The sequence below is a fragment of the Boleophthalmus pectinirostris genome, unplaced genomic scaffold, assembly GCF_026225935.1.
Source record: "Boleophthalmus pectinirostris isolate CB_2022bp ecotype Guang Dong unplaced genomic scaffold, ASM2622593v1 HiC_scaffold_14, whole genome shotgun sequence".
Lineage (NCBI taxonomy): Eukaryota > Metazoa > Chordata > Actinopteri > Gobiiformes > Gobiidae > Boleophthalmus > Boleophthalmus pectinirostris.
The window spans coordinates 11,626,759-11,679,535 of NW_026571047.1; the positions used below are offsets into that span (position 1 = coordinate 11,626,759).

At 43.0% G+C, this 52,777-nt stretch overlaps 1 protein-coding gene across 1 annotated transcript; it reads right to left on the bottom strand.

Moving 5' to 3' along the window:
* Positions 1–3,577: 3,577 nt before the first annotated feature.
* Positions 3,578–42,084, bottom strand: bahcc1b (BAH domain and coiled-coil containing 1b). The gene is made up of 28 exons (XM_055150074.1): positions 41,834–42,084; positions 39,178–39,509; positions 26,141–26,299; positions 23,053–23,163; positions 20,924–22,822; positions 20,678–20,789; positions 20,027–20,190; positions 19,655–19,780; positions 18,995–19,164; positions 18,488–18,857; positions 16,944–17,744; positions 14,662–14,828; positions 14,028–14,164; positions 13,705–13,812; positions 12,158–12,236; positions 11,896–12,028; positions 11,638–11,805; positions 10,717–10,872; positions 10,411–10,610; positions 9,397–9,556; positions 9,073–9,190; positions 8,596–8,671; positions 8,422–8,530; positions 8,234–8,350; positions 8,030–8,143; positions 6,255–7,549; positions 5,814–6,050; positions 3,578–5,642 (listed from the first exon to the last, which is right to left on the bottom strand). Exons 2-28 carry the CDS (start codon positions 39,347–39,349, stop codon positions 5,439–5,441), a joined length of 7,662 nt encoding a protein of 2,553 aa, XP_055006049.1. The 5' UTR covers positions 39,350–39,509; positions 41,834–42,084; the 3' UTR covers positions 3,578–5,438.
* Between the last annotated feature and the right edge of the window lie 10,693 nt (positions 42,085–52,777).

Below are 52,777 nucleotides of genomic sequence, written 5' to 3' on the forward strand. Positions count from 1 at the left end.
TTCATGGGACATACTTGGTTTTAAATGCAACAACACTGGTTATCCAGTAGGCCTATTCAATTTTTGCAAAGTTTCATTTTGCTCTAAAACATTTTATGTTAATCAACAAAGTAACATAATTCAGTTGTAGCTAAATAGAAGAAAGTACAAGTGATCATATTGCGTGGCTCAGATTTCAACTTTTCTTGTGTCTCCATAGAGATGATAATACTTTGCCAAGAAAGTTCCACAGTATGGCATACAATTTTCACCATTATGGTTGACCTGTCTGTAGAAAGGAAGGCCTGTTCAGAGTAAGAGTGCATTATTTAGCCATAATAAAGGAATATATGCAAAATAGATCAAGTTTATTGCTGTACTGTGGGACATTTCAGGTGAAGCAGTAACATCTCCATGGGGACAAGAAGGTCCCCTAGAAATGTTACATAGTGTACCTTTAGTGTACAAATGAAGGTCCAGACGGGGTTCGGGTTGCAGTGTTGATGACAACGCACCAGGAGGTAAGCTCATACAAGACCATAGCATGTTTGTGTGTGTGCAGACTGATGGCTTGTTTTATCTAAATATACTGTACATATCTCCTGCGGCTGTCGCTGGGGTAGACTTAACTGTATTGCCAGTCACTCGTCATTGCGGTATCTTTCTCTCCTTCTCACACATGCATATATAAATTCCAGCTTGCATCCACGTCCTATCATGAATATCACAGACACATATCAGGTGTCCGTGCTCCCGTTGCTGTGTCCACTAAGACTTTACAGCATGTTTGACCTATCTAGAGTGACGGGGCGTGCCAAAGCTCCTCTACTATTCCAAATATCAAATACCGGATTCAGCGATAACCACAGGGGGGTCTCTGGAGGAACATGTACAACTGTGTGTACAAGAGCCACAAATCATAGAGCCTTTTCCTGTAATTTTGTCTTAATCCGCAGCAGTTAAGTGAGTGAGCTTGTTTCTCCGTAGATCTGACTATAAGTTGGTCGGGTGGGGGGCATTCTGCTTGCTTGTTGAGATATTGTTTTTGCCTGGAATGTTCTGTGTAAATTCTTTAACTCTATAATATGTCCTTTAACTCTGTAGAAGGCCCATATTATGCTATTGTCTGATCTATGTTATGTTTTTGTTGAGGAAAAAACATAATATACCTGGAGTTGCATTTTGTTTCATTCACACAGACTTGCTAGAATCATTTAGGTATTATCTGACCTGGAATGTACAATACCTACTAAACAAAAGGTAAAATGTAGCTGTTAACTTTTAAACTATCAATAGATGACATCACAAGGTAGAACAGAGCATTTTGTGCTTTGAAAATGTTGAAAGAGTGATAATAAAGGATTACTCAAACATGTGTGAATGAAACAAAACACAACTCCAGGTATGTTTTTGAGGCAGTAACAATATGACTTAAACATGGCTTAAAGCTCACAAGAACACATTTTGCATAATATAGAACCTTTAATATATAAAGACCCTTTAATGACCCAATGTCATAGGCAATTAAAAAATTAACTCAAAACTAAATGATTACAAAGAAATATCCAATTCACATTAAGACTACCACGTAATACAATTTTCCTCTGCTTTATTAAGCAGTCTAAGTTCCCCACACCTCTCCTATGAATAGAGGAACCTGAGGACTGTGGAGTCAGGCTGAGCTTGGGCAGAAGGTTGAGATGTAGCGGTTCGATATATTGTCTGGCTCACCTCCATGGACAGCGAGGGCTCAAGAATTCAGCTCTTTGACAGGGAAAGGACACTTTACTTCTCTGTCTGGTTTCAATGGTCCATCCATTGTTCAATCTTCTTCAGAACAACTCATACATGATTCTTTACTTTGTCCCTCGACACCAAAAAAGAATACATTGTCCCAAAAAGGACTTTTGTTGTAGCCTAATGTTGTAGGCCTAATGCAAGAGGACATGGACATTGGTTCCACCACATTGCCAAGAATTCCTGATGATTTATGTAAGCGTACCATCTGTTGTCACAGAATCCGTTGCACAAGGAGCCGTGAGTCAGACTGGCTCTGGACATCTCCTGTGTCACACTGCTGTGTGCTCAGATGGAGAAGAGTGGAGCTCAGATGAACGATGGATGAGGTGGTGTAGAGAAGGCTGCTGATCTGCTTACTCCCACTCTGAGTGACCTGAATACACCCCAGCATAAACGCACATGCAGCTGACAGCCATTCATTCACTGTGTGACAAGCCGGGCCCATGTCTAAATGGAGAGCACACTCCCCTAACCACAAGGCCTTCTCAGCTTTTACTGTTGGAGCTGCCGCTACATTTATCTTCCTGATTCAGACAATAAAAGCAGATACACATGCAGCTGATGTCACGCCTCATATTTAGCCCCGATTTAGCAACAATAAAAGGACACACCTTCCTGCGACACTTTGGCCCTCTTCACAAATCACCTTCAGCATGTTTGCTCTTAGGATGTGCAAGCCCTCTCTCATTAACCCGGAGGGCAACCTCAAGCTCCAATTGTGCCCCTATCTGCTGCAGCATTCTGGGTAAAGCAGTTTAACAATGTCAACCAGATAAGCCTAACGCAAACCTGCCGATAAGGAGTCAAAGACTGCACTTAATGTCTGTGTTTTCAAGGCGTTTACTGATTGAAGAGCCGACAGGGAGGATGTGAAGAGTGCAACGGTGAGTATAAGGCTCTGCTGTGTGTGTGGTCAGACAGGCCGGCGCGCCATTTCATATCTGTGCAATAACATGCTAAACTCCAAACACCGGGCAGAACAGCACAAAAAGAAAGCAAACACACATGGGACAAAGAGCTGGACTTAAACCACTTTCAGGCTATAGTCAAGGACCATTAGCACAGTTATTTAGAAGGAAAGGTGATTCAACTTTTCCTGTATTGACATGTACAGCTGTGGTGATAAGACTATGTAGGCTGTGAACATGAAAAAGCGGTAAGAAAAACTAAGGAGGGACTACAATAAAGGGCCCCAGATAACGAAGTTTATGAGGGATATTTAAGCCGAGGCTGTTCCACGCGGCACCCTGACAGTAATTTGAGGTCAAAGGTAAATAGTCAATCCAGCTTTTAATGTAGCAATGAGCCATGTGACAAAGACTCTGCCTACAGTCTGATAAAGAGGTGTGAATAATATCCTGCACAGGAAGTGTCAAATAAAAAGTGGTAGACGCCTCTGTCTTGGACTCCAGACCCAGGAGGAGCCTTACAGTGAGTAGATCTGTGATGGCATCCTCACATTCAGTACATGTAGATTGGGGCTGAAAGCCAATGCTTCGCTTTGTTCTCTAAATGGTGCTGTTCCGTTTTTATAATGGTGAATACCTGACCCACCTGTACAGCCCGAGGAGACTTCATCCTGCTCACAGTCTCTCAGATACTGTTTCCTCTCATTCTTCAGCTTCTATTGGCCACAGCTACAGTTTCAAATTGCTTCCTGCATGTTTCTCCTGTTTTTTGCCCTCTCATTCTTTTGGCCTTCCTTCTTGTGCCTAGCACAGACAAATGATGGCCATTGATGAACATCAGGCAGTGTTTAAAGTACTCACACCCATGAGAGAAAAATGGAAAGACGAGAGATTTATGTAAGATTTTTTTAATAAAGCAATAAAAAGCAAAGCAATAAAATTAAAGCAATAACTTTAAAATGAAAAGATAAATAATTATTCTCTTGTACAACAGGAAATGCAAAATATTTCCTACAGTATATAGTGTATTTTGGGTGATCTCAACCATACAAAGCAGGTTCCTATGGGTCTAAAACATTTTGCGCAATGATTTTGTCATGATGGATACAAATGAATCCAGTGTTTTATTAAAGAGTATACAGCCTTTGCAAAAATCAATTAAAGACCCATTAAAGTAACACGATAGAATTGAATTTCACATTAGTTTCCTCTTAAAGCTTTTGCTTTGCAGTGTAACAGCGACATTTTAGTTAAAACTCAGTCAAAATAAAAGGCATCAATGTTCTTCCCCTGTACATCCTTTGACATCCTGTGACTCTTGTCACAGGTTTGCATAAAGAAAATCACTCAAATAAGCAAACAAAAATATTTTTGGCAAAACAGGAATAAAAGTGACACAATTTGAGATTTGATCCTCATTATCCCCCTCCCTCCAACACTGTCCCATTGATTGGCGTTGATTGTCCTTCACACTCACGTGATCCATCCTGGTTGCCGTAGAGATCTCAAGTGCATCAGCTGGGCTGTCATGGCAACGGTGGATGGACACAAGCCGATGAGAGAATCTACTCCTTCCTCGGATTGCAAGATTCCCGGACTTAAATCTGATTGGATTTTGTCTGTTTTATTTTAATGCTGCGAAACGTAAACTCACTCAGGTACTTTGGTATGTTTCACTTTGAAGCCAGATATTTAAATATCTACATTCTAAAAACACTAACCATTACAGGTTTAGATTTCAATGGCAGATGATAGAAACTCAGTTTCTTTTACAGTAAGTGTAAAAAACAAAAAAGAAAAAAGCACATTCTGAATCGAAGAGTTAAATACATTTAGACACCCCAAACCATTTGTACATTAATGCCCAAAGCAGGGCACATATCGCAAAGTCTTTGCAATCAATTTCTAAGCTCACTTCCTGTTCAGTGCATCGAGAGTTCACACAGCACTCCTCCACTTTCTCTTCCACAAATATAAACAAAGGGACAAATATATAATATGTCATTTACAATGTTTGTACAACATACTGTACAAAAACACACTTAAGTACTCACACTGTCACGTACACTCAGTCACTCAATCCAAAAACATCCTACTACCTGTACATGTGTCTTTGCTCCTGAAGCAGGAGGCGACAGAGGTATTGACGTGTATGGCTTGACAATTGAAAACAACTAAAACAAAACAAATGACATATTATTACTGGACAGAATAAGTGTTAATTAGAGACATACCCTTGGTGTGTCCTGACGACTCACACACACACACACGCAAACACTCACTCTGTTTTTTTGGTCCTGTTGAAATCTCAAGTGGAGGACCATTCAGGCCACCTTAAGAACAGCAAGACCCTCCTTACGTCTCCCTCCCCCCCAGTCTTTGTAATCAGAAGGCCATGGAGGCCCTCCTCCTCTAGCATAGCTTGCTTACTCTGTCCAAAGTGCTCATGTCCTTGGTTCCTGTTCTATTGTTGCACTAATCTCGTCACAGTGACAAGATGTTCTTTATTTGAAACTCTTGGAGACTCTCCATGCAACAAACTGGCCTTGCCCACATGTAGCAAAGCGCAGAACCGTCCTCCCTCAGCACTGGACTCTGGTTTGTCCAATGGGGACAGTTCTTCACACTAGGGACTCCAATACAAACAATAAAGCTATTGTGCTTGCATCTCTGTCCTTCTGTGTGTCTTCAAAGATTTCTGGAAGATGATTTTTCCAAAGTCAAAATCTTGGCTTTCTGACAGACAGAGAGCTAGGACACAATGGGCACACCATCCACTCCCACAAGCTGCCCCGTGGTGGGCTCATAGGTCCCAGCCAGGTAGAACAAGTCGTTGGTGCCAGGTTTGCGGTCTCGTGTGAGGTGGTCATACTCTGCTCGGCTGACCACTTGACAGCGATGGGAAATGGTCTGCACATCATTTTCATCCTCATGGCTTGACTGGTACAAGGCATTCTGACAGAAACAGAGGAAATCTTTAACTAGAATGGCACAGTGTGCTATGTATCATACATTTCACTGAAAAATTGCAACTTTGTTTAGGAGTCCATCAACAGCAAAGCTATCTTAACAAGTTACATACAAAACATTCATACATTTGTTTTTGAAAGGGAGAGCAAACTTTACCTTGCCATCACGGTGTCTCTTCCCCAAGCGAGTTTCCTCTGGGTGGTAGAACCACTTGACCCTGACAACCATGCTGGAGCTCCAGGACTCCCAGAGGCTCTCCACACGGCCCACATAGGGCAGCTGGGGCCGACCAGGTGAGAGGAATACAGCACAGTCTCCCACACGTACCATCTCTTTGCCACGCACAATGGCCTTGTAGAAAAGCTTACGAGCTTTGCCCTTCAGTCCTCGCCTCTAAAACACCGAAGACAATAGGTTAAAGACTAGTGTTTCTGATTTGGTAGGTCCAAAACCCACTAAAAATACTAATGACACATACGCAAGATAACTTAACAACTTTGCAACATAAATGAAAACAATGCCTTGATTCCTATCCCTCACTGCAGAGCAGTAGCCTATAATGACCCCACTCCTGACAGAAAACTTACAAGAACACACCTGAGTAGGATTCCCAGACCACTTCCAGAGCTGGCGTCCTGGTAGAGCAGACCTGTTGGTGAGGGTCTCTGTAGAGGACATCATTTGCCTCTTGGCTGGGACAGGGTCCTTAGCTTTAGGCTGCTGGCTCTGGCTGTTAGCAGCTCCTTCTTTCCTCTTCTGGCCTTTGGAGCAGCCACTGTTGTTCAGTGCATTCCCTTTACCAATGTATTCTTTTCTGTCGTCTTTGCTCTCTGCTTGTGGCTTGGCCCCAGAGGTGATTGTGTTAGCTGTGGGGACAAAGCTGTGTACTGGAGTGCCCTTAGACGTGGTGGGGTCAGAAGTCAAACTCTGCCTCTGTTTCTGTTTGACTTGTTGGAGCAGAGCCCGGCGGAGCATCACAGATGATGACTCTTCATCAGAGGAATAGGAGGAGTCGTTGTCAGAGGAGCAGACTGAGGAAGAAGAGATGGAGCCAGAGGAAGAAGAGGATGACGATGACGAGGAGAAACAGGAGAGATGAGACTGGAAGCGTCCACTGCGACACTGTGTGGTCCCAGAGTCTCTCCGTGTGTCTGCTGCTCCACGCTCATCCTCATCTTCCTCATCCAGCTCTGAGTAGGAGCTGGGGCAGTCACTGGGGTACTCCAGACTGTAATCAGCGCTCAGGCCAGGAGAGCGGAGCTCCTCCCTGGGAGGGGAAGTGCCTTTGGGAATGTTTACATCAGCTCTGCCTTTCTTTCCTCCTTTGACCAGGAGACTAGGATGGATGTAACGCAGTGGTGCCCCAGCCCTAAGCCCACTGCTCCCAAGCCGAAGCAGGGCTTTGCTGTTTTTGGTCTTTGGAGAAGTCACACCTTCATGGTCAAGCTTAATAAGATACTGCTTCCTGTCACGCTCACTCACCAACTTCCTGTTGGCTGATCCGATCGCCATGGCGACAGCAGGAGAGCATGAGGGTTCTCTGAGCCCCATCATTGGTACAATGGCACCAGGTCTAGCAGCTCCAAATGTGGAGTAGCCATTAGCAATGCTTCTGAAAGAGTCCACTTCAAAGGGCAGCCCAAAGATTCCTTTCATGGGGGCAGAGTGTGAGAGAGGATGGGAGGCAGGCCGGTGAAACAAGGCCAGGTCGTGCTCTCTGATCTTCCGCTGGGTCTTACGGGACGTTCCGTTGAAGAGGAAGAAGTCCACTGGAGTTCTCTTCTTGGGCGCAGACCAGCTCAGTGGAGAAGTGTTCTTAATCCTGTGCTCTGCCATTGCTGCTGGTGCACTGAGAGACTCGGGCACTGAGTGCATTTTCTTGGGTCTGCCAACTGAAAGGATAGGAATGAAAAGTGTTAATTAGCAAAACACAAAGGCTAAAACAAAAGCACAAACAATACTTTAAAGTCCACAGTAAACCTAGCTAACCTGTCTGCCCTCGGGCGGATTTGTCACTCCAACCGCACAAAGTAATCTGACACTTCATAAGTCATGATTAATGTCTTAATAAAAGGATAAAGCATGTGCGGCACACAAAGACCTTTATTTATGACTCTTTGGAGCGTTTAGACACTGGAATCCTATATAGTGTGTGTGTGCTGTCGTGATGCATCTGATTATTGTTGACAGAAAGAAATATTAAAAACTGTAAATAAAGCTGTGGTAGTTGGAGCCTTAGGCTAGATGTGTGCATGTATTTACCGGTTAGACTGGTATTTCTCTGAATAGACTTCTCACTGTTCACAAATGATAACTTCCACTACTCCCTAGTCTTACCAAAGGAAATGAAAATGTCTTTTGTATTTGCACACCTGGTCTTTTCTCCTGCAGCCTGACCGGCTCCTCACTGCTGGCTTTTCTCTCCTGAGAAACTTGTCGACCTCTGCGACCTGGGGACATTAGAAGTGCTGGAGGAGGGTCAGTACCTGAAATCAAAAAGGAAAACTAAATGATTGTCTAAAACTTTGTATTTCATATTTAACTGTTGGTGCATGTTTCTCTACAGCCATACGCACAGCGTATTTGGTATCCTGGAGGCAGGAGTCTGATGTTGGCCAGAGAAATCCTTCCTCTATCACCATCATCAAACTCCACCATCACACTGCCCTCCTTCTCGTCCTCTCCTGGGCCTCCTGAAATGTCAGGAATGAGGCTGAGTAATGCTTAAAGTGAGCGCTCAGAGGCTTTAGTGTGTTAAAGCTACCTCTCTGGACATAGCCGGGGTAAAGGCATCGGGAGCGCTCACTCCAGTAGGCACATACCCGTGTCCCCCCGCACAGAATCGCCTCAGTCTGAGGACGCACGTCCAGCACCTATAGCATATTAGAGTTATTATGCATGACCTAATGTTTCTATTTAAACAACATTCAATACTCACTGCCTCCTGCAGGAGCTGCTCTAGTGAATAAATCCTGGGTCTGTTCCCCCTTTCTCCTTCAATGACAACACTGAATCTGAGAAAGACAGGTAAACAAATGTTAATTCAATCATTTGTACTTTCCAAACAATAACGTGGCTCAATTATCGCTGCTATAAATCTAAGGCTTGTGAGAAATATAACAATAACAACTTTTGTTAGTGGCAGCTGTGCTGGCTGTCAGAACTGTGCGAGTTGGCTTTACACTCGCAGAGACGTCTTGTTTGTCAGGATTGTCACAACTGCCAGGAATTAAACTAGCACTTACCACAGGCTTCATTCTTTTAGTAAATCACTCATTTCTTTAACACTTGTCCCAGCTCCTGAATTTAAAAGCTCTAAGATGGTGATGCACTTCATTGGTATTGAAGCTGATCTTCTAAGTAGTTTTTGTAAGGTGCAGGGTTATAAAGCAACAGTGGGGTACTGTAGTCTTACATGTCAGGTAGTTCCAGAGTGTGGACCGAAGCTGCATAGAGGAGCTCATCCTCCTTGGAAATAAGAATCTTCAAACCGTCCACCAACATTTCTTTACTCAAAACACAATTGGGCAGAGCTGTGGGGGGAGGGGAGAAAAAAAAGATGAACGACTGGCAGGCAAGATATTGGGCATTCATGGGTGTCATGTACAGTACATGTTGTTCTAAATATGATTGAATGGTTCAGGAGTGAGTTGAAAAGGTTACTGTGCATGTATTCAAAGAAGCTTGCTTATGTTGCCGCTGTGTAATTAAACAGAGTTGTGTCATTGGTCAAGCCTACCAGGTATCCTGCGAGGCATGTTGGGAGGAAGGTGCAGTGGTTTCTGCTTATCTTCATCTTCATCATCATCACCTTCAGAAAAACTGCTCTCTTCATCCAAGTGAAAGCCGTCATCACTGGTAAAGCTCTGAAGCAACCGACTGACTGCATGACCTTTGACCTGGACAGAAACAGAAAGTAATATCAACTGACAGAAAGCAGGATGCTGCACAGTTGTGTATTTAGTACCATTAACCACAGTCAGTGATATCATGAATAATATGTGAGAGGTTAGAATTTCTAATTGACTTCATTACTTAAAATCAAAATAGAGCAGCTCCATGTATGTGCAGGACTGGTGGACACTATATATTGGCCCCTTATCTGAAAACTTTGGACATACACACTTCTCCAGACCGGTTTAGGCTGGTATATGTGAAAATGATGGATGACTGTTGATGGAGCCAGCTCACATAACAGGTTTGTGCTTGCATTTGGCTTTCCAAGGAACACTGTCAGATTTGATGCTGTGTCTCTGGAAGTTTTCCACACCAGGAGACCATATATTTCAGTGACAGAAGTTCAGTCACTGTAGGGCATAGGTGATTATTTCCTTTATTGCTGATGGTGGTGTGTGCGTCACAAAGCATGTGCGTGTGGAGAGTTATGGCCAATGATGTCTTTATGGAGCTGCGTTTGGTTTAGAGTTATGTGTTTTTGGACATTCTCTTGAACAGACTTAAAACAGAAATGACCTCAGGGCGTTTGTCATTAAAATTAATATGGGTGTCTCACCAACGACTGAAAAACAAAACTGTGAAAACACTGGACCAGTGCTGTGTTAGGACAACCCGAAAACATGTGAACATGCACCAGTGCACCTGATGTACCTAATCTGGAATTAATTTTTATCCTACCTATTCCATGATGTTTGAAATCATTCATAGCTGGGTTTGGCCCACTTCAATTACTTTAAAACCCAAATGATTTGAATCACCCCTTTTCCCAGCTACAGTATTTATTTGTAATGCTCACCTTTCCAATAATGCTGTGTGCTGCTGTTTCCTTGCTGGTTCGGCTGGCTTGTGGATCTCCAAAGCCAAAGCCTAGCAGTGGCCCGCAGCAGTCCGCCAGGGCCCTTTTCACGGGTCTCTGATAGTCCAGGAGTCTTCCGTCTGTGCTGCAAAAGTTTGTCTTTTGTCTTTTTGGATTGGACACTGTAGCACAATCTACACCTGCAAGAGTAACAACATAATCAGCCTACAAAAGTTTAATAATCTACTCAAAAAACTTCTTTTAAAATAATTTGTCATTAAGAAGACAGATTAAGTGAAAACTTGCCATGCTGATCTGGTCTCATCCTGGGCTTTTGGTTTGCTTGAAATTTGGAGGAAAGTGTTGAAAAAAATCTAGTTCCAGCAGCTTCATTAGAGGATGAGCTAATCTTAATATCTGCTACTCCATCTTCACTGTTGCAACTGCCGTGGTCATCCTCTGCTGAATTAAGACATTCATTTAATTGGTCAGAGCTTTAAATGATGAAAACAAATTCAGCTCTAAACAAATTACATTTTGATACTGACAGTGCTGTACGTTCTTATGTATGTTTTGTCCTTCTTTGTATGAAAAATATGAAATCCTGAGAAATCAAAGTGCGAGCCCCAGTGACAGGAGCACATGTAGAGCCAGGCGCATATGCAGCACTGCAGCCTGCGAACATCTCCACAGTTATTGGCAGCTGCGTGTCACTGACTGTGGGGGTCGTGCTGGTGTCGACACATCTCTGACACACTTGTCACTTACACTGCGTTCTCGTCAACACTTCCTCTCCCGCACACAAACAACACACTCTGCTTCTCAATGTCACCAACCCCTAAGATTCTCAGAGTTTTTCAGTCTTCAAATCTACTGACTGGGATGGCCACTTCCCACTTTTGCTGGGGCTAACATGGTTCCCTTCTCCTGGTGAGGGCATTTTCATAGGTTTGAATAGCCAAGGACAGGGGTGTGACATTCTTAGCAGAGCCAAAGTGAGCTCAGGTTACTGTGTTGAGCACTGGGTGGCTGTGCTGAATGCCTGTGGCAAGTCGTTAATGGTTTTAACGGTGTGACAGCCGAGCTGGAAAGTGAGGAAGCTCCCACTGATGACATCTCACTCTGTACTGTTTAATATGTGCACACACACATGGGCAAAGGGCCCAGTAACAACATTGGTTTTTACATGAGCTGTGATTCAGACGTCTGTCTGTGACCCATACTCACTGTGGTCTGAACTCTCACTGTCGCTCTTGCTTGTCCTACACTCTGGCTTCTCAGAGGCACGCTCATCCTTGTGCTGAGCCTTCTTTGGGTCACCTCCCATCAGCATCTTGGGTTTGCGCCCCCTTTTCCTCTTCATGGTCTGAAAGGCGGTCCAGTTCTGCTGTGGATCTGGACCAGTGAGCAGATGGTGAGCTTTATTTAGCTTTACTGGTTAATGTTGATGTTGTTTAGGAGCGTTGGTGCTTGGTCACTACCCACCTCTAGGACGCCGCGTTGTGGCTGTGGATGAGGAGGCTCCACGCTGAGCCTTGTGTTTGAGCTGGGTAACTCTCCTGGCCAGCCTGGAGTTCAGGGTGTTGGGCCGACCTCTATGCTTACAACGAGCCTTCATCTATTCAAGGGGAGTGGGACAGCTCATTATTGTTTCATTTGGTTCCACTAATTGAAACAATCAAGCAAAAACAACAGCAGGAAGTGGATGTAGGAGTACACTGATGAGGAACACAGAAGGATTACTGACCTGTGCAGCACTGAGGCTGCTAAAGCTGTGATTGGACATTTTCTTCTTGCCTTTTTGCTCCAGTAAACTCAGCCCAGGCCTGAAACAGAACACACTGAGATCAGAACTTAAGGAAGTCTGGTGCTGCTGGGTTCATTCATTGTCTCTGACATTTGCCATTCTTGTTGTCTCATAACCTTATCAGGTAAGAGTGTAAAAAGCTGGTGCCAACTGTCTGCTCAGTTTGACAGCAAACACAGAAATATTCAGCGACTGTGTGAATATGAAGCTGTGCTGAATCACCACATGAGAGGTTAAAGAGTACCTGGTGAGGGAGAGAGAGAGAAGGCAGAGGAGGAAGAGTTGGGAGGAGGGGCTGAGACAGAGATGAAGCAGTCTCAGGGGAGTCTGTCCGTTGACCGGAGCTTCAGGGCTCAATCGATAAACACTAACCTCTATTGAACACTACTCCTCCCTCCCTCTATCGCGCTCTCTTTCTCTGCCCTTGCTTCATTGTATGCGTGCTCACTCACTCTCACTGTACACACTGCACACACTGTTAGCAGCTGCTGTCTGAGCCAGGTGAATCCTATATTCCCACAGAGAGCGAGTTTGGCTCTCAGCATCTTCATTCTCCAGAGGAGATATACACAAAGCAAAGAAGATGCCATGTTTTCTCTGCTTTTCCTATCCAAATCAAGGCACTAAACTCCACAAGAAAACTCAAGTAACACTATGAACTATACTAATAACTGTAATGCTAATAAACTTAATTTTTAAACCAACCTAAGATTGTAAAGATAAAAGTCTGAGAAAAGGCACATTGCTCATTAGCAGCAGTAGAAATGCAGCTCTGGCACATAGCTCCAGCGTACTAATTAAACAAACTGCATGTGTGTGTGTGCGCTGCATCGGCATGTATGACTAAAGCCATTCATTGTCATTTTCATTAGCACTTTCTAATCAGGCTAACCGTGACAAACTTCAAGTTCTTTTAATCATTTTATCAAGGCAAAGGGTGAGCATGTTAGCAGAGGTGGGGCAGCATGAAAAAACACATTTATCTTTATGAGCCTGGAAGCCACACTGTAGATGGAAGTGTGGAGCGTATAATGTGTGAAGTAATGTGTTATTCTATGTGTGGATGAGTGGGAGTGGTGTGGAGTCGTTTATCACTGTGATAACTGTACATCGGGACTTTGTCCGCTTGCATTAATGTATGCTGCAGCTTTACGGAGAATCAGGACATAATCAATGCATGTGATAAATATGATTAAAAGTGATTAATGATGATTAATGAAGGCTTCATCTCCATTACCTTCTCTCATTTAAAATACCTCCCTCCCCCATAACTCTCTGCATGAATATGTGTGTGCGCCTTTGAGCAGCTCTTTTCAGAGCCCAATCAAGCAAATCATCAGCCATAGAGCATTTGAATCAATTCTGCTGAAGACGAACTTCTTGAAAATCAACTGTGCCTTTGACTAAAAACACAAACAGAAATCAGGATGAATGAGCGGGGCTTGCCAATCACACTGATTACACTGGTGCCATATCACAGGACTGACCGGAGTCTTTTGGAGCTCTCTGCTGCAGCAGCTGGCCCGGGGGTGGACTTGCGCTTGCGGGGGCGGCCGGGCCCCCGGCGAGCAGGGCTTCGAGACGTCTCTTCTTTCCTGCAGTGAACAGAGGAGGAGAATGGAGTGAGACAAAAGATCAAAGATGCAGTTAGAAATGAAGAGGAAACGTCTCTGGCTACAGGTCAGACTGGAATAACTGTGAGAAGGCAGTGGGTCTTAACAAATAAGAAAGATGCAGCATGATGGGTGAATTGTGAATGCTGTAATTCAAGTTTGAGGCCAGTTCAAAACAAATGTGTATGTGTCCTTACTGGTGGTCGTGTTTCCTCTGTAGCTTCGCCAATTCTCTCTGTTTCTCTTTGTAGCGGCGCTGTAGCTCAGCCAGCTGGACACGCATGGCCAGCTCCTCCCCTCCCATCAAGTCCATGGAGCCCTTCACTGGGCACACCTGAAACACACACGCACACACACAAACCAGAGTATTTAAATGCTGAACTCACTGGGATTGTGAAGTGGCCACGACATTTGAGCAGCTAATGATAATTTTCAATTGACTTTCAGTTTCTGCATTAGCTCATCTGTAGATTCATATGCAGCAGAAAGAAACATTTTCCCTTATTATTCTCTATGAGAAAAAAGATATTAATTGGGTGTCCAAAGTACATAACAGGATAGCTAGTGTTATCATTTAAAAGTACACTATGTAACTTTTCTGATGCAGGGCCCAGCACCTGCTCATCAACATGGAGATGCTATAGTACTAGCCTTTGCATGTCTGGTTTATCACTTCGGTTTGGTGGGTTCTAGCTCCGTTATCTCTGGTTTACACTGAACAGGACCTTCATACAGTGTTTGTCCGTAATTCAACATGTCCAACATGTTTTCACACGAATGATTTACTTTTGCAGGCATGACTAAAACCTTGATCTGTAAGGCAGGACTCACCGGCTCATGACGAGGTCTCCAACTGCACTTCCTGCGCAGGTTTAGCCTCTTCCTGATTGGACTCTCAGGGTCCGCCCCCTGAGGTGCCGTGTCTCCTGCCATCTCTAGGGCGCGAGCAGCCGCCAGTGTCGCCAGACTGTGCAGGTCAAAGGTCAGCATGTCCTCGCCTGCAAACAGATGAGGTGTTTGGGTGTTGATTGGTACATCTCAAAGCAGCTGACTCAGTGTTACAGAATAACAGTGATGTGGTTGCAGTGGTGTGTAAGGAGATTTATTTCCAGAACAATGCAAACAGCATGATATTTATGACATTAGCTGTGTAGTTGATATGATGTATACTGCTGTTATTTCTGAGAGTACACACAAACAGCACAAGAGCAGAGGAGTAGGCGTGCACAAAAACAATCTCTACATCTGTCACTTTCATTAAGTCTGTCATTGTCAGAGCAGAATATTCATGAGGCACACCTATGCTGATAAAAGACACATGCACCTAGAGCGCTTTTCGCTGCGCTGCGCAGACGTGGGCCCCAGACTTGAGGAGGGGAAGAGGGAGGGGCTGGGGAGGAAAGGGGAGGAGAAGCAATAAGAGGCAAAGTGTTTATTGAGCTATCTATTTATTCTCCTACATCTCCTCATTATGGACATGGACAGAATCCAATTTTGCCTTTGAGGAAAGCGAGAAGAGCATGATAGTGTGCGCTGGAGTTGTGGGCCTCTCCTGACGTCTGACATTATTAAAAGCGCTGTGTGTGAGCATGTGCATGAGCAGAAGACACTCAGCACAATATGGGGGTGTGAGGCTGAGAAGTGTGAATGAAAAGGTGAGTGACGACAAGACGACAGGTGACTCCTCAGAGGAGGGGGACCGGCCGTGTCCTGTCCCAGCACACAGAGGTCACCATCCTTCTCATCTGTCACATGGTCTGAGCCAATGGCGCACTCCTGTTACACTGACAGCATGACATCACCGCTGACATCACCGCGCCCAGTTTAATGTCCGGGAGGATAGTCACAATCGATAGCAGCCTTCCGCCCGCAGTATCCCACACACAATCGGCTCAGCTTGGGTAATAGCTGTGCTGTGTGTCTCAAAAGGGGGTAATAAGAGGCAGCGCATGGGAGTGAAAGGAGGATAAAAAGCAGAGTAAAATTAAAAACCATTACAGTTGTTATGGGCAGTGCTATCATTATTGGCCATTAAGAAAATTTAATAAGCTACTTTTTCAATATAAAGCCTGTGTAGGAACAAGAAAATAAACAATAAGAGAAATAACTGTGGAAATAGGCGCAATGGTGCTAATTTACACAGAGGAGAAGGCATCTCTTGATTCCTTAATCTGTAATTGCAATCTTCAGTAAACAGCTGAGATATCCTTCTGCGTCACAGAGCGGCATAACTGCATCTGTCTGGGATCGGTTTCATCTCTCCAACACATTCCCAATGACAAAAAATGCCATCAGCAGTATTAATATCATTCCTCCATGCCCAGGCCGGAGACGGGTTTTAAATAAATGTGTTGCAATTTAGAGAACGATTCCCACACCATGACAGGACTTATTGATTTCACACCTATTACACATGCTAAGCACGTGCACGCACATGTAAACAAATGCACTGCCGCACACGCCCGCATCTCGCACATACATGTACTGACAGCTGCACAGGGACTTATGATTTTTACACTTATTAATTCCGTCAACAAGGCTTGCAGAGGCAGGATTTACACACAAGATTACATTGGTTTAATAAAAAAAAAAGGCGCGGATGAGAGGGGAAACGTAACAAGAGGAAGGAGGAGGAGAGAGAAGCGGGAGGAGGTAGAGACACAACGGAGAGGCGCGATTCAGCTGGGATTACTTAACAGCTTACACACACACACACAGGCATAAATAAAAACACTTTCTCTCAGAGGGACATGAGGAAAATAGGAGCGCTTACAGAAGAAGTGTTTTAAGGATAGGGTCTAATTAGCAAAGCAAGACGCCAGAGCCTGCGGGACTGGCTGGCCCGGCAGTGTCCTGGCTTCATTCTGGAGCTCGGCTTGATTGACCATCTTTGTGTCACCTCCTTAAAAGCACATGTACACACTTATACTAAGTCAGCGAGGGAAAAAATCAGCTACAACAGAACTAAGCGCCAAAGAAGTAAATGGAACAGGTTGAACCACCACATCGGTCTTTCACACAGCTTCAGATCTGATGGCCTGGTGTGTTTCTGAGTGGGGCTTTTTCATCTTTTCTAAATTGATCAAAAGTTAATACTTTAGACAGACCCATACCTCCCTTCTCCTTGTTCTGTCTGTTCCTCTTCTCGAGCTCCAGCTCAGCCAGCTCTCCCAGGATCTCCATCCCATGGTGTGGCAGTGGGCTGGGGGGCAGGAGCGTAGGTGTTGGTGGGTACAGGGCATCTCTGGTGGCACACAGAGCAGCAGCGATTAGCAGCTCCAGGCTCCACATGTATGCTCCTTGTAGCTGGGCTGAAAAGGGAGGGCTGGGGGAGCAGGGAGGGGTGTAGGACACCTCCATGGAGCTGCTTTTCACACAGGCCTCCTCTCCCTCATCCACCCCCAGTGCAGGCTTTTGTCCTGGTTTTTCCTGTGTGTCCTCTCTGAGGTCTTCAGGCACAGAAGCATTCCATTCATGTTCAGGCTCTCTCTTCTCTCCCTCCTCACTGCCCTGCTTTTCATGTCCTCCACCATCCGTCTGCTCTTTGGATAGAGGCAGCTCCTCCAAGGCAGCCCTCTGGCCTGGGCAGCCCTGAGACTGCTCCACTTGTAGGACATTGCCCATGGCTGTGGCCAGGACTGGAGCAGGGCTCTGTAAGATGGGGCATGCTTTTTCCTCCCTCTGCTCAATCTCGTCATTTGCACTGTCGCTTTGAGGAGTCATAGCTTCAGCATTGTACCTGGTCCTCTCCTGGTCCTCCACCACAGTGCAGCATGAGTGTGGGTAGGATTTAGACTCAGAGTCGATGAGCTCTGCTTCAGTCATGACATTTTCAGCAGGTTGGGCTTCATGTGGCAAAGCTCCAGCTTTGAAACCCATTGTGATTGGAGGGAAGGTGTATACAGGTGGTAAGTCTGGAAGAAAAGAGAAATTAAACGTGGACTTTTTTTTTTATTAATTTGTAAAAATGTATATTTAAAAATGTATAAATAAATTGTGTTAAAAGCACAAGTTCATTGTTTTGAAATCATTGCTATTCTGTTCACAAGGACGGAGCATGTGATTACAGTGGGCATAATAGAGTGGCAGCAGGGAGTGTGAATGCAGTGCAGTGTGTGGCTGTTTTGGGCCTTTTTCGGGATGTGTGTATAGATCCATGTGGGATATTGATGACACCCTGCAGTTTCCCTGTGATTGCAGTGCGGGGCCTGTCACCCCCATGTTCTTATTATTGATGGTATTCCTCCGCCCTCTGACAACGCAGCCAGATAAATGTGTATTCTTCCGCTTGTGCTTCTCAAGGACCTGTGAAGGAGAAGAAGGGCCTGTCTGCCGATGCTGCTGACCTTCCAGCACGACACTCAGCAATGCGCACATCTAGGGGTCGCAGTGTGCACTTACAAACAGAGTGCCCATATGCTTTCTCTGACTCTAATGGCCGACCTGCCTTTTTAGATTTCACTGGGAAAATTGCACACATATTCAAGGGTAGGCAGTGCAAGGGGCTCGTGCTTCAAACTATTTTACCTAAATTAAAAAGGGGGTGGATGCCCATCAGAAGTCATTGTTCACCATCGACCTGCTTTTCCATTTTTCCTCTATCACCCTACACAGTATCCAATTTGTTCATTTTAATAATGAGAGGAAGAGTCGTTACCTGGCTCTAGTGAGGGTGGGTAGTCCTGAGGAGGCTGCCCTTCTCCACGGTCACTGCTGCGCTCCAGACCCTTGGGCAGATGGGATGGACCGGGGCTCAGGGCAGGAGACCGAGGAGCTGCAGCGGCTGGGCTGGGGGCAGGCGTCAGGGGGTTTGGGGCAAGAGGTCGTCTGGACGGGGACTGGTAGCAGCTTGACTGGTGGCTGTTGGGAAATACTGAGGGGGAGGTTGTTGTGGTCTTCAGAGGAGGAGGGGTGTGAGAGAAAGGTTTGGTAACGACTGCTGATGAGGAAGACAGAGAAGGAGTTCTGGACACTGGTAAGTCATGTGGAGAATCCTCTATTGTGATACAGTGCTCCTCATTCTTCCTCTGTGAAAAAGTAGTTAAATTTTTTAAATAATTCATTTTTTTTTTCTTTTTCATGCAAATCATATTGGCTACCCTGTTTGCTCTTTCTCCAAGCTTTAGGGAAATTAGGAAGTTGCCATGTTTAAATGCAGGTGTACCTGTGCTTGAGAGTGGCGCTGCATGTGTTCCACAGCACGTTGCTGCTGCAGTGCATATAGCTCTTGTTGTCGTAGAAATGAAGATCGCGTGTACATCGGGTGGTGCTGAAGATGAGGCGGAGGGCCTCGGCTGCCATACACCGACCACAGACCAGACTGCTCAAGCACATCTACAGGTATAGAGAAAACGGGTAAAATATGTTCATGTTTCGAAACAAACACAAGCTTGACCAATAGGTCACACATACACATTTTGATTATAAAAACAATGTAGTGTAGAATCATAATCACTAGATGCATACTAGCACACATATTCACAGTTTCCGTCTTGGCTGCCTTGTCGCTGGGAACCTTTGTTCTGTAAGATTAGCCTGAGTGGGCTAATGTTTCCCAGGGGAAGGGTTCAGTGGATGCACTTCCCCTCACTGTAGGAACTCCCATGGAGGGAGGCAAGGGAGGCTGAAGATAATTAAATTTCACAGCCTGTTTGCAAAGCAGTGTTGGCAGACACATGCACATCAACCCGATCAAGCAGAAGCAGCAACATATTCTCTACAACCTTTAAACTAACTCAGTGTCATTTAATCCAGACACAAATGCCTCCAAACTGCTGCCCATCACAGTCAGTCAGTCAGTCTCAGCAATGAAAGAAGGACTTACCAAGGGGGTGATGAGCTCCTGGTTCTGTGGGCAAAACCACCAGTGGTGCACTGGGGTCCATGATGGGTGCCAGGGGGCTGGGCAAACCTGGAGGGAAACTACTGCTCATTCCCACATGGTTCAAACCTGGAACACACACATATACATTATACATATATATATGTATATATGTATGTATAGATAGATAGATAGATAGATAGATAGATGGATAGATATAGATATAGATAGATAGATAGAGATAGATAGATATAGATATAGATAGATAGATAGATAGATAGAGATATAGATATTCATTTAGTATAAGGTACAAAATTACAAAACTCTTAATTTGAAGTTTGAATTTGAAGTAGGTAAATGTTTTAAAGAACACACCGTAAGAATGGCTCATCCAAAGGGAAGGACTCCCTGTCCTCTGCATCCAGTGATGATGAGCATGTGCAGATGGGTCAGCTCCTCCCAGAAGGTGAGAGGTCAGGTCACTGTGGCAACTACTGGAAGGATGGATGCGGGCAAACTCGACTCGCTCCTTGTTTTCCCTGTTGTGGCAGTAGGCGGGGAAAACTTTGTCATTATCCTGATTATGGGCCTTATTGTCATCATCATCATCATCACCATCATTACAATCATTATCTTCATCCTTGTCATCTTCATTACCACTACTACCATTATAATCATCAAGAAAAGGAAATACGACTGCAACAGTGGCAGTCATCATCTTGTGCCTGCTCCATGAGTTCTCATTATATGTTTTCTTCCCTTAATATGACTACATAATAAGAGGCTGATACTTCAGAGACATCAGTATTAGTCCCAGTAATGTTAATGCACCACATCTGATCTCTGAAAGAGAGAGGGATGAAGAGGGGGAACAGAAACACCACATCAAAGAGTGAAAAGAGTAAATGAGTGAGGAGAAGAGAGGCCTGTGTGGGGGAGAATAAAAGAGTGTGCAGCTTTTCAGATGAGAGACGATGCTCTGCTTGTGTCCATCATCTGACACATATTGTACGTGTTTATTAGCACCTGAGGAGCAGCTCTCTGTCTCTGTCCAGTTGATGAAGACTCATCTGTTCCTCAACCAGTCTCTTCCTCTCATCTAGGTCTCGGCCCAATGGATAGACAGGGCGGGATACCCCTAAATTAAAATACATATAATACTTTTAAATACACAAAACTAATATAGTAAACTCTCCATATTAGAAGTATTAAAAAAAACATGGACTGAAGGCTAATTAAGTTTCAGAGCAAGCAGCTGAAATGATGTCTGACCTTTCATGCTGGGCAGCACCCGGCCCTGTCTGCTGTGTCCAGGGGCACTGTCTGAGGAGCGATGGGGGGGTCTGGTCACAGCAACAGCAATACCAACCGGAGGCTGGCGTACCTCCCCCTCCACAGTGTCCCCCGCCTCTTTCCCACCTCGGTCAGCCCGCTCTCCCTCATTAACAGAGCCACGGCGAGGGGGCAGCATCTGTTTCAGTGATTCTGATGGAGAACTGGTGCCCTTACTTCCACGCTCCCCCTTTTCTAATCTGTCTACACCCTGCTTGATACAACCAAGCCCCCCAAAAGGGCTTCTTTGAGGCAGCAGCAAAGGCTGCTGGGAACTGTAGTTCATAAGAGTTTTAATTGCACTCCCTTCACTCTCATTGGTGTGTGATGAGGAATGGGATAGTGGAGCGTGGGGTTTGGGATCTACACTAGGGGCTCGGTTGTTGTGCTCTCTTCCTTCAGGGCTGTTGGTTGAAGTGTGATGGGGGCCTTTTCGCAGTTCCTCTTGGTGGCCCCCTTCTGGCCCCCAGGAGAGTCCTGTTTGACCCTCATCCTTTCCCCTCTCATCTGAGCTGCTGTGCTGCTGGTGCCGTATCCTAGCAACCTTTTGTCCTTGCCTCTGCACCGCTGGTCCAGAGATCGACCTCCCATTAGGCTGAGGACCTGAGAGAGAACAGTCCCTCAAGGGAGAAGTGCTGTCTATACTAAGCTCAGTTCCAGAGTGACATCCCTGGGACTCTGTGGGCAGTGATGGTCGGTAAGCATCGCCTAGCACCTCTACTTCCTTACAGGATGAAGAAGACCCCAGGCTGCAGGACTGAGGGTCCAGCTGACAGTACTGGCTGGGGCCATGTCTGTGGAAGGGCTGCTGATTCCAGTCATGAACTTTGTCATCCTTGCTGTGGTCCAGCTGCTGCTGGGGTTTGTCCTTCTTCTGACAACTACTAAGTTGGAGGTAAGTAGAACTTTCATACAGTCTCTCTCCACTTTTGTCCTCTCCCTTTCGTGTACCACCACCGACTCCATGACAGTCAGGCACTGATAAATCTCCAAGAGGAACATAAGTAGAACCAGAGACTTTGGCTTCTCTGCTTGACCCTCCTGAGACTGGTGTTGGATCTTTGGAGGGCACCAAGGAAAGGGGTGCAGGTGGACAGTAAAAATCCGGGTGGGGATGATGGGAGTGATGTAGCCAACCTCCAGTCATGGTGGAGTTGATATGTAAGGTGTGAGGTGGAGGGGGCATGGGGTAAGACGACATTGAGTGGGAGGGTGGAGGAGCCAGGATGGCTGCTACAGCTCCTTTTCTCCTACATTCAGAAGAGGACTCACTGATCCTCATCTCACTACACACTGGTTCATCTTTGGAAGAGCGCCTGTTTCCTCCAGATGGAGGTCCACTAGTCCCACCACAGCTACTTAGAACACGCCCCTTTCCTGCCACAAGGCTGGTTTCTTCCGCCAAACAGACAGCAGACAGTTTACAGGCATTCATATGTTTGAGTCCCTGATTTGCAGCATCGCTGTCTCTGTAGTCTGTGTGGCGCTCGTCGTCTCGGCTGTGTGAGGCAAGGTGTGGGGCTAGGTGTGAGGGCGGGGCTGGGTGGGAGGGGTATGGCTGATGGTGGGAGGATGAGGTGCTTGTGGGCACAGACTGATGGTGCTTGTCCTTGGTGTCTGGGTGCTGCTCTTTGCTGGACGATCGCTCCTTAGACCCAGATGAAACTGCTTTATCAGCCATGTCCTTGGAGCTCTTCTGCAGCCCGCCACCTCCACTGTCTGTCTCCCGGCTGCACGAGCCCAGTGGGTGTCCTGGGGCAGCTCTGGATGGAGGCGGTAGGCTGTGATTGGCTGAAAGCAGAGGGGGTTGTGGTGGAAGGCTTCTCAAGTAGAAATGATCTGAAAGTGAAAAAGAAACAAATAATGTCCTTAGCAGTTTGTGATAATTGTACATAAAATTGAAAGTAACAATACGCTTGAGAGCAGCAGATAAAATTTAAAAAGAAATACATGTCTCTCAGATGAAGCCATTTCTTAGATTTCATTAATAATGCATAATGTAAATTTACAAATGTGTCATTTTAATTATTATTTTTGCCAGTTTTTCTCTCCATTACAGCAGCACCTACCTTTTTGAGTTTCATAGAAGCGGTGCTGTCCATAGAGACTGTTGCTATGGTGATCAAGAGGACTCATGGGGAGAAAAGGAGAAGCCAGACTTCCTGAATAGCTGGGGTACCCTGTCAGAGGGAGGCAGGAAGAAAAAGAATTGATGTTTCTGTACAGTGTTGACATTCAGCAGCTCTAAACAAACAGCTTTTCCCAACAGTTTATCATAAAATGGGCAAAGTTTGAAAAAAAAAAAAAACAAGGCCAGTGACTGCAACTTTTACAATAACTTCACATTTACACACATGAGTTGACATTATTTACAGTGGCCAAAGCAGTGACAAAAACCACAGTAGAAAACCACTGCCAAGTGTTTGCAGCATTTAGCAGCATGGAATTTGAGCTTTTGAGCAAAACACCCATTTCCCAAACCCAAGACAAAATAGCAAGCACTATCAGAGCACCCCCAGCTCTCCCAGGAGGTCATGGGGAGGTAATGGTCGTTCCACTCTGTTCCTTGCCTTCAAGGACGTTGAACTGCATTGTGGGATAAAGGAGATGCTGTCGGTTGTGCTAAGAAAGACATGGAGCTGACAAAGTAGAGAGGGGGATTCTTTGATGGAAAACATCCCAAATGACCACAAACCTGTGCACATGTAGAAAATAGGGTTTAACACATGTCTTTCTTTAAAGCTAAAGATTGGATGTGTTTGTGTGTGTTCCTCAGCAGCTGGTTTCATGCCCCACAGAGTGTCCTTGCCGGCCCGTTAATTGGCAGCCGTTAAAAGTTTAACGGTGGTGGCCAAAGTAAACAGTACTCCATAAAAACTCATCCTACGCATTCCACAGTCGCACTGCAAAATAACCCACACCCCCTCGGCGTTCACTGTGTGTGAGAGTGTGCGCAAGGAGGGGGTGTTGGAGGCCCTGTGCTCATGCGGCAATGCAAATGTACGGATGTGTACAATCAAGAGTGTGCGTGTCATTACTCTGACTGGTTAACAACCAGTGAATCTAAATGGCGACAATTAGCCAAAAGGGTCTATCAGCCATCTAAAGCCAATCCCCCGGGTAATGATGAGTGATAAAGCTCAGGGGCGGAGGGGGGGTGGGGGGCTGTGACGTGCAGAACAAAGACAACAGAGGGACTTCAGAGAGAAAAAAAAGTAGGAGGGAAGAAATCTGAAAACAAGAGGTTAGCTGGTGAATAAATGAATGAAAGACAGAAACACACAAGACGCCAGAAGAACAGGGCTGTCAATTTGAAAAGCTTCCAATCTGGTGCGATGGAGCGGCTTATGGAGAGGAGACGGGGGGAGTGAGAGGACTTGCTGAAGATGGAGGAGGAGGTGGGAAGGAAGTGGGATACTCAAAGTAGTGGAGCCAGGACAGTGTGGACACAGACCAGGACAGGTGGAGCAGCAACAGTGCCGGCTCTGAACGGACACTTCTCCTTCTGTGTGTGTGTGTGCTGTGCGTGTGCAGCCAGGTCTCTTCCCTGCACTGGCTCCGCTCCACTCTCTGGACCAAAGCCAGCTGGCAAGCCGCCTCCTGGAGCTCCCTGGCTTGAATTCTTAAAAACAATCATTTGTAGTGTGTGTGTGCGTTCAGACTTCAAAAGATGAGACACGCAGGTCTGCCTGATAGACGCACACAGCCTCGCTCTCTTTTCAAAGTCACTGCTGCTGCTCCCGTGCTCACTGCAGTCCTGCCTCCAAGTCCCCATGAATCTGATATAAGTTAGTCACTGTGAAGGACATTACCACTCATTTTCATGGCTAAAATGGTGGTATTTATTGCTTGATGAACTACAAACGAGGCAGTTGTACAAACAGAAAGTATTGTCTCCTTTCAAGTCATTTTAGGAAAATTTCAATGTAAAGACTGTTCATCTTAAGAGCTATGATTGCCAATTTAGAACCCAATGAATTTGTGTTTCTTAGTAAGAATGATTCAGCACAGCCAAGGTTTAATTCTGGTTTGTTCTCAACAAACATAAAAACCTGAGAGAAATTAAAGTTTTAAGAGAAAAAAACAAAACAAAAGTAAAACTGGACTTCTTATCTATACATTTCCTCAAACAGACAAGCAAATCCTCATTCACAGCATTCGGTTCCACCTTAAGTTGAATTAAACAAAACACATTGCTTGTTGTCAAACCTTTGAGGAGGTTTTGTACAGTTTGTAGTTATGTGAAAACAACAACATTGAGAATTGTGCAGAAGCAGTGTTGTACTGACTATCATTACTATTTCTTAGTTAGGTCATTCTTTTGATGAGTGCTCTTTTCACATTTATCACACTTTATCACCAGAACATTCAAGTGCCTGAAACTTCTTTTTAACATTACTTTTAATGTAATTATGGTAATGTATATCCATATCTCATACCATGTTATATGGTTTATTTATATTCTTGATTTTATACTAAAGGTGAAAAATGTTGTTATGGGAGGCCACAATAGTCTCCTGTATTAATGAAAAACACCAAATGCGCATGGAAGTTGTTTTGGAGGTTATCTGTCAAAAGAGAAGTCCTCTCACCTGACACAGACAGATAAATGAGAGCTGCTCTGTCCATAACCACAAACGGTTAACAGTCAAAAAGAGCACATGATGCGTGTGGATGCGCACAGTGGAGTGAGGCAGAGTGTGTCTGATCAGGAAGGGATCCGTTGGAGGTCGGTTAGCCCAGAAGGGGCCCTGAGGGTGGGGCTGCGGTCGGGGTGGGGGTGAGCGGCACACTGGAAATGGGGCTAGATTTCATGTGTGTGTCCAGGGGGTGCACATGGGCTCATGAAACTCAAAACTTGGCCTGAGAGGAGAATGTTAAGAGATGACAGACACAAGACAGAAGAGAAGACGGGCAGCAGCAGGAATCTTGATGAGTGGAGGACATGGGTTTGTTTACAGCTATTTCAAATGTGGTGTGCTGCTTGATAAGTTACAGAAGTTGTGTGTGTCTGCAGCATCATCACTGTCATTGTTCTGTGTTTGGCCACAGCTAAGCAATGGTTAAACCATTTAATGGCTCCATCTTGATCTAATCCTATGCCAAGACCTTGGATTAACCATAGACCCTAGCACTCCAGGCTGCACCTTCACTTACCTTCATGTGAATGGGGGAACCAGATCGAGGAGGCGCCCGAGTGGGCTCCAGCCCGATACGAGGGGGAGGAAGGGGAAGCAGCCGGTCCCGTGGGGTGAGAGGGGTGAGGGGGAGGCGAGCCAAGACTACTGGCCAGGAAGGAACCCATGAAGGAAGCACCTAAGAGACACAGACAGGACGTTACTGAACTTTTTACCATTTTTACCTTTTTACCAAACATTTTGACATTTGACAACATGTATCCTTAAACAAATGTAATTAGTTATAATTATCAAGCCAACAAAACCAATCCCATTACACCAACATAGGTGATGATAGCATTATTAACTGTTTTTCTATGAAGATCACTACTACAATACCACTCAACATATGCATGGCATTCAACCTAGCCTTTTTACTAGCAGATATTTGTAAGTGTCAGATTTTAACAGTGAAAATGTCAAACATGAAAATTGCATTACATGATCTGCCCAAGAGAAATTAATCCCTGTCCCGTAAGTCTTCAGCTCACACGACACACACATCAGATATAACTTCCAAACTTCAATATGACAGTTTTCCTAATTTGAAGAATTTATTGTTTTAGTGCACACCAGGTTCTAGTTTCTTGCCTGCATTATGAACAGTAAAAGGTGCAGGTAGAAGTGAAACTGAGCTATAGTTTCTGATCCTGTAACACTTTGGCTCAGTTCGAATGAATCCCCACTTATCGGCACACTCTCATTTAGTGGAACAAGCCGAACAGTTGTAGGGGAAGAGGAACAAATCCTGGGGGGAATCAGGTAATTAGTCACTGGATGAAAGAATAGAGCATGTGAGAGAGGGAGAGAGAGAAAAAGAGAGGGGGGGATTGCTTGCTTCAGACACAATTACCACAACCACAACAGTTTGGTTCTGAGTCACACACGCGCCCATGAGGAGAGTTCACTCACCTCCGGCACCCACCCACAGCCATGGCAGCCACAATCTCCAACCAACTGTTAAAAGCGGATACGTACGATGCACAGTGGATGAAGGAGCACAAGGGATAAATCAAGAGCAAAGCAGAGCATCCCAAGACAGAAGCATGTATTTGTACAGCTGGATTTGAAACTCGGAAGACACGCAGACGCACACATGTTAAAAGGCCCGAATTCCTCCATGTTTAGCTTTTGATATTTTCACTGTCTGCAGTCATAATAAGACTCGAGGAAGGAAAAGGGGGCTTGGCCAAAAAACGTTTGAGTCAAGACATTTATTTCCTGTTGCTGAATCTGTTTTCTGTGGTTCTAAATCCTGGCTGGTAGCAGTCATAATAAAACAGAGCTCACATTAGACTATGGGCTGTTTTGACGTGGGCCTCTGCCAAAGCAACAGTCTACTTTGTCTATGCAAAGAGAAGGAAGTGCTCCAAATTTGAACTCAAGGAAAGTAGGCTACTATCAGTTCACAGTAACATATTAGAACAAGTTCTACTTGTAATATGTAATAATAATATAAGATTTAAAATATACAGCTGAAAAGAGCCTAGTTTCTTTGCATCTGCTCAACAGACAATAGAACCATGTGTTAGTTGCCCATGCTTTGTTGATAATGAATGACATGCCTCAATATCCCTTAGTTTAGTTATATTGGAGACAATTTATCAATTTTCTTCACTTGGTCTTTCAATCATTTCACCTCTTTGCCTCCACTGTCCTACTTTGTTTTTCATTTCCAGATTTCTGTTGATTTACCTCTTTTCCTATAACCTCTCCTCCATCCCATCTTTTGTCTGTTTTTTTTTGTTTGCGAGTTGAGGAGAAAATCTTATTTGCGCTCCCTCTGCTCTGTTGATATGGAAAATCAGAAAGGCCACCCTTTAACATAAACCTCATTTCTGTCGTTTCTTCCTCCCTCTTTCCTGCTCTGCGTTTCCACCTTTGTTTCATCCTTTTCCGCACATTCCCTTTCCATCTGTCAGCATGCCATCCTTTCATATTCTCCCATCGCTCTAAGCAGAAACAATGCTTTCACACCATGAATGCAAACACTGAATGAGCTACAAGTGACAAGAATAAAGCAACAATAACCACAATATAGAGAAATGCACAGACAACACTTTGACTTTAGCATTATGACAATGATTATTTCCTGTGTTTTATGACATGTACATATGTAGTTTACCATAAACACAAGCTGCTGTCTGAAACAACAGCTCTATTGAGTCTACGTAATGGTAATTAAACTGGAGAATGTGTTCACATGCTTCCCTTTTTTCCCAGTTGGCATTCCAACGTGGAGAAGTGTCTCAACAAACATGCAGTGAATCCTTCCGATCTTGACAATCCGAGGTAATAAAAAAGTGAATTAGAAGTCTTATTCACACTAATACAGTCAGCTGTACTTGCAGTGAATGGAATCTGCTGCAGTTTATTTACGATTGAGAGTAATGGGATTTGTGCAGAGAGGAAAATCCACTCAGAAACACTGCTTTTAAAAAAGACCCACTGGATGTGTGCCGTGCTTTTTGGGCCAGGTTCTGCTGCCTGACATATTTTTGGAATTCCTCATGGATAACAGGCCACACATCTACTTCGGAATGGGACAGTACAGCTCAGCACATAACTGTATAGCATCATAATTTATCATTTACCAAATAATATACTAATCATAGAAATACTGGAGACTTCGGGATGCACGGCATAAACTAAATGGATAGAAAAGAATAATACATCAAAAAATCACTTAACCATATCTGAATTAATTTTGATTTTTTATAATTTTGCATTTACAGCACAATAACAAAGGTTGCCATCCCTCTCACTGTCCACACACAGGTACGAGCATTTTGTGCATAGTTTGACTTTTATTCCCTTACCAAAACAAAAAAAACAAAAAAACATACTGCAGTCATTAAAACACCATTACTAATCCCCTGACATGTTTTTTAAATATATATAAAAATTAACAAAATCTCACAAATGTTGTTGGCATTGTATTCAGTAAAACTACCCGATAAAGGTGTTTGGAAATTTGGCTCAAATTACACAGAGAAAAAGTGTTCCATCTCCTACATTTCACACCTTGAAGGCAGATGATGACAGTTTTAATTAGGGACAGATCAATCGGGCCTGCTCAAAATGTTTGGCAGCCATGTTAAAAAAAGTAACAGGCTTTCATGCAAAATCTAAAGAAAATGCATCCAATAACGTCAAGGTTATTTTGTCATATTTTCTTTTTTGGATTAGAACAGATTTTATTTTTCAAACCTGGTGATATGCCGCGTGCAGTATGCTGCTCGAGCCAAGGAGAAATCAGTGTGAAAAACATAACCCTCTTTTGTGTTTTTGTCTCAGCAGCTGCTCAAGAGTGCTTCATGAAATCGACGGTAAAACAAAACGCACCACAGGCCACAATGTCCCAAGGTTTAGCACTTTTCTAAAGACTGAAAGGAACAAGAAAGGGCTCTGGAGGAGAGAAAACTAATTTATCTTGGAAAATGAAATTTATGGAGATTTTTTGGATGTTGAATGGGCCACTGTTAATCAATATCGGCATACAGTGTACACACCTGGGGGGCAAGACAGGTTAAATCGATATATGTCTGATTGAAGATCAATATCTCCTGTGTTCTATTGTCACATTTGCCAATTAACAAAAGCTTCTGTCCACATACTGAGCTACCCAAGTCTGACACAAGCAGATCGGGACATTCAACGCACCACAGCTGAAGCAATGTTCTATGACGTAGGACTCTGGATCTGGAATCCTCTCAAAACAAGTGTCCAAGATGGTCATTTTAGCCTTGGTTTACCCTTACTACAATGCAACAACTTATACTTCAATGGACATGGCCTCTGGGAACTATGACCCTCTGGAAATACAAATCATCTTTGACTGAACTTAGTGCCATCTGAACTGAGAAATCACTTCAGAATCAGAATACAGAATACATTTTAAATGAGAAAAAAGTGGTAGTGTCTCACAGCCACTTTGACACAAGCCTCCTTGAGCGCTGAGCAGGTCTGTGCTGCAGCCTCAGCGTGTGTCAGAGGTTCTGACTCTCGTTAGCTTGCCTGTTACGCTTATTGCTGTACACTTGGCAACCTCTCGTCAGTACGACCCTTTCATAAGCCTCCAACCACCAAGCGCCTGGCACCGAGCCGCCATGTGTTTGTGTGTGCATGTGTGTATGGGGTCAGGAGTCAAGCCAGACCTTTCTGATCTGTTTTGACACCACAGAATTGCACAAGTGACAGGGCTACTCAAACACACACACACCTCCGCACACACAGGCCCATAAAAGCATTATGGCACTAGGGACACAAACACATTGAATGGGTGAGTAAGCGCCGCTTACAAAGAGTACGTTCAGGGGAGAAAAGGACTTCTTTTGCTCGACTAGATCCAGATAGCATTTTCCTTCTGCTCTATCTTATTATTCATCAACCATTCCTCTTGACTCATTCATGTTGGAGGGAGCAGGGTGTGCAAGCAAAGCATGGCATGTCGCCTGGGACAAGCGGCTGCACTGAATCACATTACGGCACACAAGAAGAGAGAGGACAGAGGCAGGAGAGAGGAAGAGCGCAGCAGAAAAATGAGATGAAAGTGCTACAAATGAGAGATTTCCCTGTGAGGCGCATAAATCAGCCGACTATGAAGAGCGCAGCTCAGACTCCCAGGCTGTGGACTGGAGGCTCGTCCACACAGAGCTACTGGATTGTCTGTTCTGCCTCCGCTAAACAAGAACATTGTAGAAAACCAGGCTGCACCTTGTCTCAAACATGCTGAAAAAATCCATGGATCTTTGGAGTTTTCCATCAGCAAATGCTGTCCGCAAACACTTCAGTCAACGCTGAGTAACAAGTAAAAATGTTCTTACTTCTGACCACAGACTTTTTAGCCGCATCGTGCCCACCCACCCACAGCAGCAGGAAGAACTATATATGGTCAAGGCTAGCCTAAACGCTACAAGATGAGAGATTCTTGGGAAGCAGGAAGAAAAGAGGGGGCTGTCAGAGTAAGTTTTTCCATGTTGTTTCACCAAAGAAAACTGGGGAATTTGGGAAAAGGGGGTCACTTGGGTAAGAATGAAACACAATGATACGTGTGTAGGAGAACACAGACACACTTTAATTAAAAGCATAAGGTTGCTGATATTTCAGGAAAGCCTGCGGTGAGAGCCAGTAATGCAATTCTGTCTGCTTGCATGTGTATGTGAGATAGTGTGTTGACCAGGCTGCCCCACCCCCACTCGGAGGAGAGGCTTTGAAGATGTGGTAAACACTACAGAAGCTTGTTCTGGGACCTGCGCTGGTCCCACCAGTCCAACACACCTCGCCCGTGCCTGTGGTCCAGTCTGAGCCACAAAAACACAGACTTCTTAATGATTTGAAGCTGAGTGCTGCTGCTGGATAAAATACACCTTCGGGTCAAGACAAAAGAGCAGCAGGTGAGAGCAACACAAAACATGCCACAAGCTGAAAGACAGCGCTCATGTGTTTCTTCAGTCGGCCAAACATAGTCTCTGCCATTCCCTTGCTTAAAAGAGAACATTTGATACAATTTGATTTGATTTATAATTCACACAGGTAGGTGCAGAGTTGATTAACTTTGATACGCAACCATTCCATAATCTTACCCTAAACCGGTCAACTATATAGGATACTCCAGCAGCTAATGCTAATGCAAACACACACAAACATAGTTTGCATTACATTTAATTAGCAGTTATATTTGTGCATTTCAAGAAACAAAAACAACTATGTTTTTAAAAGGGTAATTTTAAAGATCAGTGAAATTCATGTCTTGAATAGTTTTTCTCATATCAACCAAATTGATAGCTATGACAAAGAAGTGATAAATACTGAGTAATTTGATAAGACTTGACCTGCTTTGATTATAAAGCCAAGTGTATTTTTTACTATAAATCCATCGACACATTTGCAGCCACGGTGTGTCTCGCCTCCTGCTTCATCTAAAGTTAGCTCCGACTCCAGTGGAAACAAACACACACCTACGCAGTACAAACCAGGCGACGCACTGCAGATCCAGCATATTTAAACGTGGGCCAGTAGCCTGCCAGGTGTCCTTGAGCAAGACACATACATTCTCCAGCAGCAGCTAAACATCAAGTCTCCAATTATTACTCCAGTATTTAACATGATCAGGACTGCCTGCAGTCCCACAGAGCGAGCAGGAAATGTGCCTCCATCAGCGCGCTGAGAGCTTGTGGTTCCTTGAGAAGCACTTTACTTAAAATTAGACCCTCAACGGCTCGGTGTGCAGGTGTCAGTGGTGTGTGGTGGGCATCGTGTGTACGCGTCCCATATCGGGGGAGGGAAATGAAGCAGGTGAGAATAACCCAGTGTGACCTTATTCTAGCTCTTCCTCCTTTATATGCCTGCATCGCTCTAATATTTACACAGGAATAAAAGATTATTACATGATCCACACAGAAGGAATAAAGGGGGTGGGGGGTATGAAACTCAAACAACAAAAGGAAAGTCGGAATAAATCTTTAATAAAAAAAAAAAAAAAAAAGGCACATAGAGAAGTCAACCAAATTATATGAAGCTTAACACAACTCTGGTGCAATGGAAAATTATAGGAGCACTTTATTTTTGTAGTGTGCTCAATTTAAAGTGTGTTTTGAATGAGTCACTCTAATAAATTTTAACAAAATAATTATGATAATTCACAATTTTTTTATTTAAGTACACACTTTTCAAACAAAGGTCCCAGAAAATGTAATATATGGTGTTTACAATAATAAACCAAAAGAAAAAATAAAAATATTAGTTTTAAATTTGTTCAAGCAGGTTTTTTTTCTCTTTGCTAATAATGCTTAAATTGGAAATTATTAACAAAATAATAATGCAGATATTTTTGTGCACTTCACTCGCTGCACTGCACATTTGGACAAATTCTAATATTGTGTGTGTTTAAATTTCACAGGCCATTGTTCCTGGTGTTGTGTTTTAAGATTTAACAGTGACTTGCATTTTATTACAGATATTTAGTTTTGACAAACATGCTACTATGTAATTGAATCATTCTCTCTCTCTCTCTGTGTGTGTGTGTGTGTGTGTGTGTGTGTGTGTGTGTGTGTGTGTGTGTGTGTGTGTGTGTGTGTGTGTGTGTGCGTGCGTGCGTGCGTGTGCGTGGGTGTGCGTGTGTGTGTGTGTGTGCGCGCGTGTGTGTGCGCATGCTTGTATTGGTAGTACTTTGTATTGCTGGAGATGTTGAAAATGTAAAATAATTTTAAAAAATGTCACTGTTTTGATTTGCTGACTTGCAGCTTACTTAAGTATTTCTCTGACCTCAAGCAATAATATTTATGATGCAGAGAGTTTTTATGACAAAACTCACAAGACCAGTTCCTAATGAAGCCCGACATGTGAAATGAGGTAAATGCATTGTGCACGTGCATATAGAACACACAGATAAGTGCAACAGTAAACGACATCTCTACATTATGCATGCACTTTCAAACATTACAAAAACACACATCAAAACGCTCAGAAAAAGACAGTAAGCCTTATTAAAGAGACAGAGGAACGGAGAAGAGGCTCTTTACGAGCAATCAAAGATACAGCCGCGATGAGACAGTCCTGCAGCACACAGAGATGTGCTTCTAATCAGCCCAGATCCAAAAAGGAGACAGGCTCTACAGTCCTAGTCCCAGTAGGATTAGGACCCTGCACCTTGTGTGTGTGTGTGTGTGTGTGTGTGTGTGTGTGCGTGCGTCCCACGAGACTGATTAGCCATGAATGACTGATGACGGATCTTTGTTGTTGTTTTTTCTCCCCCCCTCTCCCACTCTTTCTTGTAGTCTTTCTCAGTGCTGTGGGGATCCGCACACAGCTCCATGTATATTCAACGAAGACTCCTGAATACACTTAAAGCTTTCATGTGTGCCACTGTGTAACCATCCATGCTGTTCCACGCAGCTGCTTCCCTTGCTTCCTGCTTTACACGCCCTCACAAAGATATGAAATCTATTTCCTATTTAGACGCACATTAACTGTCCAACATGGCAATCTGTTCAACTGGACAACTTCAACTGTTTAGCTGTGGGCGAGGTGGTCGGAGCACTTCTTTAACCTCACCTCCAGATGAACCTGCCTAGGCCCTCCATCAATCTGAGCAGCCTGACAGCAAAACAAACTGGACATGGGGCAGCTTGAAAAGAGGCCATTACAATATGAATGAGTCAAATAGGGCAGAAATGCTCAGAACAGAGGGAGTAAAAGACGAGTAGTGTAGAAAAGGAGAGAGATGTGCTCAGGTGACGCTGCGGACCAAAGGATGAGCCCAGACTGTGACATCATGTCTGTCCTGCCAAGTGATGTCAGAGAGAGGGGCTGCCATGACCCCTCTGAAGAAAAGCCAAGCCATAAAAGAGAACAAGAGTGGCCTCAGTGGTCAGGAGCTTGCACATCTATTTTCTCAACATCACTGTGAGGACACACCTCTCCAGATCTTTTCCCTAACCGCTAAACTTTAATAGTAATCTACATAAGTACTCACAGTTCTTTTAGCTTGAATTTAAAATTGTATGTTCACACAGTTTAATTCTTACTTAAATTGCACTTTTTGACCTATTAATAAACATATGATAGTGATTATATTTTGTGTGTTATGTGGATATTGCTGATTCACAATTTGTGGAAAGTGCGAGGTCAGTCACATGTCAGATTTATGGATGGACATGGATACATAGTTTATACATACACACAGGTTATGAAAGGTTATGAACCTTCACACATGGCACAACTATACAGTTAAGGAACTGTTTTGCACGCAGTTTAAATGTCATTTTCCTTTCATTTCTCTGGCTTCAAAAGGAGCTCCTCTGAGCTCTCACTCCTCCTTGCCAAATCCCCCAATCATTTGTGATTTACAGAGTTGGCCGTGGGCCGAGTAGCACCGGGACGGGCCCGTTAACAACCGGCCGAGTGGTTGTGAGAGAGGGAGGTGGAGAGGGGGAAACAAATGAGGAAGCAGGCTGAAATTGAGACAGAAACAGGAGGAGTGCTGAGTGAAGCTGGGAGTTAGACAGAGATGGGAGTGTGGTGTAAGAGGAGGGGGAATCAATGAAAAAGAGGGTATAGGAGCAGAGTAGCACCAAGCAAAGAGAAGTGAAAGAGTGAAGCAGAAGGAGGACACCACGACAAGTGCACAGACAGGGAGTGTGGACACAGGAAGTCTAGCACTTTCCATTCACATGCCAAGTCATCAGATGGTGCTGTGTGCTCACACCCCAAGATGTCGCAACCAAAACGCACCCCACTTCCTTCATATCACTGCTACCGACAATAAGCAGCTGTTCTCATGTTGGAAGAGAGCTGGAGATGAGACAAAAGTCTTCTGTTGTCGCAACAGCAAATGTGTTTGAAGCAAATGTACGCCTCTCAAACCTCAACTTAATACATTTATGCTTTAATTTTTCCATTGGCACTGCATTCAGATGATCACACGCGACTTATTCAATTATGGTTGATTTGATTGCTATTATATTTGGACAATTAGCAGATATTTTTATAAGTGGAATTGGTTTTCTGAAATAATGCCACCATATTTACAGGCATCTCTGCCTGTGGCAGACTCACTGAAAAATGTAATGACAACAATAAAATTCATTTTAGGTGTAAGCATTTGTCATACAATTAGCATTGTGCATTCTACATTCTCATTGAAATCAATAATACTACGCTGTATATGTCTGGATTTAACTAATTTGACAGTTTACAGTCCTGTCCTGCTCACTCTGGTGACTGGCTTCAGGCTCTACCAGCTGTCTGGACCACGCAGGGGGTCGTCTTGCATACTGCACCCGGGATGCGACAGTCATGCCCTGGGTAGCGTGGGTGTCTGTGAGGTTGGTGCTCTGCTGACTCATCTCTTTCACACAGACACGTAGTGACACACATCCAGCCCGCGTCTCTGTCACTCCTGCTTTCATTCACTCTACAGCGACTGAGGAGCTGGGTCAGTGCCGTGAGGTGGGGATAATCTGACTGGATTACCAACAAGGTGGAATCCCCCACCTCCCAGCCTTCCTCTCCTTACTACCATTCAAATGTATTTATCTGACAAACATTCACAGTTAAAAAAAAAAATTTGTTGTTGTTTTTTTAACAATTCATTATGATTCTGACTTGTGTTTAAAAGTTTGAGAATGGCAGCAATGTTCATGAATGACAGAAAAAAAATACACATACGTACAAATAGATTCACCAGTATGTTTTCTGTTATAGCAGTAATGTGAGTGTAAGATCAAGTCTATTACTACGTCATACACACTTGCACATAATCATGTAAACAAAATGTCTGCTGCCTGGGAAATCACACACCTGTTCTAAGGGTTGGCTGCTCTTTAAAAAGGTACCTCTGTGATACTGAGAAAAAAAAACACATTTATGGTTGGTGATATAGAACTATAGAAAGTAGGCAATCTAAACATAATAACACATAATAATCGATAGAAACTACTGCTTTTGTGCATTATGAAACAATATGATTTTGTGGAATTTAAATTAAGAAAAAAAATTCCGGTAACAGACCAATAAAAAAACACAGTATTAAAGTATCAGTAAAAAAAGATCAAGGGCACCCAGCTCGTCCCGTTTAAAACTAGCAAAGCCACACCCCCCATAACAGAGCACACCTGTGCTCTGAGGCTATAGCCGCCTCACTACAGTGAGAGGCCAACTTCACAAAAGAGGGACATGGGAGACAGAAAAAACGGGTAGAGACACAAAGGCTCTCCCAGTGCTGCTATCAGCTATGTAAACGCCTGTGTAATATCACTGTGGGCTTTATCAATTGGGGGTAGAATCTTAAGACTTTGGTATGCCCCTGTCATTCCATCACCTTGTCAAGCATGACCGCATCCGAACAGACACCATGCTGCTCTAAATAAGAGGCTTCAGTAAACTGATGGACTGATAGAATTTGGGGAAATATAGAAACAGGAGAATGAGCGGAGTTTATTTGATTTTTTTTTGCTGTAAGTCATCCATTTTAAGCAAATACACAAAGCCTCTTGTATGGCCAGCTCCATTATATCAACATCTTGCTTCCAAGCCTGTAGGGCCAGCCATGCAGCTTTCTGAATCTTGAAGGGAACCAGCACAAAGGTAACCCCCATCGTAACCTCAGTGCACCCCTCCCCCAGTCCAAAACAATGCTGCTCTATGCCCATCATGTCAGTCAAAACCCCATCAGGGACATGCATGGAGAGTCTGGGTATCTGGAATCTCAATACAGTGTCATGCACCTTGAGACCCAGCGAGAGGCCCACTTGAATACATTTCAATAGCATTATCACTGTGCATTACTGTGCCGCGCTCCCTTCAACGTCACACAATCACTCTGAAATGGGACCAGAATACATGTCAAAGTAGCTGCAGCAGTCACAGCCCAGACTAATGGCTTCAGAATGCATATGCGCATTAGAAGGCCAAACACTGTTACTCACATCACTACGGACACACCTGGGGGCCACTTTATAATGAAATAGTAGTAGTAGTGAAAATGCATGAGTAAAATGTATATATATATATATATATATATATATATATATATATATATATATATATATATATATATATATATATATACACAGACTGTCCTCTGTAAATAACAAAATTTAGGCTACAGTGTGGCTCTGAACAGAACCCTAATTTTGAAATATAACCGCTCCAGCAAATTCAGAAAAATCATCAATAGATTTTCCCCCAAATTGTGCAGCTCAATGCCTAACCTTAACCAATTGGACTGACCTATTTTAGTCCATATCTGAACTTTATACCATGTTGCTGATCAAGGGATTTTTGTCCCCATAAGGAAAACAGGTCCCCATGATATGAGTGTATGCACAGATTTTAGTCCCCACAATGTGATAAATATCCGAGCGTAAACCCATACATATGTGTGGTACCTTTAAAAATGTGTCTGCAAAAAAAAAAAAAAAAAAAAAAAAACTAAAACAAAAAAATGCATAAATTTAATGATAATGTTAATTATAATGATTTAATAATAAACAATAAAACTAAGTTAGAATTATTATTATTAAGAAATAATTTTATGAATGTCATTAAGCTGTTTTTATTTATCCAAATGCGCACAAATCTTTAGACCGCAAATATTCGCAATTAAAATCAGAACTGGACATCCTGTTGTGTAAAACAAATGAATATGCAAATAAGTAGAGGCAGACACTGTATGGATCACACACAAATGACTGTATCATTCACGCAGATAGTCTCGGGGTCTATTTAAAGATGAAGCTACATTTACAAATGATAATTAATGGGAGTCTTCATTGAGCACGTTTACTTTCATCAGTGGGTCCGGTTCGGTGTATGATTTACAGCACAGGGCTCACAGGCTAGCCTACTTCCCACTGAACACACACACACACACACACACACACATACACGAACACACGCCCACCTTCCCATCCCCCTCTTCCCCATTGAGGCAGAATACCAAAGCTACTTGTTAAATCTAATGCATGCACTGTCAACCCATTCGCACCCCGTCACGTCCCGGCTCAATATAGAAACCGGATTTTCTGGTATTACCCGCACCTCTATTAGCCAGCGCCCCCATCGCTGCGCGACCCTCGTTCAAACCAGGGCATACACCGTGCAACGTCATAAAACCACAAGCACACACGAAAGGGAACTCGTGTAGTGAATGAGCCATAAATGTGGGTTTCATTATTTAAATAGGCCTATCAGTGATTAATACATCTCCATGAAATGAAAGCGTTACAATTTGTGTCTCTAAAAACAATGTGCGTGAGGAGCATCAATATTTCCACACTGTGGATACAAATCAAGCATGCATGCGTTGCTTGCCTTCACATTTATAAAATAAAGTAGCAACATCGACAGATATGGTCAGTAATAAGCCTCATTAGAAGTCAAACTTTTGCAACCACTATAATTCGACAGTGCAATGTTTAACCAACTTGGCAAACTGTTCACACATGGGAAGAAAGTGAAAGACAGTTTTGCGAACCACCGTTGTCATTCAAAAAGAGATGAAGCATTACTAACCTGCATGCGGAGCCATTGAGAGGTGAGATGAGTAGTATTTTCCAGGCTGAAAGTGCGCGGGGTGGTGCATAGAGCCGTGGCCGCCAGGCGCCAACCGAGACGCGGCGCTGTGAACCAAGGCACTGCGCTCCGTCAGGAGGTGGTGTGGAGGAGCAAAATCTCGGCTTTCCATCCCCGCGAGAGACAATAAATCCCAATTCCAAAGAGAAATCCAGAGGCACCGATGGTGTCAGGCACCCAAATGCAAATAATCCCTTTTATGAACTTCGGAGTCCACTCGCTTTAAACGGAGTTTTGGATTTACAGGGCACAAACTCGGAGCCCGTCATGTCCTACAAAGAAAACAGAAAATACGTCAAAGCCATGTAATAATGATACAATAGCAAAGTAGGGCTGGAGAAAGGGCTCGTCAGTGGAGGACAGCACAAACCCAATCCAGTACATCACATGCATATATGCTGCCTTCGCTCAGTTCAAATGGAGGCTTTAACAAGTTTATTAAGGTATTCGAACCACTCGTATAATGCGTTCTTATGGACCAAACACGGGCACAACGCTTACGGTAACGGCGTTATTTACCAGGGACTGGACGGGACGAGGAAAACCTGGCTCAGAAATTCGGTGCTTGGGGGCAGTGCGCGCAACGAGGGACAACAGCCACTTATGTGAAATGTGGCACGAGCTATCCTTCAGTAAACCAGATCAATACCATAGGCTATTTAACATAGACGCGTGACTTGAAATGAAATCATGTTTGTCTTTTTAAAAGGTGGATTATATGTTAAGAGTTTGTATAGGCGCAATGTGGCCTATATCTTTGATTTCGTTATATTATGTATTATGCCACAGAACATATCTATTTATTTATTGTTATTTTTTTAAAGCAAAAAAAACAAAGTAAAACCGCTGTTTGTGTCAACTCTTTCAGTGTCAGCAGCAGTGACCCCTACAAGAGCGAACAATATGTTATAGGCACAGTGCGCGTAAAGACGCTGGTGTAATCACAAATCACATCACTCCTTTATGTTCCAGATCCAAAGACTTGGAGAACAAACAATGAATTAGAAATGCCAGAATAGCCTATAGGCCTACATTGTACCTCAGGTAATTTAGCCTACTTCAACAACGAGAGGTGCGCAGGGAGAGCTGTTACGCACTAGCACATCAGCACTCGATCTCTTTGGCCTTTCTTATTACGTCCATAACACCCTAAAATATAAAGCCACAACACATGGCCCAAAAACACAATCAAAAAAGAAAACATCAAATATCCTGGTAGATAAGACATAAGTGCGTAAAGCAATGTTCTACATCTAAACTGTGTTAGGTTCACGTTCGCGCTCCTCTTTTTGAAAGAACAAACTTTTTGGCATTGTGCGAGAGAAAATGGAGTAGACAAACTCCCACGCATGAGCGTGTGTGAGTGTGAGAGAATGAATTCACACTCAACACAGCAATGCAAAATGTAGGCATATAATAAATTAATGTATAAGCATTGTTTGGATCTAATAGGCAACTTTGGGTGACCTAAAGATATAATATTATTTGGTTAAAAGAAAACAGTTTACAAGCAAAAACTGGTGCCCAAGATGTCCTACGTCTATGTCTACGATAACATTCATCCTAAGAACATCCATTATAAACCACTTTGCTCATGACAGTTGTCTATAGCCTGCATTTTTACATTTTAAGCTCCTAAGCACTCTTCATCGAAGTTTACAATCTACGCCAACAGACAAACTAAAGCAACAGGCAAAACAGAAACTCATTTTATCTGGACCTCACAAGACCTAATTTATACACATAAACGTTGTGTATATATACACAACGTTATATATATATATATATATATATATATATATATATATATATATATATATATATATATATATATATATATATATATATATATATTTATTTTTTATTTTTTTGGCATCATGCTTATATGCACCACACTCCCAAAGCGAATTCTGACACACACACACACACACACACACACACACACAGCGCGCACCGTCTTTACACTCGTCAGGCAAAATTCTTGAGACACATCTCAAGACGTACAAAATGAACCAATTATTCTATTAGTCAAATATCACACCCATTGATTCTGAGCGAAAAGTGCACATTGTTTGCATCTTTGAGAAAGGATACCATTAGGTCTACGTCTTGGCCATTTAAAAAAGTAGGTATTTTTGAAAACATGTTTTCGAAGTGGTTTATTACAATAATTAACTACAACTGTCATGGGTGATTGTTAATGCTAGTTAAGGGACACTTGGAAGGGACAGTGAACCAGACAGAGAAGCCGAGTCGAAGCGCTGCAGTCCCAGTGTCTATAAAGGCTTGGTCCCAAGGAGGAAGCTGCGCTCAATCCATGCTTTTTGCTCAGTCACAAAAGTGAAATATAAATAGGCTATATAGGCTATTGGTTTTACAGTCATTTTATTGATGACTATAAACGGCTAATTTAATATTTCTATTTATTTTTTAAATTGGTAACTAAATGTTCTTTTGAAAATGGCTATATCAAGCCAAATTAAGCGCTGGGTGTTAACAGATGATTGTGCATAGACGACTCTACAATAACCTATGAAACCATATCCACCTGGTGAAAATACAATAGCCCATGTCAGTAAATTTATAAGCAACTTACTGTTAAGTTGTTTTTCTTGCGAAGCAAGTCGATGAGCTATAAGAAAACGTCCAGCGAATAGAGAGTGAAAATCCACGGCTCGCTCAAATGAAACATGTGGCATTGATTACATCCTCCGCTGCTGCGCTGCTGCTGCAGACGTAGCCTTGCGCTCAGTGGAGCTATGGCAGAGACTCAGCGGAGAAGTTCAGGCTTGTAGTGAATTGAGGCTCGTTCATGCAGCCGGAGACTCAGACGCTGTGAGGAGGAGGAGGGTGAGCGGGATGTGTGTGCGCAGGGAGGGGTGAACGCGCACGCCTATTGGTTTGAGAACCACAATGTGAAAGCGTGCCCGTGAGGCGCCCTCCCCATCCACCCTACGCTACCCTTTCCTCAACACATCCCTCCACCGACGGTAAACACACAATTTCATTGGTCATCTCGCAGAGCCAATCAGGACATCGAAAGGAATATAGAGCGAAACGGCGGGCGTTTGATTTGCAGCCGTCAGTGCATCGCATAGTGCGCTCAGGCAAATATGAGCAGACAGGCAGGCAGCACTTCTCTGCTCCTCTCTGCTCCGTGCAGTTCAGCTCATCTCGACAGAGCTGATCACGGGCTGGACAGCGTATGTGATCTATAGCAATGGATCTTCAAATATTGCACGTGCTTGGAGTTCAGAACTTTGTTACATTAAACATTATGACATTATATTTAGGCTCTTGGTTCTTGGTCGACACAAACCAAGGACATTCTATTAGGCTATACAGTAGTCTTTATCCGGGGACATGATTTTAAGCATGATCAAAACATCACCGTAATTAGATTATTGTGGTTATTGTGGAGGTTATTAGGTTGTGGTGACCAGAAGACGTTGAACTTGTGTCTGTTTTAGTTTTTACCAATATTTTATTGAAGACTTAGAAGAATATATATATATATATATATATATATATATATATATATATATATATATATATATATATATGTATGTATGTGTGTGTGTGTGTGTGTGTGTGTGTGTGTGTGTGTGTGTGTGTGTGTGTGTGTGTGTGTGTGTGTGTGTGTGTGCGTGCGTGCGTGCGTGCGTGCGTGTGTACTGTTAAGAGAGGGAGAGACATGAATGTGTAAGTAAGTGCAAGTCAATGTATTTCCCCGTGGCTTCATGAGGGTTGTTCACTTGCACAAGTCTCAAAAGTAGCCTATAGCTTCTATGCGCAGTCGGGGTAATATGCAGTGGGCTTGTTTACATGTGGAGGTAATGGGTTAAAACACGGGGATGCGGTTCGGCTCAACTTCTGATTGGATGGCGGCTTGCCAGAGAGCTGTCAATCATCGAGTGTAAAGCAGGCTGTGATTGGCTGCTGGCCAGTCCGAACAGGGCTGCCTGAAAAAAAGCAATTACTGGCCGTGTGGTTTCAAGGCATCCCTGCGCTCTACGATGAAAGGAGATAAGGAGAAACCGTTTCAAGGCGGCCCCACGAGCCCCGCTGGCCCCAGAGCAAAGGAGAGTCAAGAGTGACTGAATCAAAGGGAATACGGTAAAAGGGGAAATCAGTCGTGTTATTAAATGTTGAGGCCACATTTACGGAATGCAGCAATAAGACTCTTATGTTTAGAAAACAAAGGGATTTAGCGACAGTATAAAAACAGACGTGATGAGCTTCTGCGTATGGAGTAGCCTAGAAACCAAACCTACAAACCTTAAAATAAAAATGTGGACAATTTTGCCAATGGATTATAGCCTACTGCAGATAACGCTGATGGGAAATATGGTTTGTCCTGCAGCCCCAGGTAGATACTCAGTGGATTACTCCATACTAATAATGGTTTTCAACCTGCAGGGCTGGGACGCACATGCAAAAAAAAAAAAATCTTAAACAACTCTTGATACCCTTCAAATGCAGTGACAAATGTAGATTCCTGTGGGCTTATCGAATTAATGTAATCTTGGCCTGTGAAAATAAAATCAAACATTAGGCATGAGACTACTTTGTCATTTTGCAGGTAGCCTACTTTTTGTATCTAGCGGCAGGGAATGCCAGTGGTTGGGTGGTGATTGCTTTTGAGGACGAAAACACTGCATTTATTAGTAGGTTAAATACAAATCACAATTCAAATCAAGTCAGCCTAAATTAGCTAGTTTTGGCTTCCAACATATGAATCTATGTGCTATTACCCTCTTAATCCATTTAGCAGAATTTCACATGTTAGCATTCCAGTGACACCCTTAAAACATGCACTGCCACATGTGCATGTACCTTTGAGTCAATCTCTGAAAATAAAATCACATTTTCTGGGGCATGACTTCTGACATACAAATTTAAGGTGAACTTTGAGGCTACAGGCACTGATAGCTATGATTTATCTTATAGTGGGCTAGTGTTCAGATTCATGTAGGCTTGCATGTTTTTTCCTGATCAACCAATACTGCAGTGTTTAGTCTGAAACAATGACATGCTATAGCTACTTAAAAAGTTAAGTACATACATGTCCAGATATGTTGGTGCTGTATCTTGTTAAAGCAGGCCCTTGGTTTGTTTGAAAGGGCTGCTGTCTGTTCAGTGTTCAGACCTATAGGTCCTAACCACACAGGAACAAAGCAGGGCACACAAAGGCGTCCAGCTCTTAAAGTGCAAATATTCAATACATTTATTTCGGGACTTAAAATAAATGCCTCACATCTCTATTGGCTTTCCCTTTCACTTGACATGCAGGCTGTGCACTACCAATATGATAACCTGCCTACTCAGTCCTCAAACCTCGACCCAGTGCGAGTTCCCCTACACTACAATGGGGGTGTGGATAATTAATGCGGATGGACTGATTGCTCTTGAAACTGAGCGGTCTTAGGCATTGATTGTCCTCAAGCAATGAGGCGTTTCACACAGACATCGCACCTTCTCCGCTTCTTCCACTCTAAACCTTGCACTAGTAGCCACTGTTGTCCTTTCCTTTGTGTTTTGTGTTTTTACCCTATAAACCAAGCAGGTCAGAACTATTTAAGAGCTACAATTTCACAGCTTTTGAACGGCTTAGCTCACTGGCTGTTCAAATGTGCTATTATGAAAACTTAAAGAACCGCTCTTAACAAAATGTTTAGCTTGTAGTTTAAGAAATGTAGTTTTCTCTTTTTGTGGAACCAGAAACAATAAAAGAGGAGGGGTATTTTGACCACTGGACTGTATAGGAGCCACATATTCCACATATTCCAGTTTTTCACAGCTAAAATATTACGTGCGTGTATGTGGTTTTACTCATATATTTAATGTTTTTACACTAAGAAAAGGTGGGTGGATGAGTCCTCGTAGTGGCAACTAGGGTTGTAGAATTTGGGGAATTTTCAAAGTTGGAAATTTTCCATAGGAATTATCAGGAATATATAGGAATTAACAAAAATGCATCGGAATTAACTTACCTGGCCAACTAGAACCAGCTTTGACAAAAATGTACAAAGACAAGTGGGTCTGGAACCATATCCTGTCTCCCTCTGTCTTCCAGAGAGCATGACTGACACACGGATTACCCAATCAGAGAGACACATGCTCTGTTCTGTAAAAAATAAACAGCGGTTTAGGATTAAATAAGGGAAGAAAAACAACACAGAGGCTGAGAAACAGCACATATTTATGCAGAATCAAAATTCAAAGGCAAAAGAAGTATATTTAGAAATCTGAATGATAGGAGAATTTTTGAGAGGATAGGTTTTCCACATTTGAGAAACACGTGATACAAATTAGTGGCTGTGGTTGGACTGTCCCAAGTTAGTTGGTTTTTCATGCTCCAAGTTTGTTCTACAGAATGTAGAAAGTGGCTGGTCAAGCAAGGCATTAACAAGGAATTGACATCTCTGAATGCTGTCTCTTTAATAGGAGTGAAGCACAGAAGCATAAAAATATAATTTTTTCAAATAAACCTAAATATGTGCTTTTACCCTTGCAGTCAAGAGAGTATAAAGCCTCAAAAACTCGTCATTACCAGATGTGACCACTAGGGCTTAGTGAGGAAGAAGTATGGCATTTAAGGGGAATAGACTCCAGAACATTTATTTGTGTCTCAGCTCGTCTTGTCTCAAACTGATGAAGATCAGTCACATATGAGCATGCAACAATTTCTTTGGGGTTACACAAAAATATTGTAAGTTATTCCAAACAAGACTATATGAATAATTAAATTTCACAAAAAACATGAAAAGACATAGCCATTCAGTGTGCACAATGAGCAAGTGAGGAAAGTGTTGGGACCGGAGTCTAATCAGATCTAATGTGTCAACTGTTTGTTTTACAATGAACATGGTTTCTCATAATTCCCCTATACATAAGAAAAAAATTACTTTGTCTGTTTACTTTCATGATCACAAATGGACAACACAAAACATTACGGTAAATTCCATCTTGCGAATCGTACTGTAAGTACCTAAGTATTTAATCTCTCCCGTACTGTATAACGGGGAGATAAAATAAAAAAGTGTTGTCTACACATGGTGAAGACTGATGGAAACATATACTTACAGTACCATGTATAAAAGTTACATTAGATTACATGTATTCCATCATGCCATCAATGTCTTCATGACATTATTAAACCATGGATCTAATATGAAAAGGCTCTGTTGAGAGCAAATACATTGCTTATTAGGTCAGGTTTTGAAAGTGACAAAGCGTCTTTAACTTAGTTTTGTAATATCTGACTGCGGAAGTATGCCTTGACCATGGTCATGAGCTTTAGGTTATGATCAAAAGAACAAGATCGCAGATACTAGTATTCAAAATGAGTTTAATAACAGGGTGAGAACTCAGTCACATAGGAGATACTCTGAGTAGAGAGGCTGCTCCTCTATGCTGAGATAAGCCAGCCGACATGGCTATGGCATCTGTTCTGAATGAGCCACTAGGACATGCTGGAGGGACTATGTATCTCAGCTAGACTATGTATCTCTGGGAATGCCTTGGGAACCCCCTGGAAGAGCTGGTGCAGTTGTGTGTAGAAAGGGAAGCCTAGACCTCCCTATTAAGCTGCCTCCTCGACCCAGCCCTGGATAAAGTGGAAGAAAATAGATGGAAGTAATGTCGAAGAAAAAATATTTTTTGGCATGAAAGCGTCATTGAGCACGCGCCATTGAAACAAATACAACACCATTTTTAATTCATCTTCCAAATCTTATTACACTTCCAGGGCCAAAACACATTTTTAATTGCTAATGCAACAGCTATAATAGACACAAAGCTATCAGTGTGACCTCCCTTTTGGCTAAAGCTTTTGCATGTTCTCTAATCTTAGACTAATAGATCTTTTCTTCCTTCTATATTTTTTCTTCCCAACACATCTGTTGCACCATCACATGGCCTGGCATAGCAGGCAGGAAAAGTCATGTGCTCTCTAGCGGCTGCTGCATATTAGAATAAGGAGAAGCTTGTATTGAAGCTATGAGGTCAAAGATCATCTCAGAGGGCCTACAGTCTCTACGTTTACATGCACAAGTAAGGCAACTCTGATTTTTGTCTGTTTTCTCCAGTTAACTGGTTAGACCACTTTTGTCAATTTTTATGCAAGTTAGAAAGCCGAATAACTGCAAAGAACTTCACAACTATATTTGCTACTCAAAAGCTGACAAGTACACTTTTTTTTTTTTGCAAATAAATAAAATTACATCTCATTTACTTTGAAAAATTTGTGTTTTTCAATTTTCTTTACTCATTACATGTGATTACATTTATTTTAATATCTAAAAGGTAAATTCATAAATGTTGAACCTGATCCTTTCTTTTTGGGACTAGACCCTAGCACTCCTTAAATTACAACAATAATCAGCATTTAACCCCAACTGCCTATTCCACACTGCAGTTAAATACAACGAAGCCCTACTTTGATTTAAACGTTTTCTTTCTTGTTTCCAAATGCAGTTTGAATGCAAAATAAATTTGATCTGAAGATTGCCTTTGTTGAGACATGTTTGTGTCTAAATGGGAATATACACAGCAATGCCTCCAAAATTAATTTTCTGACTTAACGGTGTACAATGTAAGTTTTCTGCTGGAGGGTTCGCTAACAGTTTCGTTCCATGGAGATGTTATTATTTTACCAGGAATCTTTGACAGTAATAAACCTATCCATCTCCATGGAGAAACGCAGGATACTGCACAAGGACAGGTTACAAGTGAGATCTGTGGAGAGGTGCCCTCACTCACGGTAAGGGTTGACAATATAACAGAAGTAGTTGAATAAATGCAAGATATTGTGGCAGACCTCCTACCAGAAACATTACTGTGTAGGCTACATTTACTGAACCGTGGCAATGCCTTCTCATCAAACATCCACTGAATTTCCAAGCAAAGCGTAGGCTTTCTAGAGTCAGACACATAGCCTACACACAAGACACAGACACACACACAACTTTGTGACGGGGGTGCCTCCAGCTATCAGCGTGGGCTTCCCTCTTCCCTCCCCCTCACTGCCGTGGCGGGTGAAGGGAGCAGGAGGGAGGTGCAAGCAAGGCGGAGGGACAGAGATCCACTCTTCGCAGCTTTACGCTGGAAGCCCCAGCTGCTGGCAACACCGCATGACTTGCATGGGCTAGTCTTCTGTCGATTGCGCACGGAAGAAAAAGCTGTCGGACACAATTTTGTTGCAGACAAGGGCTAAAGCAATGCCGTTCGACGAGAATTAGACAATTAAGAAAATGACACGATCAACTTTTGAAAGGGCACAGTCCAGAACGAAACGGTGCTTCCAAAAAGAGGCTCAAGGTAGGGGGTGGGGGCGCTGGAGATGAAGAAACGGACGCTATTTTCTTCAAAGCGCTTGCCATGACGCGCCTCTAAGATGTTTTTTTTTTACCGACACATCGGTTAAAAAGGATACGTGCAAGACTTCTACCGGTGAATATCGGGCCGTTTTCATATTCAATTCAGCGGACACAGCGCGGAGACGGTCTTCACTTTACGCGCTAAACAACGTGCCCGTGGCACGCCTCCCCACCCCTATGACTGTCGATGCGCCATTTTCAAAATGCCTTTGTAAAAAACAAAACAAAAACAAAAAACACACATTTATTTTGCTGCAGAGGGCCATTTTACAACCTTAACTAGTATCTACACTGCTTCGAAAATTGGATACTATCATGTTGTGTTTTCCTTAAAGGTGAGATCTTTCAGATTATTTGCTTTCTGTGTGCAATTTCATTGCATAATGGCTCTGTGCACAATAATTAAAGTATGTTATGAATATTATATTAAACAGTTATTGTCAGTACACAATCGTTGTCAATTTTTGTTATTTTTTATTAGGCTATTTCTGAAAGACAGATGTCCTTATATGATGATGCTTACCCAGATAGATGGTACTACCCCAACTAAACATTTTGTAATAATAATGTAATAATTTTGTCCAGAAATAACAATATTAATTGCTTTTGGATTTTACGTTTTTTATTATTAAGTTTAATGTATTATTATTATTATTATTATTATTATTATTATTATTAAGTTTAATGTATTATTATTATTATTATTATTATTAAGTTTAATGTATTATTATTATTAAATACGTTTAGTTTAGCCTACCATTTACCTACCTTTTTTTTTCCAAATAAGGAAACAATATGCAAGGCTTAACCTCATTACCATAGTTTAATGGTTGTTGGTACCACGTAGTTCTACAACCAAAGGCTTACTATACACACAACACAATGTGATGAGAATTAAGTACAACTGGAGGTTGATATGGTGCAAACTTGGTAAAAGTAAAAATGCTTCATGACGCTTCCATGACCCGGACCGCAGGTCTGCGTAGTCTGGTTGTTGCAGAGGAGGGGGGCACGAGCGGAGAGCACATCCAGATCGCACCAACGGAACGAAACAAACTGGATCATGCTGTGTGCCCACAAGCCTGTGCTGGCATTACTGAAGGTCCACAAACTGGTCCATCACAATATCTGTTATTCTACTTTTAAAATGTAGACAATTCTCAATAAGAGGCGTTCCCCTTCTCCCCTCAGACACTCAACCCACACATTTCTGAATCTGAAATGGCCCGAGAGAGTACACCCGCCCCACGAGGAGGCACCCAGCTAAGAAATACAATGCAAACTCAATTAAATGCAGTCTCACTGCGATTTAGCGCAATGAATGATAAATTGGGTTACGTTCTCATACGGCAAATTCCCTGAAATAGCAATAATGGACAAAGACATTATAAAATACGGATTGGGCCACCTTTACCAAATTTAGCTCGGGAGGGGCAACTGTCTGCGCCTTTGTTGGAACGTTTGCGCATATGTGTCCATGAGCTTACATTGCCACACAGGGATTGCCCGGGATCCAAAACACACGCCTCTCCAATCATTTCGTGTATAAAAATATATAAGACATTTATCATTTTAGACTTGCCAATGAAGCAGGGGATGAACCGACGCAAAAATAATACGAAATCATTTTGCGTTTCTGGTGTTAAATATCAAAGTGTAGGCTAATAAAACAGTTTAGCCGACTAATTATGAATATGGAAACAAGAAGTAAACGTCTCAATCCGCCTACTTGAAATAGGCTTATAAAATGAGAATTTAGCAGTGCATTAATCATATAGGCTCGAACATTTTAGGAATAACGTGTAGCAAAGTTGATTTACAGTTATTGTAAGCTACTTTGAGTGGTTGAAAATATTTATTAATTAAAATGAACATTTGTGTTATCGCAGTGAAAAGAATAGAATTACACTAAGGCCTAATGGCGTTCATGCTGGGTCTATAGTTTGCTCAGTGTCCCCTGCATATGAAGTCATTTCATTTGTTGATTTGATCACAAAAGTGGCAATAGCGTTTTTTCAGGTATGATAAATTATTTTAGTCCAAAATAATGAATGTATTTCGGGTTTGTGGATACATCTTGCACAGTCCAATTCTTCTTTCCTGCTCTTCTCTGAAAATTTCAAACACACACACACACACATACACCATTCCAAATTGCAGGGCTGCACAACACTCATTTAACAGAACAGAAAAATCAATGCAGTATGAAGCTGCTACAGTTCCTTTCTTTCTTTCACTCTTCCGGACACCAGCATGTTGACATGATGAGGCTAAACATGTTGGAACTGGGTGCAAAATAGTATCTGTTCAGTGAAGAATGACGACCCACTTACTCTTTGCAGGAGTGCGTGGACTCAGCTTTTAGAAGAGGGCAATTGTATTGGGTAATAAGGGAATCTAAAAGGAACATTCATAAACATATAAAATACTACAATTTTGTACAATTATGTCTAGTTAGTCTTTTAAGTCACTATATAGTTTTAGACTGCTGATTTGTTGCTTAAGTGCTCAGTATCATGGAAAAATATTGCTGTGCAGCGGTCGGACTAAGACAGACACCCCCCTATCCTTTTTATTCGATTCATCTCTCAGAGCAGTGAAGATCCTCAGGGTTAGAGTAACATTGTGCAACTGTAATATATTCCAGCCCATACTTTGCCTGTGGCATCCATATGTTTAATTCCACTATTATCTTTTGACACTAAATGAAACATGGCATTTTACACAATGGGTTTAGATTTTGTGGATGAAAAATATTTTTAAATAATGTTTTTATTTATTTAAATAATGTCTTTATTTATATCATGGAGCATCGTGTCTGTGCGTGTGTGTAGGTGTATAGCTGTGTAGTATCTTAGTGCAGTTGTTTTTTTTTTTTTTTTTTTTTTTTTTTTAATTGGATGTAGACCACCTGCAGTTTGCACATTTCTCCTGGCTGATTTCAGACTCCCTCAGGTCCACTCATTTATGGTGTCTGTATCTAAAGAAAAAAACTGATAAAAATCATTAGGGAAAGCAACTTGAGCATTATTAAGCACATAATATTTTAAAATATCAGCATTTGAGCCTTCAAAAATAGAAGTGATCAAGATGTAATATGGTTTAAAACACACAAATAGGCAAAAATTAAATAAATGGTGGCTTTGTGTCGTCATTTATCATAATCCTTTTGACTGTGGTGCACAACAACACTAGGCTGTGTGTGGACACTGGACACTCTCTGTGTCCATCAGTTAGGGAGGGGCCCCAGGAAGGAGGGGGGCTTATGAGGTCACTGGGGGAGAAAGGGGAGGTGAGGGGAGATACAGACAGGGATGAACAGTGGGGAGAAGGGCCTGGGCAGGGGGCTTCTAACATGTGCTTCCGGTACAGGATAGCTCATTCATCATTCTCACATGGTGGTTGTACTTTGCAGTGAGGGAGAAAGGGCCGACGAGCAGCTCTGAGTCTGCATGGATTTATGTGTACGTTTATGGGACCATACTGCTGCGCCTTTTCATGAGGGGTGTGTCCTTTTGGAGTGGGGCCTACGTGAAGGTACAGCACTTTCTCTTCACTTGTATGTTTGTGGCAAGTTGTCTTTCAAGTGCCACCTCACACTCCATTCCTTCTTCCTTAAACTTGTAAAAGTATACCCCGAGATAGACCCTAGACACAAAGGCAAACAATGGACCACTCACTTCTTCACAAAGTTATGTGGTGTTCAATCAGATGGCATAGTTGTGCTTACAAGGCCCAGGTTCAGAGAAAGGTCAGGTGACATAACAAATGATCCTGTCCTGGTCCTAAACATCCACAGCTGCCATGACAACAAGAAAATATTCAAGCAGCCCAAAGGAGCAAGAGAGCAGGTCAAATTCAAGTCTGTACAGACCTCCTGTCTTCCTCTGCCTTGCTGACCACACCACTGAAGAGATTTGGTGTGAAGAAATTCTCAATGAAGAAGAGAAGCAGAAGAGTTTGTTCTGAGGTCATGTGCTGACCTCTGAGCAGCAGGATCAGCTGCTGTGGTAGCTAGGCACTCAAAAGCATGAATTAGAGCCCCCCCTACTGGTCATATAAGACCACAGTGTGGGAGTGTGTCAGGGTCAGATCTAAATCAACATAGCTTCATGTATATCTGATTAAACAAATTAAAAGATCTCTATGAACTGCTGAGA

What these genes read in the sequence shown, in the direction of transcription:
- bahcc1b (XM_055150074.1), bottom strand. Translation starts at nt 39,349, where the DNA reads ATGGAAAGCCGAGATTTTGCTCCTCCACACCACCTCCTGACGGAGCGC. An exon ending in TCCAGGATACCAAATACGCT is followed by an intron (nt 8,144 to 8,233) that starts GTGCGTATGGCT and finishes TTTTGATTTCAG; the next exon opens with GTACTGACCCTCCTCCAGCA. An exon ending in AGAGACACCGTGATGGCAAG is followed by an intron (nt 5,643 to 5,813) that starts GTAAAGTTTGCT and finishes TGTTTCTGTCAG; the next exon opens with AATGCCTTGTACCAGTCAAG.